Below are 72,089 nucleotides of genomic sequence, written 5' to 3'. Positions count from 1 at the left end.
CATCTCCACCAGTAGCCTCTTTATGGAGAAAAATCAAATACATGATGAAAATTAGAAGTGCTTTTTTTTTATTAAAGCATAAGAAAACAAAACAGTCAGTCATTGGATTTGAAACAATATTTATAAACCCAACATTTGCATTCCTGTGTTATTGGTAATCACCTATGATAGTTATATTTAATGTATTTTTCGGATTATAAGACGCACTGTTCCTCCTAAAAATTTGGGAGGAAAATGAGGGGTGCGTCTTAAAATCCGAATATAGCTTACCGGAGGGGGGGGCTGTCTGTGCAGCTCTGTGTGCGGGCGGCCGGGTGCCTATTGGTGGCGGCAGCCGGCTGCCTCCCTGTCCCAGCTGCCTCTCTGTGTGGGTGGGTGGCCTGCTGGCTGCCACTCTGTGCTTAAGGTAGGCTGTGCGGACTACGGCGGCTGTGCGGCGATTGTCCCAGGCTGTCCGCGGTCCTAGTTTCAAATGATGGCGCTGGGAGTCAGCGCGTGCACAGATGGAGCTCTTGGATGATAACTCCATCTGCGCACACGCCGCTCTGGGCGCCATTATTTGAACCGACTGGGACACTCACCGCACCGGCCTGCTCCACCACTGACCCGCTGCTGCTGCCACCACTGACCCGCTGCTGCCGCCACCACTGACCCGCCGCTGCCGCCACCACTGACCCGCCGCTGCCGCCACCACTGACCCGCTGCTGCCGCCACCACTGACCCGCTGCTGCCACTGTCACTGACCCGCTGCTGACACCACTGACCCGCTGCTGACGCTGTCACTGACCCGCCACTGACACCACTGACCCACTGCCACCACCTCGGACCCGCCGCTGCTGCTAGCACAGCCTCTCCCTCCTGTGACCCCGCTCCACCACCGCTGCTGCCCCCCTCCGATAAGACAACACCGGAGTACAAGACGGACCCTATTTTTTTTTTTACCTTTTTTTATCTCTAAATTTGGGGTGCGTCTTATAATCCAGTGCGCCTTATAAAACGAAAAATACGGTTTATTATATTTGTTGTATTACACTTTTGTAAGACCTCATAATATTATAACATTAAATTGGATATTAAATTAGGTGTTTGTAAAGATTTTGACAGTTGTTTGTGTATGGTCAAAGGGTTAATTTTAGGTTACTGTTATTTATTATTAGTACCTTGCCCTATATGAAGAAATATATACAGTCATGGCACACAAGAGAATGTATAAATATATAACAATATTATGCCAAGATCTACTGATAAGGAATAAATATAAATCCTGCAAAAAAAAAGCTGCACCACGACACAATTGAAATGAATAACAGACAATTTTGTTGATATATATAAATAACATAAAAAACATTAACGAGTGGGAAAATCTATTGCATTGGTAACAGGAATATATAACATGAGTGTAATAAATAGAAAAAAATACCAATGTCTGCAAGCCTTTTGCTATGTAGCTTTCACATATGTAATACTATACCCATTTACAGTCCAAAAATATATATATTTTCTTGAGAACATTGGTAATTTTTTTTATTACATTCATGTTATATAATCCTATAGCCTGTTACCAAATGTGGTGCTGTGGTGCCACCTAGTGGTCTCCCACTTTTTAACTTTCTTTTGCTTTTTACATATATCAATAAAATTCTTTGTTATTCATTTCAATTGTGTCATTGTACAGGTTTGTTTTTTTTGTAGGATTTATGTATACTGCTGTAATTCACAATAATCAATTATCCATGGCATATGCTTAGGCACAGATATGTTATATATTCTATATGTTTTATGCACATGCTAAGTTTCCTGCACATTTAGCTTCTTAGAAATGAAATGAATATGACTCAGTACAAAAAAAACTATATAAATGATACTGTAAAAAACTATTTACACTATGGGTAGTAAACAGTGCCTTGTGAAAGTATTCGGCCCCCTTGAATTTTTCAACCTTTTCCCACATTTCAGGCTTCAAACATAAAGATACAAATTTTAATGTTCTGGTGAAGAATCAACAACAAGTGGGACACAATTGTGAAGTTGAACAAAATGTACAAAATCAAAGCAAAATCTACAATGGAATGGTTCACAAATAAACGTATCCAGGTGTTAGAATGGCCGAGTCACAGTCCAGACCTGAATCCAATCGAGAATCTGTGGAAAGAGCTGAAAACTGCTGTTCACAAACGCCTCCATCCAACATCCCTCAGCTCCAGCTGTTTACAAAGGAAGAATGGGCAAGAATTTCAGCCTCTTGATGTGCAAAACTGATAGAGACATACCCCAAAAGACTTGTGCTGTAATCGCAGCAAAAGGGGGCGCTACAAAGTATTAACTTACAGGGGATGAATAATATTGCACGCCCCAATTTTCAGTTATTTATTTTTTATAAAAGTTTAAAATAAGCAATAAATATCGTTCCCTTCACAATTGTGTCCACTTGTTGTTGATTCTTCACCAGAACATGAACATTTTTATCTTTATGTTTGAAGCCTGAAATGTGGGAAAAGGTTGAAAAATTCAAGGGGCCGAATACTTTCACAAGGCACTGTAGCAATCCAATGTCTCTTTATTAACAATGTGTACCGCCCCTGAACCACTCAAGGCACTACTAGGTACTGCATCCTCACCAGGATGCAGGGCCTACCCCCAGGGACCTGGAACACCAGTGCCAGTTACATCTGCACACACCAAAATCCCAGTTTCCACTCCACACCAGGGGTAATTGGCTAGTCAGACACAAAAGGGATGGCCAACTAGAGGGTGGAGAAAGTCCAGGGGACTAGACAGCCTGGTGGCAGGGGACTGTGAGCAGTCAGCAGTAGAGAGTCAAGTAGTAGAGACGTGCCTAAAGCTGGGTTGTGTAACGGTGACCTGGGTGCACAGGAGAGTGATCGCCAGGGTAGGTACACCCAAGTACCACTGGGACCAGAGCACCGACGGGGCACAGGGACCTAGGTCAGGTGTCAGCTTCACGCGGCCTGGCAAATACTGGCACAGTGAGGGGACCTTCACGGACCTCACTGACCCACAAATCAGGAGGCATCAGCAGTAACGGGAGGATCAGGGTTCGGGACCACGGACCAGCCCTACAGGGTCCACACTGCCTGCCGTACGGACGAGGAGACTGCCAAAGAGACAGTAGGACCCCAAACCAGCTCCAAGCTACGGGGACCCATCCACACTGAGGGTGCCGAGGACAGAGCAACCAAGTCATCAAACTGGGACTGGAACTACAGGGACCTGAACCAGCCGTCCAAGGGCCCAACTATGAGTAAAGACGGTTAACTACAACCCACGGTGTGGCCTCCCTTCTTCAGCAAAATTTTCCACCATCCATCTCCCGGGCTCAGCCCTACCTGCGGAGGGCGTACCACCACAGCTGCCATTACCACCAGCCCTAGAGATAAGCAACTCAGCAGCAGCGGTTCCACCATGTTAACTGCAAACCGCAGGTGGCGTCACACCAATGACTTTAATCTCCCCTGTAAATACTTCCCATTAAAAAGCACCCAGGGCACGGGACCGGGCAACGGCCACCAAAATGAAATTCCCCAGTTATACACTGCCCGGGACCGAGTAAACCATAACCCTGGGTGACACAAATGCATGGGTACTTATGATTAAAAATGTTTAAAAATGGAGCATCTCTAAGTGGTACCAAATGTACCAAATGCTGGAAGCTGAGTTAACATAACAAGCACAGAAAAAGGGGGGAAATATACAGATATATATATATAGATATATATGATGCATAGCGATCAAAGCAGCACAGAGGGGGAGGGATCTGCAACCAGGAAGAAGCAGTGGGTTGACCACAGGGAGAAGGCGGGCAACTGTTACCCGGAGCACCAACACGCGGCCAGATCCTAAGCCAAGGGTTAGGTATTCCCCAGTCTGGCACTTGTTTACAAGAAGTGTAGAGGACAACAAAATGGTTGTTTGCAACCTATGCTGTACTAAGCTTGGCAGTGGCCAGACAACTACCAGCCTGAGCACCACAAGTATGCTAAGGTACATGTCATCCAAGCACCCAGCTAGGTAGGCCGAAAGCCTGGGTCCAAAATCAGTGTCTGTGGAAAACACCACTGCCTCTTCCTGCTGCTATGTGCTGGTCTTTCCCCTGTCCAGTATGCAGGTGTGGATGCCTCCCACCTTGCCCCTGTCATTGCACATTCGCAACCACAACCAGCAAACATATCCACTTCTTTGTCGCAGTGTAGTGTTCAGCTGTCTCTTCCCCAGGCCTTGAAGTCCAAGTGGAAATACACAGCAAACCACCCACAGGCCCAAACACTAAACAGACACATTTCCAGACTACTTGCAATGGAAATTACTGCTGTTCTGTGTCAGTTACTTGTCTCACAGGGGTAACGCCCCTTTTATTTAAAATAACCACTGGAGGTGGAGTTATCTTCCAGACAGTATCTGGCCCATAGCCTGAAAGAGCTCATTTACATAAAGTGATAAAAGATGATATTTCAAAAACAAGGCATCTAATATGAGGCAGAAAGGTATGGATTTTTTCAGCATTCTATAACCTATATGCCCATATGAATAGTTTAGATAGGTCAAATGTGGTGACAGATTCCCTTTCTCAGGCTCAGAGATAAAGTACCAGCTGCTACTGCTCCACGGCTGCATCCATAGGAAGCCCAACTCCATGCTACACAATATCAGCTTCACTACAGGGAGAAGATGCATTTATAAAAAAAAAAACATCCTTTCAATTTTAGACAAGACTTTAAGTTAGTTCTCAGTTCCCCAAGTGTCGGAGGGTGATGAATATGTGCCGCATCCGTGCCAGCAGCCGGCGCTGCTCAGATCCGGGCCTTCAGGGGTGGTGGCTCGAGGGTCTCCGGACCCGGGGGTCTCGCGGACACGCCGAATAAATGGGGGGACGTAGATGTACGGGCTAGGCCGTAGTAAGTTCATGACGCCACCCATGGTGTGTGGTGAGGTGGGACACCACCCCTGCTGTTATGGGGCACCCGGGGGAGATGTTGTGCAGCAAGTTGTTAACCCCTCCGTAGGTAGGGATGGTGGCCTCGGGACCCAGTGGCTCGGTGCAGGGGATGGCGACCGCAGGGGGTGCTGGTGTACTCACTGTTAGTAAAACACACAAGTCTCTGGTAAACCAAGGTGATGGTGGCCAATGCCGCGGCCAGTTGCGTTCGAATCCCCCACTCGGCTGGTGGTCTCTATCCTTTTCCTGCACTGCTTTGTGTGAGGTGGACTTTCGCTAGTGTGAAACTCAGGAGTTCGCTCCCAGCTGGATGTGGCCTAAGGAGTCGTGCCCGCAGACACTGGCCCGTGGGATCTATGGGCCCTGGCGGTGACCTCTTATCTCTAATCGGTGGGCTGTTGTCTTCTATGAGGGACTTTGGGTGGGACAGGACCTCTAGTCCTGGCCTCACTCAGTTATCAACCAGTTCCGCTTGGTTCCGATGCTGGTTTCAGGGTCAGAGTACCCCCCTTCGTGCTACGGTTTCCGGGTTGGTTCCCCGTCTCGGTACCGGCGGGCTACAACCCTGTCCCAGTCCACCTCGGTTCTGCTGAGCCGTCTTCCCATCTCCTGCTGACGGAGACCACCGTCTGCCTCCTAGCCAGTGGCACCAGGGCTCCTACCCTGGTACTGTTCAACTTGAACTTCCTTGCTGGAGCTACACTTAGCTCCAGCCCACACTCCTCTCCATTCTCAGCTTAAATAACTGTTTTTCCTGCCCTGGGCTGTCTGGACCCCTGGGTGGGCGTGTCCCAACCACCTGGTCACGCCCAATGGTGTGTCTATCTTTCCCTAAGGGGGGGTGACTAGGGTTTCTGGTTGGCTGTGTGATTCCTAGTGAGGGAACTGTGTAGTGCGGGGGCCTAACTGTGACTACCTGGTTTTGCCAGGGCGTCACATTCCCCCTTGGTTAAACACAGACCATCCGCGGGCTGTCCGACCACCACCATTTATTTAACTGGAAAAGATAAAAGATGAACAGTTACAAGTATAATAGCATATTTACAGTAAGCATATTTTGTTTTCTTCCCTTACGGGAGGCATGTTACTTAAACGTTGCACATTAAAATGTTTAAGTAACACGGACCGGGTCCTTCTCACTTCACCCACCCAAAACAATCTATCCCTGATGCCACCACAAAAAGACAGGTTGGCACCCCTTGCCCAAGTCCAGAGTAGGTTCGGGTGTTGCCCAAATGGTCCGGGTAAAAAGTTCCTTACCCGGCAGTCCTTTTTCAAGGGCCCCACGTCTAGGGGACCGCTGACCCGGAGGGTAATCACCGGTTTTGCTAGTGACAGGGCCTCGGCCGACTCTACCGCAGGCCTGTCCTCCAATCAGCCTCTCCAGAGACTTCTGCTTGGTAAGAAGGTGGGTCAGGGGCTATTTACAAGACCCAAAAGTTTATGGGTTGGCCTGCAAGTTCACGGCCATTGTCTTTTTAACTGCAAACGGGAACTGTAAAAACACAGACGGTCCCAACGGGGACTTTAAACTTGAGGTAGCCGGGAACCACTACCACTGCTGCATGGGGCCGTATGGCTCACTTGGCCCCCGGGGGTCAGCATTCCGGGACCAGCTGCAATGCATCCCGGAGCTTTGAACTTCCATCAGGAACGGAGGTGGTATAGCAGGTGATGCCGCTGCTCCCGGGAGCAGTGCCGGCCGGCACTCTCCCATCACGTCGGAAACAGGCTCCAGCTCCGGGTAGGTCAACGAGGACAAAACGATCTGGGTACCTTTCTCCCATCGCGACACCGAGCGGGTAGTTCGGCTCTCACGGGACCACACCACGGCCACCATTCTCCGGACCTCCGCTTTACACTCCAGCACCTGTTGCAAAGACTGCGACCGCACCCGGACACAGAATCTCGCTAGCTCCTGCTCCAGCCAGGCAGCGGTCCCCACCGGTAAGTGACCTGACTCGCGTTCGTCCGCAGGGATCTCCGCTCTTCTCTGGGGCTCCGCCGCTCCAGCGGTCGGCGTGGGGCTGGCATCAGGTTTAGGAGCAGACATCTTCCCACTGCTCCCCCTTGGTCTTTTGCCGACGCTTCTTTCTTCGGCATGTTAGTTTTGTTTTGCGACTTCCGGGTTCGCTTTCCGGCCCCGTTCCCAGGGGGCAGGGCTTCAGCTTTTGCGCCCTTTTCTCGGGGAAGAAGACGCTGGGCTGTGGTTTTCGCGCCCAAAATGGCGGCAAAATGGTGACTTCTGAAAATTTGGCAACGGATCACCGCTGACTGTCCAATACAAGGCGCACTTCAACAAGGTAAGTGGATGGGTAAGTATCCTGTTCGTGACGCCAAGTTTCGGGGTGTGCCGCCCCCGTGCCAGCAGCCGGCGCTGCTCGGATCCGGGCCTTCAGGGGTGGTGGCTCGAGGGTCTCCGGACCCGGGGGTCTCGCGGACACGTCGAATAAATGGGAGACGTAGATGTACGGGCTAGGCCGTAGTAAGTTTGTGACGCCACCCACGGTGTATGGTGAGGTGGGACACCACCGCTGCTGTTATAGGGCACCCAGGGGAGATGTTGTGCAGCAAGTTGTTAACCCCTCCATGGGTAGGGATGGTGACCCCGGGACCCGGTGGCTTGGTGCAGGGGATGGCGACCGCAGGGTGTGCTGGTGTACTCACTGTTAGTAAAACACACAAGTCTCTGGTAAACCAAGGTGATAGTGGCCGCCGCCGGTTGCGTTCGGGTCCCCCACCCAGCTGGTGGTCTCTATGCTTTTCCTGCACTGCTTTGGGTGAGGCGGACTTTCCTAGTGTGAAACTCAGGAGTCCGCTCCCAGCTGGATGTGGCCTAAGGAGTCGTGCCCGCAGACACTGGCCTGTGGGATTTATGGGCCCTGGCGGTGACCTCTTATCCCTAATCTGTGGGCTGTTGTCTTCTATGAGGGACTTTGGGTGGGACAGAACCTCTAGTCCTGGCCTCAATCAGCTATTAACCAGTTCCGCTCGGTTCCAGTGCTGGCTTCAGGGTCAGAGTACCCCCCTTGGTGCTACGGTTTCCGGGTCGGTTCCCCGTGTCTGTACCGGCGGTCTACAACCCTGTCCCGGTCCATCTCTGTTCTGCCGAGCCGTCTTCCCGTCTCCTGCTGACGGAGACCACCGTCTGCCTCCTAGCCAGTGGCACCAGGGCTCCTACTCTGGTACTGTTCAACTTGAACTTCCTTGCTGGAGCTACACTTAGCTCCAGCCCACACTCCTCTCCAAACTCCACTCTCAGCTTACCTAACTGTTTTCCCCGCCCCGGGCTGTCTGGACCCCTGGGTGGGCATGTCCCATCCACCTGGTCACGCCCAATGGTGTGTATATCTTTCCCTAAGGGGTGGTGACTAGGGTTTCTGGTCGGCTGTGTGTTTCCTAGTGAGGGAACGGTGTAATGCGGGGGCCTTACTGTGACTACCTGGTTTTGCCAAGGCGTCACAAATATATGGTAACTACTACCTTTTGTGTTTACACCAATATATTCTGATTGTGCTATGACTATGTCTTTATGTTAGGCACTTTTGCATCTATCTTTATGCAGTAGGCTAAGCATATATTTTCTGGAAATTGCCTTGTCATATTTCTCAGTTCCCAATATATCAGAGGGCGAAAAGCTAATAATGTCCAATTTGTCATCCCTTGGAGATAAAATGGGCCCATAGGTTCTACTCCATCCTGAACTCTAGCTCTCCTCTTTTAGAGCAGACAGTTCTCTCCTATGGCGAGAGCCCAGGTAGTGTCTGGGAGCATCACTGACCCTCGCTGTGGCCTTCTGGCTTGGAGGGATGGGGAATGGTTTTGGGGGGCATTCTCCTATTTTACAGGGCTTACATCAGACCAGCATCCACTGTTTTGTGGCAGTTTGTCATATTTTCAAGTGCACTCAGCTTCATAGAATGACTTTGCACTTTCGATAAAGAAAAAAATCTGTCACGGGGATTACACTGGCTAGGTGGGAGAAACCCTAGTATTACAATTAAAAACAACCAATGCACATAGGGCACAAAGAAATAACACCAAGAAGCTCAATAACTGACCATCCAAACCTGGCGTGCAGGTTATAGTGAAATTTACCATCATAAAGTCACCGTGATAACCAAAATAAGATGATTTGGTGCAGTCATATAAAGTGGTTTGTGCTAGAATTATTTAATTCACAAAAGGTAAAATTTTAGCCATCATTGAACGAATGCACCTTTTGCTCTTTGATTTGGGTGCCGTTCTCTGTGACAAGGTAGGGACATATCCCTTTAGGACTAATTGAGGGACATCACAGGTATTTCATTTATGTTTAAATGCATAACAAAAATGCAGTGATCACTGTGATATGTTGCGTCCCCAGAGTACCACCAGGGAATGTGGCGCCCCTGCGGCTTCAGGTGCCACAGGGTGCTACTTATCCTGGGTCCAGGGAAGGTCGATGCCAGTTTCCACGCACACAAACATACAGTCAGTGGGTTGCCCTTCCCAATGGGGACTGGGCCAGGGTCAGATCCCAGTAGGAGGTCACTACAGCGGTGGGTTTACAGAATGCCACCGCACCAGGGGCTCCCCGATCCACTGGAACCGGGGACTCATGGTCAGGGAGAAGTAACCACCACGGGGAGTCAGGAGCAAACAGTGGGAAGAGCAGGTTGACCTACTGAGAGTAGTGAACCAGCCGGTGGCAGTGGCTGGGGGCAACAGCTCAGAACACACAACACAACTACAACAAGGGAGGAGAACAGCTTCAGACACAGAGTAGAGTGGACGTGCCACACGCAGCTCTGTGGGCCAGGGCGTTCAACATGGTCACTGGGGAGAAGCAGGCGGCTGCTTCCACAGGATCGGCGCTGTCAGGATACAGAACCCTAAAGCAGATATTCTTCATGTTATCTACCAAATCTGCAAGGGTCGCAGGAAACGGCTAGAACAGTCACCGGACCCATCCCAACGAGCCTGCACCAAATAACATATAGGATCGGGGGTTAAGGACCAGCCCCATAATGGAACCGCGCTATCAGCATACAGAAATGACAACTTGAATAACACCGGGACCCTCAAGTGCTTCACGCCACGGGGGTCTGATGCTTAGCGCAATTGTCGCGGGCAGAGGAGGGGACGCTGCGCTCTCCCACTGCTCGGTCCGGCTGCTGCTGCTGCTCGGTGGTGGCTCGAGCGGTGGGCCGGATCCCGGGGACTCGAGCGGCGTTCCTCGCCCGTGAGTGAAAAGGGGAATGGTTTTGGGGATTTATTGTCCGTGACGCCATCCACGGTTGTGGTGAGGTTGTGACACCACCGCTGCTCTGGATGGGGATCCCGGGAGCGGTGACAGGGAGCAGCTTGGATGTTGTTTTCTTCCCTCCGTGGGTAGGGGGATTGGTTGTCCCGGGGCCCAGTGAGGTGGGTAGGGATGTTTGGCAGGCGGGCTATGGGGCCTGGTGAGGTGCAGGGTCGCGGGGGCAGCGCTGTGCCGCACGGCACGGTGGTACTTACTCAGCCAGTAACGAATACAAAGTCTCCGGTAAAACAAACGGCTGGATGGACGGGTCCCACAGACGGCTGCGGTGTTTCTCCTCCCGGCAGGTTGATGGTGACTGCCTTTCCCTGCACCTGTGTAGTGTGTACGGTTCCAATGGGTTCCCACCGGTAACCTGCTCCCCAGCTTGGATGGGTGCTGAAGGAGCCCCTTTTGCCCGCAGGCTCTGGCCCTGGGAACTTTAGCCTTGGCGGTGACTGTGTTTCCCTTCACGGTTTGAGCTGTCGCCTTCTATCGGGACTTGGCTGCTGGGAAACCCAGGAGGTTCCTCTCGCTAACGGATTTGACAAATTCAACGGCGACTCCTAGCCTTGTCGGGGTCCTTAAGCCCTGCTGGATGGTGCTGGCTTCTCTTTGTTCACCGGTCCGGTACCGCCGGGCCACCGCCCATCCACGGTCCTTACGGCTCACTCCAATCGGCCTCTCCTGCAGACGGTCACCACCGTCTGCCAACCTTGCTGTGCAGTCCGGGCCACACACCCGGACCGCTTTTTGTCTGCTCTTCTACCACTTCACTCCTCTCACTTCCACTTCAAACTCTCAACTCCACTCCCTCCTTTTTCCCGCCTCCAGGACTGTGAACTCCTCGGTGGGTGGGACCAACCACCTGGCCCACCCCCTGGTGTGGACATCAGCCCCTGGAGGAAGGCAACAAGGGTTTTGTGTTTGGCTTTGTTGTGCCTACCCGGGGTGTGGGGTGTGGGGTGTGTTGGTGTTGTTCCTGTGATGACCTGGCTTGTCCAGGGAGCCACACAATCAAGGAGGAAAGGGCTCACAGGCTGACACACTTACCGGACTTGACCTCTCCCGGATCCGAGATCGACTGGGCCCTCTATATATTATAATATTGTTTTCATTGGGAGGCTTGGCCAAGAAAAATTGATTAATACTCTAAAAGGTTCATGATTTGAATATTTTACTGACTCATTTGCATTGAGCATTTAGGAAAATCTGAGAAAAATAGTATTTGCATAATAATTTAGAACTAGGTATAGTGATGAGAAAGATTTTTCCTAGTAGTGGATAACCCCTTTTATTATAATTTATAATAATTGATAGTCCTACAGTATAATCAGTAGTCTAATCAGAACCAAGATGGAATTTTACTTGCCTGCACAAGTAATGTAATGTCAAAGCAATACCGAATGTTGCCACAAGGTGGTAGTATAATGCCATGATTATAGCACAGTTCACAATGGTGAAAATAGTAAATATCAGGCACATAAAAAAAAAAGCTAAAATCTAGCAAAATAAAGCTACAGAGATTGCCAGAAATGGACCATGTCTATATGGAATAGAATATAAAGCAAAGGAGACCCATAACGTGGATGTGAATTCCTGCTGTTATGATGCAACGTCCAACGCGTGTTTCAGAGAATAATGCATCACTTTTTTGCATTCATGCCTCCATATTTTAATCCTACCTGGATAATCATGTTCATAAACTATCATTTTTCCTCTGATGATGATGCCACCTTTCCTGCCACATTACCTATATTTATTCCTGCTAGTTTATGTAATTTAATAAGGTAAATATACACCATGTGCAGAATTATTAGGCAAGTTGTATTTTAGAGGATTTTTTTTATTATTGATCAACAACTATGTTCTCAATCAACCCAAAAGACTCATAAATATCAAAGCTTAATATTTTTGGCAGTTGGAGTGGGGTTTTTAGATTTGGCTATCTTAGGAGGATATCTGTTTGTGCAGGTAACTATTACTGTGCAGAATTATTAAGCAACTTAATAAAAACCAAATATATTCCCATCAGTGTATAGCGCAATTCCACAATTTACTATGTTCACTATATGCTATTTCTGACCTGGCAATATGATTCCCCAGCTAAGTATGAGTTCGTAGATATCAAACATGTATAGTTTTTTTTTTAATTAATTGCTGAAAAAAATTCTGAAATTTGTCCAAAAAAATGGCGCATTTTGTCACCATTTTCTGACATCTGTAAAGTTCTCATTTTTTGGGAGCTGGGTGCTACGGGGGGACTGGCAGATTAGGATATGATGGTATATATCCCAGTCGGTGTCCACCGTGCTCCAGGTGACAAAGGAGCTGGTGACAACCCAAAGGTTAGTCGGCGAATACAGAGCTGGGTGGCTCTGAAATAACACTGGAGAACTGGGAACCGGTTACGTGTGTAGGGACACGTCAGACCGGACGACAACCCAGTTAGCGTTTCGGTGTACCTGTGGCGCTACACCGACCAGGCCAGGTGGTGACCAGGTAGCGTTGACCGGAAGACCGCCGCGAAAGTGCCCTGTCAGCCACATGTGTAAGACATGTCAGATCGAGCGGTCCCCCGATTAACGTCTCTGTCCACCAGGGCTCTCAACTGGCCACGTGTGTACAGGACACATTAGGCCAGGTGGTCACACCGGTAGCGTTGACTGGGAAGCCGATTCGAGGGGAACAGGATCCACACACCCAGCCCAGGAACTCCCTGTTAACGTCACAGGGGTCCTGGGGTACGCTGTCCGTGCACGTAGGGGGCACAACCGGACAGGTGGCGCAGCAGCCAAAGCCCAGTTAACTCCACTGGGCTGCACTAGCAGGGCTGGACAGTAGGAGGGAAGTGCGGTGCCTTACCCTATTGTGCCCAGCCATGGGTGTCTTGATGTGGCTGGCACCAGACGCTTATCCCTACCTTACTGCTTCCAATCTAACAGGCTGTAGCTGCAATGGGCTTTACACATGGAGGTGTGCTCTAAACTAGCATGGGAGAAGACTGCGCCCCTCCATGTTGTCCCCAGCCCTTTTTATAGCCTGGGTCCGCCCAAACCCAGGGTGGACCACAATGGCACCTCCTGGAGCCAATAGTGGAGTGCCACATCATCAGTGACATCACCAGCGGCCTATCCGGAACTGCCATGTCACTGATGACCTCATGGCTGCCATGCCCCAAACACCTCACCAGTCATCGTCTGACGACCAATGGTGAGATGCCATGTCATAGTGGCGTAACAGTACCCCCCACTAGCGGCCTCCTCCACTCGGATGGTTTGTAGTCGCCACAGGTACCACTGTGCGACAGGCAGGAGGGGGATACAAGCAGTGGGAGCTACAAAACTCGCCCCACTGCACAATCTCCACAGACGACCACCTGATATGTAGGGAATGCGGCTTCAGCCAAGGCATGCCCAGTAGAATATCATCTGCACCCTTAGGGAGAACCAGAAACAAAATGGTCTCCCTATGCCCAGATTACATGGCTAGGATAATGGGCACCGTCCAGTGATAAATTACCTTGGGCAAAAAGGACCCATCCACCACACGGACTCTCACTGGCCTTGGCATTTGCACCAGCGGGATGGCATGCCGCTAGGCAAAAGAGGAGGAGATAAAGCTATCCCTAGCCCCTGTGTCCACACGTGCCCTTGTGGACCAGGTTGACCCCTTCAAGGGTATGGACACAGGAAACATCACCCTAATGGAAGAATCCTGGTCCAGTCTGCCACCAGCTATGGTCACCAATCGCGGTCGCTTAACCTGACGCTTTGGGCAACGGTTGGCATATTGACCGTACTGCCCACAAGCAAAACAGGAAATACACTTGCGACGCGACCTAGCAGCACCAACCTGAGAGATGTCCATAGGGACAGGGACATCCTCTAAGGGAGGTGCAGTGGGAGAGACCACTACAGTGGCTGAACGACCCTCTGACCTGCACTCCAGCTGACGTTCTGAGGTCTGCAGGTCAATGCGGGTAGCCAGAGTCATGAGGCCCTCAAGGGTAGTTGGTACCTCACGCAATGCTAACGCGTCCTTCACATGCGAGGCTAACCCCTTCCAAAAAAGTGGAACGAGCGTCCTCTCTGGCCCAGTTCTGAACCTCACAGCATACTGACTCGAGGAGGTACACCTCTACTCCAAAGTCAGTAGCTGTAGAGCAGAGTCGTGAGTGACCTGAGGCCCCAGGAACACTTGCCGCATGGACTCCAAGAACTCATCGGAGTCCTGAACTACGGGGTCATTCCTCTCCCACAATGGTGTGGCCCACTCCAGTGCTCTATCAGAGAGAAAGGAGAAGATAAACCCCACCTTCGAACTCTCTGTAGGGAACCGTGCAGCCAGCAGCTGCAGATGGACTGAGCACTGGTTCACAAATACCCTACATGCTTTGCTGTCCCCCGAAAACTTATTGGGCAGTGAGAGGTGAGGGAGGGGTGGAGTGGGCTTGGTGGCAGACACCATTGCGGCCGCTCGAGCCACCGCATCATCCCCATCAGCAGCAAGAATAGACTGCTCCAGAGACCTAACTCTGTTCTCAAGCTGCTGTATGAGCTGACAAAGCTGTTGTATCTCCTCCATGCCAGCCAGACCCTAGCGCAGTCTGTTACGGAGGGACTGGCAGATTAGGATATGATAGTACATATCCCAATTGCCAGTCGAGGTCCACCGTGCTCCAGGTGACAAAGGAGCTGCTGGCAACCCAAAGATTAGGCGGCGAATACAGAGCTGGGTGGCTCTGAAATAACACTGGAGACCTGGGAACCGGTCACGTGTGTAGGGACACGTCAGACCTGACGACAACCCAGTTAGCGTTTCGGTGTACCTGTGGCGCTACACCGACCATGTGTGCAGGGAACACGTTAGGCCAGGTGGTGACCAGGTAGCGTTGACTGGAAGACCGCCACGAAAGCGCCCTGTTGGCCATGTGTGTACGACACGTCAGACCGAGCGGTCCCCCGATTAGCATTTCTGTCCACCAGGGCTCTCAACTGGCCACGTGTGTACAGGACACGTCAGGCCAGGTGGTCACACCGGTAGCGTTGACTGGGAAGCCGATATGAGGGGGAACAGGGTCCACACACCCAGCCCAGGAACTCTCTGTTAAAGTCACAGGGATCCTGGGGTATGCTGTACGTGCGCGGAGGGGGCACAACCGGACAGGTGGCGCAGAAGCCGCAGCCCAGTTAACTACACTGGGCTGGACAGTAGGAGGGAAGCGCGGCGCCTGGCCCTATCATGCCCAGCCACGGGTGTCTTAACATGGCTGGCACCGGATGCCTATCCCTACCTTACTGCTTCCACTCTAACAGGCTGTAGCCGCCATGGGCTTTACACATGGAGATGTGCTCTCAACTAGCATGGGAGAAGACTGCGCCCCTCCATGTTGTCTCCAGTCCCTTTTATAATCTGGGTCCGCCCCAAACCCAGGGTGGACCACAATGGCACCTCCAGGAGCTAATAGCGGAGTGCCACGTCATCAGTGACATCACCAGCGGCCTATCCGGAACCGCCACGTCACTGGTGACCTCATGGCTGCCACACCCCAAACACCTCACCAGTCATCGTCTGACGACCAATGGTGAGGAGCCGTATCATAGGGGCAGGCCCCCGCAAGTCAACCCAGAGGACACCTGATGTGTGTCAACCTATCAGGGCCTACCACCTCTCAGACATGCCCAGTGAGGTCCTTACCGGACCTAGCCTCTGATGCACTAAGTGCCTGAGCATGCTCAGTAGCCTGAACAACAGTCTCAGAAATCAGACTATCTGCCCAAGCATGCTCAGTAGGCACAACACAGGACTTAGACACGGCACGATGTCCAAGTACCTGTGCAAAGAGGCTTTTCGCACTAAGTGTAGGAGCATGATCAGCAGCCTGAACCGGACTTAGCCTCCGAAATGGCACAGTCAGGCTGAGCATGTGTGAAGCCCAGGTGTAGCGATGCATTACCTTCAGGGACTGCACGTGTAGGAACAGTCTGGTCACAGGTAGGTTATCTTCTTTAGGAGTTTCGTGACGCCACTCTCGGTATTGTGGTCATGGGACCGCCACTGCAGGTTAGGGGACGCCTGGAACTGCTGGTAGAGGCAGTTAGATGGTATGCCCTCCGAGAGTGGGGCTGGCCCCAGGGCCCGGTTTGAGTGTGTGGAACCACAGGTCGCAGAATGAGTCACACGCACAACCAGAGTGTCTTTCAGGGGTTTTACTCACATCAGGTGGCAGGGTGAGTAACCCGGGCGTAGCTGTGATGAACTAGGCAAGAACCAGGAATTCCTTCAGGCTGACTTGTGAGGGTGACTACTGACTCGCCTTCCTAGCCCTTGTGTTTTTGGGTTGACCCCGACTCGTAGTGCTGCTGGGGTCACCCAGGGAAGTTGCTGCTGCCTGTTCTCCCCTTCTTCGGCCCGTCTGCTTGTAGCCTGGACCAGGTCACTCCGGCTGCTTGCCTCTTGTGAACTATGGGCCCTCTCTTCACTATGTGGCTGCTGACGCTATGGTGTTATGGTGAGGGTCTGAAGTGCCCCAACCGGCAAGTTGAACAGGCCAACTGAATGGGCCCCTGCTCTGGGAACATGTAACCCGTATGGGCCTGGTACCTCCCTGGCAGTCCCCGTACTCAGACACCGCTTTGCCTCCAGCCTCGGGTGGTTTTCAGGTGGCACTACCATGTGACCCCTGTCAGTAGCCACTGCACGTGCATTGTCAGAATCGTGACAGCCTCCAGGGTCTGCTTCTTGCGTCTGCTCTTCCTGAGCTGCACTAACTGACTGGTTCACTACTCCCTCTCCTCTGTGCCTGCCTATGCCACCTAGCAACCAGGCTCTCTACCACACCCCTTGAGTGGAGATGGAGGCCACGCCCCCTCCTGGATTCCCCAGGGGTCCCTTCAAAGGTCCATGTGGGAGACCTGATTACTATGCGCCTGTGTAACCACACCTCGGTCAGCCTTCTGGATTACCTGTGTTGTACTAACCCAGCATGGGTGCACTACTCAGTGGTGCCTGACCAGGTCAGGGGCGCCACTTTCCCCCTTAGTTATCAACAGCACGTCCTTGGGCTGCAAGACAAACATTTTAAATGCATAAAACAGTAAAACATTTAAAAGCATCATAAAACATTTTAAAACCACCAGGTACCATACTTCACCACCCTCCACCCACAAGTCCGTTACCCACCCAAAACCCTCTCAGGAGGCAGGTCACCGGTCCTTTTAGCAACCAGGTCTGGGCCATCTGTTTCCCCAGACCTCTCCTCCAATCTTCCTCTCCCGTCGAGCCGCGCCTTCGGCCACTTCTAGCAGGATGTAGAGGCGGCTTTCTTGGTCTGGTGGTTAGCAGGGTATACCCTGCCTTGTGGAGCCGCGCCTTCGGCCTCTTCTGGCAGGAATGTAGAGGCGGCCTCCACAGTTGATACAGACAGGGTACCCTCTTTGTGGTGGAGAGCGAGGCCCATAAACAGGCGAGCTTCCTGGTCACAGGCGAGTTAGGCCCCATAGACAGGCATGGCCAGATGGTTGTACCTCTGGGGTAACTATTAACACTGCGAGAGTTTGTGGCTATAGCCAGTTCATAGCCTTAAGGTCCGTATTTTTCAAAAGTGCACAAACCAGGTGCAAGTGGACTTAATTTCTTACATTAGTTCATGTGGGCACATTACTTGAACTTCTTCTTTAAACGTTGCAAACTGGAATTTGTAACTTGCTGTACTTTTCTTTACTTTACATAGCCTCCTCCTCACCAGGGCTTGGGCCTATAGGGCTGTGGCACCTGTTATTCTCTATGTCTCTGTCGTCATCTGTGGTATCTTCCATTGGTTCTTTGTCTTTTTCCTCTATTTCTCTATCCTCTTCTTCTGTTTCTGTTTCTTTTTCTCTGTCTTGTTCTATTCTTTCTTTATCTTTTTCTGTTGTTGTTGATTTTGGGGTAGACTGAGTGGGAATAGCTGGGTGACAATCAGGATTCCTAGGGCATGGCGTAACGTCTAGCGCATACCACCCACGCTCTCCTTGATGCTTTGTGAACTCCACCAGGTCTCCCACATGTAGATTTCGGCCGGGATGTCCTCTTGGCAAGTGGGCTCTTCTTACATCCCTTCTACTGACGAATATCCCTTCTTTCATACCGGGTGCAACAATGAAGCCATATCCTGACTTAAGACTGAACTTTTCTACTACACCTCGGCAAAGGGGTCCTCTTTCCTGGTGGCGGGTTTTTCTCAGGGACTGCTTCTCTTCTAGATCCCGGGCCATCACCTCTTCTCTCTCTTTCTGCTCTGGAGACTTTTGCGTAGGGAAGGGCTTTGCTCTGCGGCGGCGTAAGGCTCTGCTCATGGGGCTCTGGTTGGCGGGCACCTCACTGACTTACCTGGGATGAGGACGGACAGCGCCTCGTCAGCAGAAGGTATCGAGCTCTCCTCCCAGCGGGAGTACGGTAGCATTTCTGGCTTTGGGCCTCCCTCAATCACGTATGGTGCCGCATCCTCTTCTGATGGGGTTGATTCCTCAGCCTCCTGGCCTCCCCCCCCTTAGTTCTTCTGAGCACTCCTCTGATGGCAGCGCTGGGGATGGATCTTCATCAGCAGGCCAGGGCGGTGGGCTCTTTGCCGCAGACATCACTGAGGCCACTCTGCAGGAGCATCTGGGGAGCAGATAGCGGTCCACCATTTCCTTGGGGAACCGCACTTCCAAATCCGCCTTAAACTTCAGAAATTCTGGGTCTTCCTCTTCAGGCGGGGACGTGACTCGCCCACCCCAGGGCTATGGGACACCCGGTGCCGGGCTGGACTAGTCCGGTGGTAGTCAGTGGTGGCTGGGCCCGGCTCCGTGGCCCTGGTGGGTGTCAGTAGAATATGTGGCTTGCTTGTTAATGGTTGTGTTCGTGACGCCACCTGTGGTATGCGGCTAATAAGCCGCCGCTGCTGTGTGAGGCCTCCGGGATGATATTATGGCAGCTATGATGGTACTGCTGATGGTACTGCTCCCCACAGGTGGAGCAATGCCCGGGGCACAGTTGGTGCTTGTGAATGTCTATGCAGAGGAAATAACTGAGGCGACTTCAAAGGTGCAGTTCCAGTTCTTTACTCACAGTTCTCGTCAGGGCAGAAGGACCCTTGGACTGCTGGAACCTCTGTAAGGGACCTCCGTCTTCTGGGTGATTCAGAGTGTGAAATCCGGTACCCTTCTCTTAGTGTCTCCTTCTCTGCTGTCTTCACTAGCCTTGCCTTAGTTAAGATGGACCTGGCTCGGCCTCCACTACAGCCTCCAGGCTGGGGGGTCACCTGTCGGCTGATTACCCCTTTTCTGGACGGCTGCTATGGGTTCTGGCCCTGGGAGCTTACAACGTCCCTGGGCCTCGGTTTTTACTGTTTGGAGATTGTCTTTGCACTCCTCCAGTCTCTAGGGACCGTCCCCTGTCGCAGCTGGATCCCTCCACCGATGTCACTGTGGACCAGGCCACTGCAGCCTGCACCCCCGTGGCAGTTCTAGGGCCCTGCGTCCTTGGTACCCCTAGGCCTGCTCGTAGTAACTGTCAGGACTAACCGCGGCCCTGCGACCCCTTCTGTCTTCTTTCTTTCCTTCCTTTCCTTTCCTTCTCCTCCTTGCCTGCCTCCAGCAGGCCTCCTCCTCCCTCCTTTCTCTCGTTCTTCTCCTCCAACTACATGCTCACTCTTCACTCTCTCACTCCCCGAGCTAACTGACTAAACTTGACCTTCCTATCTCTGTCTGCTCTCCTTGGCTCCTCCCACCTCCCCAGTTGCTAAGCTGTAACCTATGGGAGCAGGGATGGGTCTTACGGCCCCTCCCAGCATGCAGCATGGGAGGGTTGCCTGCCACTTTCCCTGGTCCTGTGTGTCCCTAGCAATGGGTGTAGTGTGGATTTACCAGGGGACCGGAGTTCACTCTCTTCCTCTCCCAGAATGGGGCATCACACCGCTGGTGGGGTGCAATGACCTGTGGCGACGGAAGCCTCAGGGGCGCCACAGACGTGTGACCCGGTTCCGTGGACTGGGGATCGGTGTCTGCTCTGGCTTTGCAGGCCGGGGTAGATGGCCTTGCGGCCTGGTCTTGGCAGGCCGAGCCTGGCATGGCTGCGGCCAGGTCTTGGTGGGCCGAGCCCAGCGTGGCGGCAGCCTGGTCTTGGCGGGCCGAGCCTGGTGTAGCTGCGGCCTGGTCTTGGCGGGCCGAGCAGGGCATCGCTGCGGCGGCTTGGTCTTGGCGAGCCGGGCTGGGCGTCACTGCGGCCTGGTCCTGGTGGGCCGAGCAGGGTATCGCTGCGGCGGCTTGGTCTTGGCTGGCCGGGCGTCGCTGCGGCCTGGTCTTGGCGGACCGAGCCTAGCGTGGCGGTGGCCTGGTCTTGGCGGGCCGAGCAGGGCATCGCTCCACCCGGCGTCTCTACAGGGACTGCGGGTTTCGCAGCATGGGCCTTGACAGGCTTTGCCTCTGGGGTCGCAGCAGGGATCTTCACGGGCGTGGCAGCGAGGCGCGCCGCAGGCATCACAGCAGCTGCAGGTCGAAACAGCGGCGGTGGGGTTGGCACTCTCACGAGGGCAGGGGCAACACTGAACTCACTCATTGGCAGCATCATTGGTGTCTGGGTGGTCACCGCTCAGTGTGGCACTTGTCGCGCGATCCACCTCTCGTAGGCCCATACCACTGTAGCCATCTCCCGGAGCTCCGTGCGTCCTTCCCTGATCTGCTGCACAATCCTGGCCTCCAGCTGTTCGCAGAACTGGGCAAGCTCCCTGTCCCACCAGGCAGTGGAGCCTGGCTCTGGATCCTTGTATTCAGACGCCATTTTCTCTGCTCTCAGTGTCGCCTCTGTACAGCCTTTCACCTTCGCTTCCTGCAGCTCTCTCGTGACTTCTTCTTCCCGCCATCTCTGGACAACTCCTTCTTCATCATCTCTTGCAAGGTCAGAGGGCTGCAGTGGTTCTCTGGGTTGCCACACCTCTTCGTGGGCGGTGACTTCTGTCTTTGCGCGCTGCTGTTGTTTCTTGGCACTCTTTTCATGGTGGCAATATGGCGGCGCTTCAAACTTTTTAAGTGGACCGCCCAGGCACATGGTCACCTGTCTTAACAGGTCTAGTCCTTATCCTGTTCGTGACGCCAGATTTGTGAAGCCCAGGTGTAGCAATGCATTACCTTCAGGGATTCCACGTGTAGGAACAGTCTGGTCACAGGTAGGTTATCTTCTTTAGGAGTTTCGTGACGCCACTCTCGGTATTGCGGTCATGGGACCGCCACTGCAGGTTAGGGGATGCCTGGGGCTGTTGGTAGAGGCAGTTAGATGGTATGCCCCCCCGACAGTGAGGCTGGCCCCAGGGCCCGGTTTGAGTGTGTGGAACCAAAGATCTCAGAATGACTCACACGCACAACCAGAGTGTCTTTCAGGGGGTTTACTCACATCAGGTGGCAGGGTGAGTAACCCGGGTGTAGCTGTGATGAACCAGGCAGGAACCAGGAATTCCTTCAGGCTGACTTGTGAGGGTGACTACTGACTCGCCTTCCTAGCCCTTGTGTTTTTGGGGTGACCCCGACTTGTAGTCCTGCTGGGGTCACCCAGGGAAGTTGCTGCTGCCTGTTCTCCCCTTCTTCGGCCCGTCTGCTTGTAGCCTGGACCAGGTCACTCCGGCTGCTTGCCTCTTGTGAACTATGGGCCCTCTCTTCGCTACGTGGCTGCGGACTCTGTGGTGTTATGGTGAGGGTCTGAAGTGCCCCCACCGGCAGGTTGAGCAGGCCAACTGAATGGGCACCTGTCCTGGGAACCTGTAACCCGTTCGGGCCTGGTACCTCCCTGGCAGTCCCCGTACTCAGCCACCGCTTTGTCTCCAGCCTCGGGTGGTTTTCAGGTGGCACTACCAGGTGACCGTTCTCCCCTGTCAGTAGCCACTGCACGTGCGTTGTCAGAATCGTGACAGCCTCCAGGGTCTGCTTCTTGCGTCTGCTCTCCCTGAACTGCACTAACTGACTGGTTCACTACTCTCTCCCCTCTGTGCCTGCCTACGCCACCTAGCAACCAGGCTCTCTACCACACCCCTTGAGTGGAGATGGAGGCCACGCCCCTTCTTGGATTCCCCAGGGGTCCCTTCAAAGGTCCATGTGTACTATGCGCCTGTGTAACCACACCTCGGTCAGCCTTCTGGATTACCTGTGTTGTACTGACCCAGCATGGGTGAACTACTCAGTGGTGCTTGACCAGGTCAGGGGCGCCACACATGCTCACTAGGCTAAACACTGGACTTAGGCCCTGGCTGGGGTAAATCGTCGCGCGCATACGCACTAGCCGCCTCTCCACACTTAGACGTAGAGGAAGAAGCAGCCAGCTGGACGACCCGAGGCACAGCCAAAAATGGCAGCGGGCGCCTGGGAGCAACTGGAACCGCAGCAGGCTGATTGCGGCTATGGCGGCACTGATTCGTAACACTGAGGCTCAGTGACGGCTTATTTTTTGCACCCTGAGCTGATGTTTTTAGAAATACAATTGTTGGGTAGATGCAATGTTTTGATCACCTGTAATTGTATTTTATTGCAATGTCATGGAGGCAAAAAACGTAATTCTGGCGCTTTTAATTTGTTTTGTTATGCTATTTACAGATCAGAATAATTAATTAATCAGATGCCAAATATGTATATTTTCTTTTGTAATGTTTTATTTTCAAGGGAATTATTTAAACTTGTGTTTTTTTCAAACTTTTTTTTTTCACTTTTTACTGTTTTTACTTGTACTGTAATAGAATCTTTACATGTTGTTGTGGGGCCACTAGGTGGCAGCCTGGCCTGATGACAGCTTCGCTGGGCTCCTTGGTTAAGAAGGGGTTAGTTATAGGAGGGTTGGCAGGTTATAAAAGGGACAGACATGAGGAAGAGGGTAGGAGAGTCCCCAGGAAGGAGCAAGTGTGAGAGAGCCCCAAAGACATTGACTAGTGCTAGTCTTCAGGATCAATTCCGCAGCAGGTCCAAAGAATAAGTGCAAACCCCGCTGGGGAAGCAGTCTGGACAACGGAAGTGGCGGCTGTACCCTGGAAGAGCTTTCCCAACCATTCCCCTTGCTGCAAGTTGATGGTCAGTGTGCACCTGGTGGGAGCCAACGTGGGAGTAGAGAGTGAATGCTCCGCAAATGGCAAAGTCAGTGCAGGGGATGAGGGGCCTAGTGGAGCTTACTGAGTCCCAGGTGCCAGTGGAGTGGTCGGTCAGGAAATTACAAAAAGTAGTGAAGTTCAAAGGGAACCCTGGGGGGGTCCGAAGTGGCGCCCTCAGTGTGCGAGATAAAGATGGAGATGCTGTATCAAACTTGCCCAGTAAAGATTCAAAGTTGGATAATACACCCCCTGTGTCCATTTTATTGACTCAGATAATGGATGAGCTGGTGAATTAACTGTGTTGTACTGGAGTGGTGACCGGGGCTCGAGGGGTTAATGTCCGGCTGAACTGCGGCCTAGTAACTCCTGTGAAGACAAATACCGCAGCCCCCACTAGCCATCCTTACGCTGCAATCCCATCATGTGGCCGCTGAAGGGAGTGGGGAAGGACGTGCTCTCTGCAACCATGTGTTAAATAATGTTGTCAACAGGATTTAACTAGTTAACATCGGTGGGCAGAGCTGCAATTCACCCACAAACAACACACAATCGCACACAGCAGCAAGCACTAGAACCTCCAGGTTGCCTGGATCACATCTCACCAAACCTGCTAAAATAAACTATAGCTGGCACTAATGGAAGTGTGCAACCAGCATAAATAGGAGAGGAGAAGATGTGATTGGCTTCCCCACAACATGTGATTATAAATGACTCACAAGTAGACCAGTAGAGATGAACTCTTTCTAGCCTGCCTATGAACTACCAATCTATTGGTCAATGCGCAAATCTGCCTCTGCTGATCACAGTCATCAGAGAAGTTATCATACGGCGTGTCAGAATCTGTAGTCTGAACAGATCATGACAGTCAGCAATGTTTATAGAAAGCTATGTGTGACACTGTATAGTATAGTTATCAAACCTCAACTGAGCCCTTGGCTCCTAACAATTTCATCTAAAAAAAAAGATAATTTCCTTCTTAATATTACCCATAAATTCATAATTGAAACTTAAAACATATTGTATTAATGGTAAATAATTGTGAATTTTCCAAAAGATGTGCATCACACAAGGACATATTGAGGTTTTGTTTAACAGTTTAGTACAGTTTGTATATCTCATTAAATGAATCCCGAGTCCAAAGTGTATTCACAAAAATATCAAAGAGACCTGTATATTTAGTAAAATATTCCTTTATTAAATTCAATTTAACCCCATAGCGACGGCCTAACGTCTCAAGACGTCGGAAAAACAGGGTACTTATTCTGTTCCGACGCTTTGAGACGTCAGGCCGGAAAAAGCTAGTAGCACCCCCCAGTGACAGAAAATCTCAGGGGTTTCAGCTACCGGAGGTAGCTGAGACCCCCAAGATTATGAATCGGGGTGGGGTTTTTTTACCCCGATAATGCGATCGCGGGTATACACCGTATACCGCCGATCACATAAAAAAAAAAAAATGGCAAATAATACTGATTTCTTTCTCATCTGACATGATCAAACATGTCAGATGAGAAAGAAATATAAGCCCCTAGTGCCCCCAAAGCCCCCGGTACCGGAGAAATCAACCCCCACCACCCCCACCCCCACCTGAACATCCAAAATGGCGCCGATGCGCGCCGAAAACTGCCGCCGCCGCCGGCTCTGCATTCATTTCCCTCCGATCTGAAGTGATCAAACATTTCAGATCAGAGTGAAATGTCCTACCCCTGATCCCTCCACCGGTACACCGGAGCTGTCTGGTCCCCCTGAGCACCCTCCGGTTCTCCAGAGCCCCCCTCCGGAGCATGCAAGATGGCGCCGACGCGCGCTGAAAACTGCTGACGGTGCATTCATTTCCCTCTGATCTGAAATGATGAAACATTTTTAGATCAGAGGGAAATGTCCTACCCCTGATCCCTCCACCGGTACACCGGAGCTGTCTGGTCCCCCGGAGCCCCCTCCGGAGCATGCAAGATGGCGCCGACGCGCGCTGAAAACTGCTGCCGAAGCATTCATTTCCCTCTGATCTGAAATGATGAAACATTACAGATTGGAGGGAAATGTCCTACCCCTGATCCCTCCACCGGTACACCGGAGCTGTCTGGTCCCCCGGAGCCCCTTCCGGTTCTCCAGAGCCCTCCCTGCGGTCCACCGGGGTCCTGTCCGCTATTTCCGGTATCTCCCACCCGATCTGGGATCCCCCGTTCCCCCATCGCCCCCACACAGTACCTCAATAAAGAATCGTTGAACCCCCCGGTCCCCCGCGGCCCCCCTTCCTCCCTTCTCCGGGAAAATGGCGGGCGCATGCGCAGTGTGCTTGGCATAATCTGCTTCCTGCCCCCGGCAACAAAAAAAAAAAATCTGATTGGCTGTTGTGATTTGAATACTGTGATAGATCCTATCACAGTAGTCAAATTCCCAATATTTGATAAATATGGCAGCATTTAGGTCTGCCTTTCTCCTCTCTCCCTTGTAGTTGATCTGGGAGAGAAGAGAGAGAAACTACGTGCTGCCATATAGAGAGAAAACGTTATAAATCTACAAAATTTCTGATAATTCCCAATTTTCTGATCACCTCCCCGTGATCATTTCCCCCTCCGTCATTCCGTCATCCCTTGCTGCGCCATTCCCCTAATCAATATTTTTTTTTTATAATCATTATATATCTTTTTTAGGGTTAGGGTTATAAAAAAAAAAAAAATACTAGTGTTAGATTAGGTTCAGGTTTATTTTTTGTTAGGCAGGGATACATAAAAAAAAACCCCAAAAAAACCCATGGCCTGCGGTATGTTTACGGCAGAGCAAGCGTACTCACTGCTTGCCTCCGGCAGTTCTGGGTCGGAGACCGAATCAGCCTCAGAAAGAGAGGCGTTTTCGGATAGCGGTGACGATTCGGCTTCCTCCACGGGGTCCCACACCCCGCTAGTCGCCGCTGCTGAAGCATCAGGAGCAGGACCTAGTTCTGCAGTCCCCCATCCTCCCTAGTATCCCAACCCGTCCTTTACCCCACAAATTCCCCCTTTCATAGGAGACCCTGGCATCAAAATAAATGTCACCAATTTTGCCCCACTGGATTTTTTCCAAATTTTTGTTACCCAGCATTTGCTTGAGCTCATCACCCACCACACCAACTTGTACGCACGTCAATATATTGCCCAAAAGCCGACATCTGTCCATTCCCGGTCCTGGATCCCCACAAGCGTCCCGGAAATCAAAAAATTTTTAGGCATTACCCTCAACATGGGAATAGTGAAAAAATCCAGTTTACGCTCCTATTGGGCAACTAAATCTGTCCACGCCACCCCTGTATTTGCAGCCGTAATGCCCAGAACCCGATATGAGACCCTATTGAGATTCCTCCATTTTAGTGATAATTCCCAAGTCCCCCCAAGAACTGACCCCAATTATGACCGCCTTAAAAAATTGAAACCCCTAATATCCCTCCTGAAAGAGTCCTTCCTAACTTCCTACAGCCCAGAGGAGAATGTTTCGGTTGACGAGTCCCTAATGAGCTACAAGGGCCGTCTCTCATTCCGTCAGTTTATTCCCTCCAAAGGAGCCAAGTATGGCATAAAATTATATAAAGTGTGCGAAAGCACCAGCGGGTACACGTGTAACTTTATCATTTATGAGGGTAGGGACCGCCAAATAGGCCCACCCAACTGTCCCCAGACAATTACTATCCCAGGAAAAATTGTCTGGGAGCTAATGACGCCATTTCTTGGTAAAGGTTACCACGTGTACACCGACAACTACTACACCAGTATCCCCCCTATACCAATCCCTCCATGCTGCAAATACAGGGGCCTGTGCGACAATAAGGAAAAACCGTGTTGTTTTGCCGGCACAGTTAGTGTCCAGACGTGTAGAGAAGGGGGCGTCATTCGCACTGGCAAGTGACAAACTGCTTGCCGTAAAGTGGAATGACCGCAAGGACGTCTACATGCTCACCACCCTGCATGAGGACACCACCACAGAGAGAGGGGAGCCACCAGGGACAAACAAAAACCCTTCTGTGTGACACAATACAACAGGTTTATGGGTGGCGTGGACCTATCTGACCAGGTGCTCCAACCATACCTGGTAAAGCGGAAAACGAGGGCCTGGTACAAAAAGGTAGAAATCTACCTGATACAGATTGCTACCTACAACAGTTTTGTACTGTTTAAAAAATCACAAGGGGCCCTCACATTTCTGCAATACCAGGAAAAAATTATTGAGTCCCTCATGTTTGACTCAGCGGCACCAGAGGCAGCCTTCGAGTCAGAGAATGCCCGGAGACTAACAGAACGGCATTTTATGCATCTCGTGCCTCCTACTCCCACCCAAAACCGTCCTAAAAAAAGGTGCCGGGTCTGCAGCAAACAGGGTAGGAGAAGCGACTGTAGATATTACTGTCCCATGTGCCCTTCCCAGCCAGGACTTTGTGTTACCCCCTGCTTCGAAATCTACCACACATCCCACAATTATTAGACATCATTGTGTGGTAGGGTTTTTCTTTCACATTTATATTTCCTGTGTAGTGAGCCCCTGTGTTACTTGTCAAATAAAATGTACTATTTTCATCAGTAAAACACATTTTACCCCATTTCACAAATAATTCCAGGACTTGATCACTCACATACCGAAGTGTTATGCAGACAAATTCTCGTCATATGCCCACGTCTGCGTACTCCAGAATGTGGACCCCGCAAATGTTCTTGAAGCATCTGATCATCTGACAAATAATTCCAAGATTTGATCACTCAAAGTGTTAGCACCAATCATCTTAGTCTGACTGCTATTACAACTATGTCTTGGTGATACGGGCATGATCATTTTATTGGAGGATCTGAAGCTGTTCTGTAATTTTACACCTTGGGCTTTACTGCATGGTTCTTGCCGAACCTCCTGTACTGGACAATACTTTTATAACCCTGTAGGGGACTGGTTGTTTTGTGCATATAGCGGTTCCGACCTTGGCAGGTAGGAGCCTGTTATGGTGTACCATGTCGGCTGGCACAATTGTCCCTCATATAGGGATTGATGGTGCTAAACAGACGTTGTACGACCAGTCTCTGAAAAATTAAAGTGTCCTTCTAGCCCTCCTGGTGTTCCTTCATCTCTGGAACAAGCACAAGTCTGCCATATAATTGGCGGTATTTTCCTCCACATTTTGCCCTTCACTCCAAGATAAAATGTACAAAAAATACATTTATGTGGGTTTTCAGTTGTTCTGATAACACATAGGCTCTGCAAATCAAATAATCCAAAATGTGAAAAGTGCACCTTCCGTTCCAAGTCCTGCCGTTTGCCCAAACAGACGTTTTTGACTACATGTTGGGTATCGCTGGACTCGTAAGAAAGTGGGTAACAAAATGAGGGGTCCACTTTTTGGTGTTATGTGACGCCCTGGGCAAGCCAGGGGTCACAGGTCACAACATCACATGCACCCCACATTCCCTGCAGGTACACCAAGCTAACCCAAAATCCTTGTTGCCTTCCTCCAGGGGCTGATGTCGACACCAGGGGGTGGGCCAGGCGGTTGACTCCGCCCACCAAGAAGTTCACAGCCCTGGAAGCGGGAAAACCAGGCAGATCAGAGAGAGAGTTTGAAGTGTCAGGAGTAAACAGTGAAGTGGTAAAGGAGGACAGTAAGAGTGGCGACAGCAAAGAAACAGTTAAGAAAGCCTGAAGTTGGTCCGGGTGTGTGCCCCGGACTGTGACAGCAAGGTCAGCAGACGGCAGGGATAGTCTAAACAACGGGAGAACGAGAGTAAAGTGCAAAAATGTACATAATTTTTATTGAATACACAACAAGACAAATATTTCATTAAAATGGTACACTACCAATATCCTAGGGATGCCGACATATAGGATTAGACCAATTTAAATAGCCAATCCAATGAGTCAAAGAATTAACTAGTAAATATCTATGTAGATGGCGGCTAATAGCCTAAAAAGGGTAGTGATTACGATACGATACAGTTTTATTACGATATCTGATATATTGTTTAACTCCTCTAGCGCTAGTCTCTGTCTATAGGTAAGATTATCATGCCGTCTCTGCGATGGAATTTGTTTAAGGTCACTAGACACTAGGCGGGTGAAAATCTCAATAGCAGGACAAAGGGACAAGGGGGGAAAACTTGTAGATCTGGGCAGAAGTGACCTGGGAAACACACCTGCTGTGGCACTGGACTGTTCTTCAAGCAGGTCCTCTAATACCTGCAGAGCCTCCCTCTCCGCGGGACTATCCAATCACGTGTCGTCTCGTCTGTGGTGAAGTCTCTTAAGTATTAGCTTCCGTGCGAAAAGGTGGGTATCTTTTAAAGCTGTAAAAAAATCAAAATTATTGACAGGGGAGAAGGTTAGACCCCTTGATAATACCTCCAACTGGTCGTTGGAGAGTATGTGTGTAGAAAGATTAATCACCTGGAGTCTATTCCTTCCCCCCTGTCTGGTGGTCTGTTGCTTATTGCGGTTGGTTTTTACTCGGGCACCAACGCTTGATTCGACTTCACTGCCGCCGCCCGATGCCTCCGATGACTCGCCAAGCGAAGTAAGGGACGACAGAGATGCAGACTGGCCACGAGTGATGGTTCTACCCCGAGGGCCCGTTCTGGATCTAGTTTGCCATCTATATGCAGTAGAACTGGCATAATCACTTATATCTCTGTTGAATTTTTTCAATTTCTGACCACAGACCTCTTTCTCCAATTTGGACAGCTCTTTTTCAATTTCGGCCTCCATCCCAGTGACAACATCAGCTGTGCAATTGCTCTTGATGGTTTTCTCAAGCTCCTCTAACTCTACCTCCATAGTGGAGAGAGTCGTTGTATTATGTTCCTTCAACAGAGACACAAATCCCAAGGAGCATGTTTGGGCCAGACACTCCCACCTCTCACGGAAGGAAGGATCTTCCACCGGAAAGGATGGGAATATCTGGACCCGCAGGCCCCGAGGGATCATGTCTCTGTCAAGGTATTTAGAAAGTAATGCGCGATTCCAACAAATTCTCAATCTCCTTTTAAGCAACTCCTTGTATTTAAAAATCAAAATATCACTGTTGGGCGAATTGACATCATTAGTGGTATCCTTGTTGTGGTCTTTCAGAACATTATCGAAATGTACTGACCAAGCCCGATCACGGGCGCGGAAATCCATGCTCGGATGCAAGTAATCTGTGAGAAGCACAGGAACACACATTAACAAAACATAACTCACATCAAGAGCCATTAAATAGTAAGCACCAGGCCTACCTAATTTAGGCAGGGGAGGTGCCAGCACTACTCATTATAGGAATAAACAACGGGAGAACGAGAGTAAAGTGCAAAAATGTACATAATTTTTATTGAATACACAACAAGACAAATATTTCATTAAAATGGTACACTACCAATATCCTAGGGATGCCGACATATAGGATTAGACCAATTTAAATAGCCAATCCAATGAGTCAAAGAATTAACTAGTAAATATCTATGTAGATGGCGGCTAATAGCCTAAAAAGGTCAAAATAGTTGGAAAAATTCACAGAAAAAAGGGGCTGCTGAATGAGAAGTAAGATATAGTCAGATCAAACCATGGTTACCCACCATATAAGGTCCTGGGTCTAGCGGCCCAATTGAGACTAGCCTGGACGCACCACGGACCCTTAGATTACACATATTTTAAACCACTTTGAGGTACGATGTTGATACAAGCTTGTTGTCAAGCGATGTCACTTCCTGTCTCCATGTCATTTCCGGCCACCCAGCTGTTGGATTTCACATTAGGAGGGGTATATATAATAGGCATGTAGGTCATGGGGTTATTACTTTGGTTTTCCACCTTGATAAAGCTATCCTCGCGAAACGCGCGTCGGATGGAGACCCCAGGATGCCCTTAGGGATGCCTTCCTATACTTCATAGGGACTGCTTGTTTATATGGCTGGCTTTCCTGCATTGGTTTACTCTGCACCTCAGCACTTTAGGTAAGAGAAATTTTTTTAAGTTGCACACCTGTGCTATATGATTACTTCATGTGGATCCTTATTCTGCTGTGCACTAGTGTTTAGTAACAGTACAGCCAGCGGGATCACCTTGATTCCCCACCCTTATATGGTGGGTAACCACGGTTTGATCTGACTATATCTTACTTCTCATTCAGCAGCCCCTTTTTTCTGTGAATTTTTCCAACTATTTTGACCTTTTTAGGCTATTAGCCGCCATCTACATAGATATTTACTAGTTAATTCTTTGACTCATTGGATTGGCTATTTAAATTGGTCTAATCCTATATGTCGGCATCCCTAGGATATTGGTAGTGTACCATTTTAATGAAATATTTGTCTTGTTGTGTATTCAATAAAAATTATGTACATTTTTGCACTTTACTCTCGTTCTCCCGTTGTTTATTCCTATAATGAGTAGTGCTGGCACCTCCCCTGCCTAAATTAGGTAGGCCTGGTGCTTACTATTTAATGGCTCTTGATGTGAGTTATGTTTTGTTGGCGGGGATAGTCTGCAGGGGGACTGCTTGGAGGTTGCTGGAAGGACCGCGGACGGGTGGTGACCCGGCGGTACCGGAGCAGTATACGAAGAACAGTCAGCACCAGGGCAGGGGCCTTTCGGATCCCGGCAAGGCTAGGAGTCGCCATAATTTGCCAAATCCGTCAGTGAAGGGGACCTCTGTCTCCTAACAACCAAGTCCCGATTGAAGGCAACAGCCCGACCGTGAAGGGGAGACACCGCCACCGCCAGGGCACCAGTTTCCCAGGGCCAGCGCCTGCGGGCAAAGTAGGGCTCCTTCGGCCCAGATTGAAGCCGAGGAGTGGGTAACCGGTGGGAACCCATCGCTACCAAGAGACTTTACATAGGTGCAGGGAAGAGACCGTCACCGCTAACTGCAGGGAACTGCAGCACCGTAACCGTCCGAGGGACCCGTCCAACCAGCCGTTTGTTTACCGAGAACTGTGTCGTGTTTACTGGCTGAGTGAGTACCTCCGTGCCGTGCGGCACAGCGCTGCCCCTGCGCCCCTGCACCTCCACAGGCCCCATACCCGCCTGTCCACCATACCAACCCTATCACTGGGCCCCGGGAGCACCAAGACCCCTACCCACGGAGGGGCAAATCAACAACTGGCTGCTCCGTACCAGCACTCCCGGGCTCCCCAAACAGAGCAGCGGTGGTGTCCACTCAATCACCACAGCCGTGGGTGGCGTCACGGACAATAAACTATCCCAAAACCCAATCCCCTTTCACTCACGGGCGAAGAGCGCCGCTCGAGTCCCCGGGATCCGGCCCATCGCTCGAGCCACCGAGCAGCAGCAGGCCGCAGCAGCCGCAGCAGCCGGACCCGAGCAGAGGGAGAGCTCGGCGTCCCCTCCTCCGCCTGCGACAGTTACATCTTGTAAAAGTGGAAAATTTGGTGCTAAATCATCACTTTTGTGAAAAAGAAGAAAATTTTCAATATGACAACCTATTGTTATAAAATTCTGTGAAGTACCTGTGGGTTCAAAATGCACACTATACCCCTAGATAAAATCCTTGAGGGGCATAGTTTCCATAATGGGGTCAGTTGTGGGGGAGTTCTACTGTTTAGCCACTTCAGGGGGTCTCCAAACGCAACATGGTGTGCGCTAATGATTCCTGCCAATTTTGCAATCAAATGGCGCTCCTTTCATTCCGCGCCCTGCCGTGCACCCAGACAGTTGATTTCCACCACATATGATGTATCGGCGAACTCAGGAGAAATTGCACAATACATTTTATGGTGATTTTTTCCTTTTACCCTTGTGAAAAAAAAAGCTACATGGTTGAAGTAACAATTTTGTGTTAAAATTTAATTTTTTTATTTTCATGGCTCAACATTATAAAATTCTGTGAAGCACCTGGGGGTTCAGGGTACTCATCAAACATCTAAATAAATTCCTCGAGGGGTCTAGTTTCCAAAATTGGGTCAGTTGTGGGGGGTTTCTGCTGTTAATGTACCTTAGGGGCCCTACAAATGCAACATGGTGCCCGCAATCTTTTTCAGCCAAATTTGCTTTCCAAAATTCAAATATTGCTCCTTGTCTTCCGAGCCCTCCCATTTGTCCAAACAGAGGTTTCTTACCACATGTAGGGTACCACCACGCTCATAAGAAAGTGGGTACCAAACATTGGGGTCCAATTTTTGGAATTACCTCTTGAAAAAGTGAGAAAATTAATGCTAAAGCAACATTTTTGAAAAAAAAATGAAAATTTTTAATATGACAACGTAACGTTATCAAAATCTGTGAAGTACCTGTGGGTCTAAAATGCTCACTATACCCCTAAATAGAAGCCTTGAGGGGTCTAGCTTCAAAAATGGTATCACTTGTGAGGGCTTTCTTCTGTTTAGGTACCTTAGCGGACCTGTAAATGCAACATGGTGTCCGCAATCTATTTCAGCCAAATTTGCCTTGCAAAATTCAAATATTGCACTTTCTGTTCCGAGCCCTCCCATTTGTCCAAACAGAGGTTTCTGACCACATGTGGGGTATCACCGCGCTCATAAGAAAGTGGGTAACAAGTTTTGGGGTCCATTTTGTATTTTTATTTCTTCTAAAATTGATTACATTTGGGGTAAAGCAACATTTTTAGGTAAAATTTTATTTTTTGCTTTTTTCATTCCACATTGCTTTAGTTCCTGTGAAGGACTTAAAGGGTTAATAAACTTCTTGAATGTGGTTTTGAGTACTTTGAGGGGTGCAGTTTTTAGAATGGTGTCACTTTTGGGTATTTTTTGTCATCTAGGCCTCTCAAAATCACTTCAAATGTGATGTGGTCCCTAAAAAAATGGTTTTGTAAATTTTGATGTAAAAATGAGAAATTGCTGATGAACTTTGAACCCTTCTAACTTCCTAACAAAAAAGATTTTTTTTTCCAAAATTGTGCTGATGTAAAGTAGACAAGTGTGAAATGTTATTTATTAACTATTTTGTGTCACAGAACTCTCTGGTTTAACGGTAAAAAAAATCAAAAGTTGAAAATTTCAAAATTTTCAAAAATTTTGCCAAAATTCATTTTTTTTCACAAATAAACGCAAAAATTTTTGTCCAAAATTTGGTACTAAAATGAAGTCCAATATGTCACGAAAAAAACAATCTCAAAATCACTGGGATCCGTTGAAGCGTTCCAGAGCTATAACCTGATAAAGTGACACTGGTCAGAATTGCAAAATTTGGTCTGGTCATTAAGGTGAAAATTAGCTCCGTCACTAAGGGGTTAAAAAGGTAAATAATTCCACCCCAAACACAACAAGCCAAAAAGTGTTCAGAAATACAATAAGATAATACTAACTGTAGTACCCGGCATTGCCCAGGATAGTAACTGTCTCTCTGTTTCTCTCCCAGTCTCTGTCTGTCTCCCTTTCTGTCTGTCTGTCTGTGCCTATCTGTCTGTGCCTGTCTGTCTATGCCTGTCTATCTGTCTCTCTCTCTCTGTCTCTTTCCCTGTCTGTCTCTATCTCTTTCTCTGTCTGCCTGTCTCTCTATCTCTGTGTCTGTCTCTTTCCCTGTCTGTGTGTCTCTTTCCATCTGTCTCTTTGTCTGTGTCTGTTTCTTTGTATGTCTGTCTCTGCCTGTCTCTGTCTGTCTCTTTCCCTGTCTCTTTCCCTGTCTGTTTGTCTCTTTCCCTGTCTGTCTCTTTCCGTCTGTCTCTTTGTCTGTATCTGTTTCTTTGTCTGTCTATCTCTGCCTGTCTCTGTCTGTATCTTTCCATGTCTGTCTCTTTCCCTGCCTGTCTTTCTCTTTCCCTTCTCTTTCCCTGTCTGTCTCTCTTTATCTGTCTGTCTCTTTCCGTCTTTCTCTTTGTCTGTGTGTTTCTTTGTCTGTCTATCTCTGCCTGTCTCTGTCTGTATCTTTCCATGTCTGTCTCTTTCCCTGCCTGTCTTTCTCTTTCCCTTCTCTTTCCCTGTCTGTCTCTCTTTATCTGTCTGTCTCTTTCTGTCTTTCTCTTTGTCTGTGTGTTTCTTTGTCTGTCTGTCTGTGCCTGTCTCTATCTGTATCTTTCCCTGTCTGTCTGTCTCTTTCCCTGTCTCTTTCCCTGTCTCTTTTCCTGTCTCTCTGTCTCTTTCTCTGTCTGTCTCTGTGACGCCCTGGCCTATCAGGTCGTCACAGGATATTGCGCAATCTGCCCTTTTGCATGAAATACATCTCCTCCTTGGTTACAGGTCCCTGGCCTTTGGTGTTGCTAAGAATGAGCCAATCAAAAATCCTAGAAACACTCTGCACCACACCCACCAGACACACCAATGCGTAGCCTGAGGGGAATAGGGCCACCCACTTAGGGATTTGGTTAAGGAGGGTCAGGAGTGTCAGGACTAGTCAGTTGTGGAGTGACTCTCAAGTGGAGAGGTCAGGAGCTGGGCTGCCTGATAATACTAGGTGGCAGACGTTGGTCTGGGCCTAGTAGGAGCTGGAACCCCGGTCGCAGGGGATCGTGTCAAGGGGCATGGAACTGCCGAGCAGAACAGCTGGCGGCTTTGAGCCATCTCCGGGCAGGGGCCAGGGCATGGCAGGGTACGTGGACCCTAGACCGGGAAGTAGCTTCAAGCGTTCTGGTAATTGAGTGAGTACGCAGTGACCCTTTGCTCTCCAATGGCATCCCCCTCGCACTATCTCCGAGCCCCGGGGCAATATCCCCCTACCCATGGAGGGGTTAAACAGCTAGCTGCCATTCCATCGCCACCGAGCGCTCCCAACAGGAGCGGTGGTGCTCCACCTTACCACACACCGTGGTGTTATGATCCGGAACCATGGAAGACCACCACAAATCATTGGCAAAAGGTGACAAGAGCATTGGCAACTAATCTGGCCGCCATCCCCTTACTAACCATCACAACTAGAAGTAGCCGAGGGGTGAACTAACATCCTGTGCACCGCGAACCCAGCCGAAGAACTAACTATCCTAAAGGAAGGAAAGATGAATAACTCTCTGCCTCAGAAAATAGACAAGAATAGCAAGCCCCCCACATTAAAAGACTGCGGTGATATAGGAAAAACACAATACACAGATAGATGACAGGATTAGCAAAAGGTGAGGCCCCCGTTGACTAATATAGGAAAGGACAGGAAAAAGACTGATGGTGGCCAGAGAAAAACCCTGCAAAATTCCAAATTCCTGATAGTACAAAAAGGCCCTCAGATCGCATGATCTGAACTCCGTCCTATACCAGGTGCCCTTGTCATAGCAATGAACAGAAAACAAGAATCATAACAAATTCAACAAGCCACAAACACATGGACTCAAAGGAGCTATACTCCAAACAGAACTGCAGGGAGTTCCCCAACAAACCACTGAGGGGGAAAATCCCTGCATGCAAATAAACTGAAAACAACCACAGCAAAAGACAAACCCAGATAAGCAAAAGAACCAGACAATAAATAAAGAGCAAGCACTTATCTGGGGTAGATGTGCTGTAGAGCAGGATGAAGCAGGCTGGAGATACAAAGAACAACTGAAATCCGGCAACAGCCTGCAATCAGACAAGGATTTAAATAAGCAGAGATTTAGCAAAGGAAACCCCCATTGCACAACACACCTGGTCCCAGTCTAAACCATTCCTGGCCACCAGAGGGAGCCTCCCAGCAGCCAAAACATAACTAACATTCACAACACCGTGGGTGGCGTCACGAACTCTAAACACAAAACTCCCTGTAAATACCCCCCTTTTATTTCGAGTGACCGCGCGACCCCTCCCGGGTCCGGAGACCCCTCGAGCCCCTGCGGATCCGGATCCAAGCAGTCTCTGCTGTTGACGTGGGGGCGGTACATCGCTTTCCGTCTGTCTCTTTGTCTTTGTCTGTTTCTTTGTCTGTCTTCCTCTGCCTGTCTCTGTCTTTCTCTTTCCCTGTCTGTCTCTTTCTGTGTCTGTTTGTGTTTGTCTGTGTCTGTGTGTCTCTCTGTCTTTCTCTTTCCTTGTCTGTCTGTCTCTTTCCCTGTCTCTGTCTGTCTCTCTCTCTTTCCCTCTCTATCTCTCTCTCTTTCCCTGACTGTCTCTTTCCTTGTTTGTCTCTTTCCCTGTCTGTCTCTTTCTCTGTCTGTCTCTTTCCCTGTCTATTTCCCTGTCTCTTTGTCTGTCTGTCACTGTCTGTCTCTTTCCCTGGCTGCATAGTGACATGCCAACATTCCATATAAGGGCATGGCTGCGCATTCTTCTGAAATTCTGGCTGCATTGTGGCTCACAGCTCCATTGACTTTAATGGAAGCAGGTTTTTTGGCGAATAACTGTAAAGTGCGGGGTTAAAATTTCCCCTCAAAACATAGTCTGACGTTCCCTGAGTCAAATGGGGTGTCTTTGAAAAATTTAGTGATTGTAAATGCAACGGTGCGGATTCCTTTAGCGGACATACATACATACATACACTCAGCTTTATATATTAGATATTGTGCGCCTCCAGGACCCCCAGAAGAAGCCCACACAAAACGCGCATCGGGGTCCTGGAGGCGAACCACTTTAAGGATTCCAGGGTATTATGGGTGAGTGCTTCCTACTTTGGAGCTAAGTATGTCTGCTGCTGTTATGCATGTGCACTTTATCTCCACCCTGTGTTAGTTTCATCTACATCTTGGTGCTCTCCTCATTTGTACTCCTCACCAGCACCATGTCTTTTATTATAACTGTTGTATTACTTTGTATATGTTAAATAAATGAATTTAATTCTTTACTATGGTGGATTTATGACTCTTTTTGGTTATAGTATAGTAAAGTTTGCTTAAAAAAAATAAAAAAAAAAAGTTCAACCTTTTTAAAGATTATTTGGAACAGAATCAAGACCCATGAATATCAATGAATATCTCCAAATTTGAAAATGTTGCAGTTTTCACATTGGCCTCTAGAGGTCAGTACAAAATAATTACAAACCTGACCTGTACGGATCTTGTGGATTACTGCAGATTTAATGATATAGCTGTGCTATTTTTGTTCCAGCTTCTAGAGTAGCAGAATTAAAAAAAATAATGCTTCTGGATTTCAGCCAGTCCATTTTGACTCCATTTTGACTGCCTTCTTACACCTTTGCTGCAATTTAGCTCCCTGGCATGCCCACCCAGACTGAAAAATCGGTATGCCTCTGTATGAAATTGGTTCAATATACTTCTTTGGGTGTCCTATTGTTTGTGCTGATCTGTAATATAGCTATGTCGTAGAAGTATAAAACAGACACCATAGCTTAAAAAAAGGTTAAACATTTTCTTTGGACTTTCAGAAAGAGTTAACTGAGATTTAGTCAGTGAACTCATTCTGCATCCAGCTATACACAATGTAACACAGTGGCCATAGAAGGCAAACGATGCAAAATAACTTTTCAACAAAACCCAATTACTAAAATTATTTTTATCCAAAAATACATAAAAGTAAGAAAAAAAAAATTGTCCCCCAAAAGTAGGCAACTGTGATGCAGGTCTGACAAGACAATCTTATTCAAGATATTTTTTATTCGAGATATTTTTTAATTTTTGCAAACAATACAGAACGTCAAAATCTACAGAGATTCAGCGCTTTTTTTATTTCTATTTCATACCAAAATGTTATGTTATTTAACAAAATTATTATTATTATTATTTATAAAAACAATAAAAAAATTCATATAAATTATATACATATATATATATATATATATATATATACTAGAAGGTGGCCTATATATATATATACAGTCAGGGCCAGAAATATTTGGACAGTGACACAAGTTTTGTTATTTTAGCTGTTTACAAAAACATGTTCAGAAATACAATTATATCTATAATATGGGCTGAAAGTGCACACTCCCAGCTGCAATATGAGAGTTTTCACATCCAAATCGGAGAAAGGGTTTAGGAATCATAGCTCTGTAATGCATAGCCTCCTCTTTTTCAAGGGACCAAAAGTAATTGGACAAGGGACTCTAAGGGCTGCAATTAACTCTGAAGGCATCTCCCTCGTTAACCTGTAATCAATGAAGTAGTTAAAAGGTCTGGGGTTGATTACAGGTGTGTGGTTTTGCATTTGGAAGCTGTTGCTGTGACCAGACAACATGCGGTCTAAGGAACTCTCAATTGAGGTGAAGCAGAACATCCTGAGGCTGAAAAAAAAGAAAAAATCCATCATAGAGATAGCAGACATGCTTGGAGTAGCAAAATCAACAGTCGGGTACATTCTGAGAAAAAAGGAATTGACTGGTGAGCTTGAGAACTCAAAAAGGCCTGGGCGTCCACGGATGACAACAGTGGTGGATGATCGCCGCATACTTTCTTTGGTGAAGAAGAACCCGTTCACAACATCACCTGAAGTCCAGAACACACTCAGGGAAGTAGGTGTATCTGTCTCTAAGTCAACAGTAAAGAGAAGACTCCATGAAAGTAAATACAAAGGGTTCACATCTAGATGCAAACCATTCATCAATTCCAAAAATAGACAGGCCAGAGTTAAATTTGCTGAAAAACACCTCATGAAGCCAGCTCAGTTCTGGAAAAGTATTCTATGGACAGATGAGACCAAGATCAACCTGTACCAGAATGATGGGAAGAAAAAAGTTTGGAGAAGAAAAGGAACGGCACATGATCCAAGGCACACCACATCCTCTGTAAAACATGGTGGAGGCAACGTGATGGCATGGGCATGCATGGCTTTCAATGGCACTGGGTCACTTGTGTTTATTGATGACATAACAGCAGACAAGAGTAGCCGGATGAATTCTGAAGTGTACCGGGATATACTTTCAGCCCAGATTCAGCCAAATGCCGCAAAGTTGATCGGACGGCGCTTCATAGTACAGATGGACAATGACCCCAAGCATACAGCCAAAGCTACCCAGGAGTTCATGAGTGCAAAAAAGTGGAACATTCTGCAATGGCCAAGTCAATCACCAGATCTTAACCCAATTGAGCATGCATTTCACTTGCTCAAATCCAGACTTAAGACGGAAAGACGCACAAACAAGCAAGACCTGAAGGCTGCGGCTGTAAAGGCCTGGCAAAGCATTAAGAAGGAGGAAACCCAGCGTTTGGTGATGTCCATGGGTTCCAGACTTAAGGCAGTGATTGCCTCCAAAGGATTCGCAACAAAATATTGAAAATAAAAATATTGTGTTTGGGTTTGGTTTATTTGTCCAATTACTTTTGACCTCCTAAAATGTGGAGTGTTTGTAAAGAAATGTGACAATTCCTACAATTTCTATCAGATATTTTTGTTCAAACCTTCAAATTAAACGTTACAATCTGCACTAGAATTCTGTTGTAGAGGTTTCATTTCAAATCCAATGTGGTGGCATGCAGAGCCCAACTCGCGAAAATTGTGTCACTGTCCAAATATTTCTGGACCTAACTGTATATATAAAAAAAAATAAATACATGCAACTTTGAGTATTTTTTTTCCTGCGTGAATGATGAATGATCTTGAATGCAATTTACTAATATAAACAAAAATAAAAGAAATATATATATATATTTTTTATATATATATATATATATATATATTTGTGTGTGTGTGTAAATCATGAAACTTTTAGAGTATTTTTTTCATGCATGGAGTATCTTAAATGCATTTAAATAACATAAAAAATAAGAAATATATATATATATATGTATATAGATATACATACACATATATATATATGTGTGTGTGTATGCGTGTGAGTGTGTGTGTGTGTGTGGTAAATCATGCAACTTTTCAAGTATTTTTTTTCCTGCCAGGATTATCTTAAATGCATTTAAATAATACAAAACAAATAAATAAAAAAGAAGAATATATATATATATATATATATATATATATATATATATATATATATATATATATATATATATATATATATATATATATATATATATATATATATATAAGAGGTAAATCATGCAACTTTCAAAGTATTTTTTTCTGCATTGACTATCTTAAACGCTTGAGTTTAGCACGTTCTTCTTGATATGTCTCGCACTACAAGTGATTACACCATTGTGAGTGTCCTTTCTATAAGGAAGTTTGTAGGCTCCAATTACCATCCTGGGAGGGAGGGTATAAATAAGGCTGGCTCAAAGCCTAAAAACCAGTTGGAGAGCAGGCAATGACATAGTCACACCTGTTTAGCATGACAGAGTAAAAAGCTTTGAGTGGGATGCGCTTGCAGTACAATAATGGTAAAATTCCCTCATGGTAAGGTCGTTTGAGGAGCTGTTGGCACCAAGTATCCGATGAAAAAAAAGAAAGTGGATTAATCTTTTAGGCTTTTGTCGTAGAGCCTTGGACTGTTCTTATCATGCCACCTCGAGTGATGCTGGACTGTTCTGAGCTGGACAGGCTGAGTCCACAGCTATCAGGTTCTTCAAGGAGGAGAAACTCATCCAGACCCAACAGCCAAGAACTGGGGATAAAGTGTGTCCTCGTTGGCGATGGAGCGGTGGGCAAGACCAGTCTGGTGGTCAGCTACACCATAAACGGTTACCCAACAGAATACCAGCCAACTGCCCTGGACACATATGCTGGTAAGAAGCCACCATATTTTTACTTCTTTTGGAAATTTGATGTTTTTAGGTCAACTGCTATAAATATAGTCATTGTTGGATTCTGGGGTTGACAGTGGAACTTGTGTGTGTAGGATTAGCAGACATAAGAGAGCAATGATTTGGGCTTTACTTCCCCCATTAAGTGTTATGTCCTCTTTTGGATAGAAGTGATATGTGGGGGAAGGATTATGGTACCATGTTGAGAGTCAGGGGCTTTATATTTATCCAAGATTGACACTTTTGAATAGAACTTGCCAAAAGGGATCATCCTCATTGTCTTCTCCTCTCACTTTAGATTGACTCCTGCTGAGATGTCACTGTAGGTTTCTCACTGTGTAATTTCCTTGTATTTGCAAGTTCTATCTGACACTAACCATTTATGAAGATAGGAATAACCCTTTAAGCATTGGTTGATGTATTTTTTAACACAAAGTACTTTGTATCCATTGGATATCATCAACATCAGATTTGTGGGGGCTTTAATCCTATTGCGGTGAATAGGAGCTAAGGTGCAATTTCCGACAGCAATCACGGGGCTGTGCTGTACAGGCTTTGTATATGGTTTCAAAATATCTAAAATTTGAGCCATATACCCATTAAGACCATAGTGGCTATTCCAATCATTCAAACTAGCCATATATGTTCAAAGACTTAGGAGGTGAAGAGTGAACGATCTTTCTGGTAGGAGGTGAAGGGTGAACGATCTTTCTGGTAACCTTTTGGGAACTTTCATAACAAGATCATTAGGGAATTAAGGATCTTTTATCCACAAATGTAAACTACTTTTCCCATACGATGATGGTGTCCATGGTCAACTGAAACGATGACTCATTAGAAATGACATAATGAATAATCGTTTTGACTGAAATCATCCATACTAGGAACTTATCGATACTCAGTTTAGAGGGGTTTCAAAGAATAATGATCTAACCTGTAGCTGATCTTGACCACAGATTTTGAGGTGTAGCACCATTCGTCAACGAAAAGGGTATTCTTTAAGCTAGTCATAAACATTAGATGACCATCTAGGCCGACTCTCTCAAACACAGGGGTGCTCGTTCGGCTAAGTGCTCCTGTGTTCTCCATGAGAAAGCCACCGGCTAGTACATCGGCCAGTGGCTTATCTGTGGGAGAACTATGCTATTAGTAGTCCAAAACCCATTATGCGCGAAAGATCTTCAGAGTAGACCATTGGACAAACACATCGATATCAGTGGGGCTGACCAACATTAGTCTAATGTGTCTTCTTTGGCATCTTTTTAACTAGATGCGTAAATAGACCATGGTACCCCTCCACAGCTAAGACCACCAAACAGGTGGCTACTGGCTGACCAATGGATCAGCACAACGTTCCTGCCAGTAGTCATCCCAGACGGTTCTCCCACACACCCATTTGGCCAAGCTTCCTTGGTTCTCTGAAAGCTGTTGCCAGACATCTTTGGTGGTGGTTCATCGCTGGGAGAACAAAAGGATCAGCAGTCTAACATCGGGCATGCCGGATACTTAACTCCCCCAACAACTAATTATCCAAGGCCCCCATCAAACTCATCGATATTGGTGGATTTGGCCATCATTAGACTACTTTGTATGGGGTGGGCTGTAAGATGAGATCCCAAATTGGAACAGATACTATGTGAGAAGATTAGGGAGAGTCTATTGTTTACTCAGCGAATAAATCACTGTATGTGAAACATATTAGCAGTAAATTGATAAGCCTTTGTTCTCAGGTGATAGCAAGTCATTTCAGGTTCTGCAAGTCTTATTGCTGTGCCCTTAATTGGCCTTAATTAATTATTTAATATCATGTGAATGTTAATGATTGCATACACGATACAGCTCTGAGAAATAAGCCAACCCGGCCATACAAAACAATGGTGCCCTAACTATGAGCAAAAAACATATTAATACAGGCAATGCATGTGATGGCTTAATAATCCTATAAAATTAGATTATCAAAAAAAATCCCTCTTAGCTATTTTTATTTCTTTAAGTTTTAATATTTAAAAGTTTAACCTTTAAAGTTTTAAAACTTTGCAAAAGCACAGAATTTTTTTTTAATATTTTTCAAAATTCTTTAACAAATTTGGAAAACCACAGCATTAATTGCACATTGGACGCAATCTAGATCATGAGGATTTTTTAAGATTTTTTTTTTTGAGGAAATGTTCTTTAACCTATATGACAATTATTTATCTATATATATAATTGCCTTATTCTGTCTGTCTGTCTGTCTGTCTGTCTGTCTGTCTGTCTGTCTGTCATGCTCCGAAATTGTGTCCTTACGGTGACACAAAGCTGATTGGCCGCTGGGCTCGCCATGGCCCCGCCCCCCCACACGGATTGGCCTCTCGCCCCGGCTCTCTGCAGGCCCCGCCCCCCTCACGCAATGCACGCTCGCTCTGCCCCAACTGACACGGAGCCGCGACTCCCAGGTGAGTACACACACATCACACTCACTCTCACACACACCTCACACATCACATCCACACACTCACAACATGCTGGGATATCGCTTGCTTCTACACCGGCTCCGTCACGATCCCAGCAGCGCCACACATAACCTTGCGATGCTGGCATCTTGACGGAGGCCGTGAAAGCTGGTAACCATTATACACATCGGGTAACTAAGGTCCCTTAGTTACCCGATGTGTATCATAGTTACCAGTGTACACCGGCTCCCACTCACTCTCATACACACCTCACACACACATCACATCGCATCCACACATCAAGGTCCTGCAGCTGCGGAACATACAGACACATAACAGCACACATACACACACAAATCAGATCACACTCACTCACACACACACATCACATCGCATCCACATACTCACAACATCCTGGGATATCGCTTGCTTCTCGGCGGCGGGACTGTGCTGTTGTGATCTTCCAGGACCTGCGGGAGGATCACATGGCCAGAAGCATGTGATATCCCCGGATGTTGTGAGTATAAGCGCGTATGTGCGATATCGTCAGTGTCTGTGTGTGTGAGTGTATGCGATCGGGTGTGTGTGAGTGTATGCGATCGGGTGTGTGTGAGTGGATGCGATCGGGTGTGTGTGAGTGGATGCGATCGGGTGTGTGTGAGTGGATGCGATCGGGTGTGTGTGAGTGGATGCGATCGGGTGTGTGTGAGTGGATGCGATCGGGTGTGTGAGTGTCGGCAGAGGAGCACGGCGTGCTGGAGGAGGCTGGGAGCAGAGAGGCTGATCATGGGGAAGGCTGGGAAGAGAGAGGCTGATGCTGGGGGAGGCTGGGAGGGGGAGGCTGGGACGAGGGAGGCTGATGCTGGTGGAGGCTGATGCTTGGGGAGGCTGATGCAGGGGGAGGCTGGAAGGAGAGAGGCTAATGCTGGTGGAGGCTGATGCTTGGGGAGGCTGATGCTAGGGGAGACTGGGAGGGGAAGGCTGATGCTGAGGGAGGCTGGGAGGAAGGAGGCTGGGAGGAGAGAGGCTGATCCTGGGGAAGGCTGGGAACGGGAGGCTGATGCTGAGGGAGGCTGGAAGTAGAGAGGCTGATGCTGGGGGAGGCTGGAAGGAGAGAGGCTGATGCTGGTGGAGGCTGATGCTTGGGGAGGCTGATGATGGGGGAGACTGGGAGCGGAAGGCTGATGCTGAGGGAGGCTGGGAGGAAGGAGGCTGGGAGGAGAGAGGCTGATCCTAGGGAAGGCTGGGAAGGGGAGGCTGATGCTGGGGGAGGCTGGAAGGAGAGAGGCTGATGCTGGTGGAGGCTGATGCATGGGGAGGCTGATGCTGGGGGAAACTGGGAGCGGAAGGCTGATGCTGAGGGAGGCTGGGAGGGGGAGGCTGGGAGGACGGAGGCTGGGAGGAGAGAGGCTCACCCTGGGGAAGGCTGGGAGAGGGAGGCTGATGCTGTCGGAGGCTGATGCTGGGGGAGGCTGGAAGGAGAGAGGCTGATGCTGGTGGAGGCTGATGCTTGGGGAGGCTGGGAGAGGGAGGCTGATGCTGAGGGAGGCTGGGAGGAGGGAGGCTGGGAGAGGTAGGCTGAGAGAAGAGAGGCTGATGCACACACACACACACACACACACACACACACACACGCGCGCGCGCACTGCACAACACACCACACACACACACACACACACACTGGGAACCACAAACAACTGCCCTACACAGACACCCACACACACAGACAACGCTGCACACACACAACACGCAACACACAAACACCGCGGCACACACAAATATACGCACATACCGCACAACACACACATTGCACAAAACATACCTCCCCCCAAAACACACCACACACACACAAACCGCGCAACACACACACACAACGCTACAGACACACAGCGCTCCACAAACAACGCAACACACGCAACACACATACAACACCGCTCTCACCCCCCGTCACACCCAGACAACACCCAGAACATGTACAGCGCCTACACAAACACTTGGTAACTACACACAACAACATCTCTCTCTATATATATATATATATATATATATATATATAACAAAAATCATACATGAACTACACAATACGTAAATTCTAGAATACCCGATGCGTAGAATCGGGCCACCTTCTAGTATATATATATATATATATATTTATATATATATTTTTTTTTATATATATATATATATATATATATATCTATATATATATATATATAGATATATATATATATATATATATAAAGCATACTACGCAGTGATTATTGAAAACACAGTGAGCATCGCAGGCTGTGGATTTGCTGGTATCGGTTGACAGGAGCGTTTCCAGCTGAACAGGTTCCTCACCTATCTGCTAAAGGCATGATTTGATTTTCTCAGGAGTTAACAGGCTTCTTAGGTGACAGAACACACTCCAGTCAGAGGTCACACCCGTGTACCGTCTAATTATCATATACTGTCTATGGGAAACATATGACGGGAAGAAAGCGTCATGGCTGGATATCTATTGTCATGTACTCTCTAATTGGAAAATAAGAATTTTTTTCAACTCTATTCTGTGTCCTAATGATAATCTGATCATGCAGAGACGAGTCAGTGTAGTCCATTACTGAGTGCATGTCTACAGACTAAAGCCGCAGAATAATCGCTTTGTCAGGCTTCAAGAATTTGTAGGTGAGCGCAATTATATGGGTTTATTTTAATTCTGCAACTGGAAAAAAATTCTTCATCTTTGACCTCATGCACGCAAGTGTCCTCTAAGTTTTAATACATAGACCTCCATAGGCCTTACTTGACCTCGCGAAGCATGGACTGCATACGGTTCTCTTGACCCAAACTCATCAGCCTCATAGGTTGCTGAGCTCAGGCCAGTCCATGCCTTGCGGTAGGTACTCGGACTATAATACATAAGTCAAGAGGCCCATACATATATTAGATAGTTGGATGTTGAGTTTAGGAGACCCACAGCAATCCCAGATATTGGACATGTAAAATGGCCAAAGAGTTGCAAGACATCTTTGTCCAAAGCTCTGGAGATATAAAATAGACTGGGTTTTGTAACTAAACTTAACGGATCCGGCTCTCTCCAAACTTCTATTGGGATCGAGTCAAGAAGCCCATACATAGTTGACCGTTCCCACAAAAATCATCAGGTTTGTCCAATTTTACTTTAAAGTGCATGGGAGATATTAGGCCTGATGTGTAATAGCTTTTAAAAATCCTTGCTCAATGTATTGATGTCAATATCCATAGAATCTCCATCAATGCCTGTTGGTAGCAACATCAATGTCTTGTGATAACTCTCACTAGGCAACAAGAACTCAAGCGTTGACCTTAAACTCAATGGGCTCCAATGCAAAATATGCAAAAAGGGCTCCTCCAGCAATCATGTGAATTTTTTTTAAATTAGTGTCATATATGGAATTGGGATCTTTGGGTCCTTCATATCTCAAGGCTTGAACTAGATTATTACCTTTCCAGTCCCTTTAGTTTTTGCTCTAGGAAATTGTCAAGTATTTCTAGAATTGTAGCTTACCAAATTCTGTAGCAAATTTTGCAAAACAAAGAATGGTAGTACCGGACATGTACCAAATATATTATATATATTAGCCAATCTAAACTCTTCTAGAAGATGTTTTATGAATGTGCCTTTTTTGGCAGCCAAGCGGCAACATAAGAAAGAAGGAAACCGGATCTACATGTAATATGTCCTCCTCCTGGCTCCTAGTTTAATTTTGGGTTGCAGCCTCGGTGGACACTTGGGACCACACTGGATCTCTCTAAGTTTCAGCAATGGGAGGTCACTCTTCGCTAACTTTCATTGTAGTCTTCTAGTCAAGAGGGTTGGGGAAGGATTATTGGGGTCCTTTTTTTTTGGAGTGGCCTGTACTAGTTTTTATGGCATTTTTTTGTGTTGTCATGTGGAAGAGCACAGCTCTAAAAAATTAAGAACTAGATAAGTTGCTGATGCAACTTTACGTTTCAACACCTAGGCGAGTTATACTGTTATTGTAGCCTCCCTTATTGTCCCAAACACATTAAATTACTGAAAGGTATCAGTCTAATTTTCATGGATGCACTCAACAGATGATAATGTAGAAAAAAGAATCCATCATGTCCGATATCAGAGTGCCAATCTTTATGATCTCAGAAGAGATAGTTGGCCGCCAGAGAAGTCCGTCAGTGGCTCTCTTGTATAGTCTTATAGAGCATGCAAGAGAGTTCACCAGAGCCAGCGGTCCTCTGTAATGGTGAGACAGCATAGATATCTGCCAACAGAGCCATCATTTGGCCAACAACCCATCTAAACTGTATAATGGTCTTTATACCCTTTGTAGACAAAGGCCAACTGCTGCATGAAACGTATTATTATATCGAGGCTATTCACATAAATGACCAAATATGTAATGTAAAAACAAAGTTGAGTCTACTGAAATGGGAACTAGAGACTGGACCCAAGCAGCGAAGCCCTCTCCATGCTGTACATATGCCCTAATGGACCATATGGATAGGGGTGGTGTGGTGGTCATGACACAATCCTTGTTATCTCATCCTACTAATTATTTATTGCATTATTCCTTACTATAAATATTTTACATCTGATTACAATCCTATGTGTTGATGTATACTAGTGTTACTCTTGACATAATTAGTTGCCTATATTTGTAGGAATGCCAAATGGTAGTTTCATCAAAGAGATATGTTTTATATATATATAGTATTGGAAATTATTTATTTCCGGCACTAGCTTCATTTACCAATATTCCAAATTATTTTTTTTTCGGGGAAGTGAAGGGTGTCCACTTTTGGAAGATCCTGTTGTATCTCCATTCAATGGTTACAAATAAAGAATTGATCTAGAATCCACACTAAAGGCCACTTCACACATAACGAGATCGTAAACGAGATCGTTACTACGTCACAGTTTCTGTGACGCAAGAACGACTTCAATTGCGATCTCGTCACATTTGACACGTACCAACGATTCACCCCCTGCTGCGAAATCGCTGATCGATGCCGAACAGCTTGGGCCAATTCTGGCTCGTTGGAGTCCTGCTGGGCTGCATGAATCTGTATGTTTGACACCCTATTAACGATTTCGTTGACAACCTAGATGAGATGCACGAAGGCGTGTTGTTGCGTCCCCGTTTCCGCGCCCCTCTCTGCACCGATTGGTTAGCTCCAGGTGCAGGTGCGGCTTCGATCCGAAAAACACACCAACAAAGCGACCGGGTACAATGGACGAAGGAATGAGGGTGGAGACGCAGGTTCTATCTCAAAGCAAAGCGCAAAAGAAGTGACAAAGGGTGACGCGATCCAAAATTTAACCGCTAGATACGCCCCCTGCATGCCCAATCAGAACGCAGTATTGGCCGCCAATGAAAGCGGAGGGGGGTATGGAAAAGGCGACGCAAATGCACGCCTACGTGACTCACTGCATTTTACTACGCCCCTAATGGGATTGGAATCGTTAACATAGTTGCTGTGTGACAGGGTCCCAGCGATTTGAAAGATCGTTATACGGGACGCATGCTCGTTCATAAACTCGTTATGTGTGACACCCAACATGCAATTTCAACAACGACTCATAAACGATCCAGAAAGTGTGACGTAGTTGCGATCTCGTTCACGATCTCGTTATGTGTGACTGGACCTTTATGGTCACTCTCTTTAATCCACTCTACGAACTTCACCAAAGTCCAACTTTGCATTCAATGGAAACTAGTTGAATCCCTTCAAATTTTTCCGTCTCTCGCTGAAATCCAGATCAGTTTGTCTCGGTTTCTCCCAAACTTCCCATTGTTTTTCTCTCCTGTGCTGCACAGCGGGGAGGACTTAATTCAGTTTCACCTCTGGATTTACTTTCAATGCTCATGTTGCCTTTGCTTTTCTTGAGTGTTCATGTGTTCCCAGGCCTACAGTATTCTTTTCTTTTATTCTCTAGTTAGTCTATTTACATCCGATTAAACTTTCCCTAGGTTGTTTGTAATAGGGAACACAACCTCTTGCCATACTGGTTTGCACATTATACCAGTACAAAGAATAACTGGGTAAAAAGGAAGTCGTAGTCTTCATAACCAAAATCTTTGTTTTGTTAGTTTTTTTGTTGTTTTTTTTTAACTTTACTTTTCCCAATCAGCGCCCCTTCCACACCCATTCCCCAACTCCCCACACCTTGTTCCTTGCCCCAATCTGTGAGGGTGCAGGCAAGTTTAGAGGACCCAAAAGATTTACTAACTCCTCCTGGGGTCAGGAAAGTCGCCATTATAACCCTTTAACGACTTATGACGTGCATAGCATGGGCATATTAGTAAAAGGTGAGAATGATGGAAACATTACTACAGGATGGGGACAAGGATGGGCACATTGCTACAGGATGGGGACAATGATGGGCACATTATTACAGGATGGGGTTAAGAAGAGGCACATTACTACAGGATGGGGTCAAGAAGAGGCACATTACTACAGGATGGGGTCAAGAAGATGCACATTACTACAAGATGGGGACAAGGATAGGCAGATTACTTCAGGATGGGGACAAAAATAGGCACATTGCTGCAGGATAGGACAAGGATAGGCACATTACCACAGCATTGGAATTAGGATGGGCACATTGCTACAGGATGGGGACAAGAATGGGCAGATTACTTCAGGATGGGGACATGTATGGGCACATTGCTGCAGGATAGGACAAGGATGGGCACATAACCACAGCATTGGAATTAGGATGGGCACATTGCTACAGGATGGGGACAAGAATGGGCATATTACTACAGGATGGGGGCAAGGATTGGCACATTACTACAGAATGGGGACCAAGATGGTGCACATTACTACAAGAAGGGGAAGAGGATGGGGGACTTACTAAAAGATGAGGACTAAGATGGGAATATTACAATATGTTAGCCAAAATTACTATATGGTGCCAATTGTAATACAATATTACTTACAAAAAGAGGATAAAATGTAAAGAAAAAATCAAATAAAGCATGAAAAAAAATTTTACCATCAAACATTTTTTGGGATATTTAAACAAAAAAAAGTGCATGTTTGTTACAAAAATTGAGCAAAAAAAATGGAAAAAAACAGTGATCAAAAGTGTATAGAAAATAACATATTATACCAATAAAAACGTCACTTTGTTCTGCAAAGAATGCAGCCCCCAAATTATTATTTTTCTCTGTGTGGCCCCTATACCCAGCCGAGTTTGAGACCCCTGTACTACATCATATGATAAAATAGATGGTGTAATTCAAAAGTACAACTCATCCTATAAAAAACCAAGCCATCAATGGAAAATTAAAAACATTATGGCTCTTAGAATAATGGGAGGAAATAAATTAACTGAAAAACGAAAAAAATGTTTCGGTCCTTAACCCCTTCACCCCCGGCCACTAAAACACCCTAATGACCGGGCCATTTTTTGCAATTCTGACCAGTGTCACTTTGACAGGTTATAACTCTGGAACGCTTCAACGGATCCTGGCGATTCTGACATTGTTTTTTCGTGACATATTGTACTTCATGTCAGTGGTAAATTTAGGCCGATATTTTTTGCGTTTATTTGTGAAAATGTAGGAAATTTGGCGAAAATTTTGAAAATTTCGCAAATTTCAAACTTTGAAAATTTATGCCCATAAATCTGAGAGATATGTCACACAAAATAGTTACTAAATAACATTTCCCACATGTCTACTTTACATCAGCGCAATTTTCGAAACAAATTTTTTTTCCGTTAGGAAGTTAGAAGGGGTCAAAGGTCATCAGCAAATTCTCATTTTTCCAACAAAATTTACAAAATAATTTTTTTAGGGACCACATCACATTTGAAGTGACTTTGAGAGGCCGAGGTGACAGAAAATACCCAAAAGTGACCCCATTCTAAAAACTACACCCCTCACACTGCTCAAAACCACATCCAATAAGATTATTAACCCTTTAGGTGCTTCACAGGAACCAAAGCAATGTGGAAGGAAAAAATGAAAATTTTACTTTTTAACACAAAAATGTTACTTTAGCCATAAAATTTTCATTTTTACAAGGGAGAAAAGAGAAAGTACACAATACAATTTATTGTGCATGTTCTCCTGAGTACGCTGATACCCCATATGTGGTAAAAATCAATTGTTTGGGCGCACGGCAGAGCTCGGAAGGGAAGGAGCGCCATTTGAATTTTTGAACGCAAAATTAGCTGCACTCATTAGCGGACGCCATGTCGGGTTTGAAGACCCCCTGAGGTGCCTAAACAATGGAGCTCCCCCATAAGTGACCCCATTTTGGAAACTAGAGGCCTCAAATAATTTTTCTAGATGTTTGGTGAGCACTTTGAACCCCTGGGGGCTTCACAAAAGTTTATAGCGTTGAGCCGTGAAAAGAAAAAAAAAATTTTTTACCACAAAACGGTTGCTTCAACTAGGTAGCTTTTTTTTTCACAAGGGTAACAGGAAAAAATGCACCATAAAATGTATTGTGCATTTTCTCCTGAGTACGCAGATACCTCATATGTGGTGGAAATCAAATGTTTGGACACACAGCAGTGCTCGGAAGGCAAGGAGCGCCATTTGAATTTTTGAGTGCAAAATTAGCTGCACCTGTTAGCGGACGCCATGTCGGGTTTGAAGACCCCCTGAGGTGCCTAAACAATGGAGCTCCCCCACAAGTGACCCCATTTTGGAAACTAGAGGCCTCAAATAATTTTTCTAGATGTTTGGTGAGCACTTTGAACCCCTGGGGGCTTCACAAAAGTTTATAGCGTTGAGCCGTGAAAAGAAAAAAAATTTTTTTTACCACAAAACGGTTGCTTCAACTAGGTAGCTTTTTTTTTCACAAGGGTAACAGGAAAAAATGCACCATAAAATGTATTGTGCATTTTCTCCTGAGTACGCAGATACCTCATATGTGGTGGAAATCAAATGTTTGGACACACAGCAGTGCTCGGAAGGCAAGGAGCGCCATTTGAATTTTTGAGTGCAAAATTAGCTGCACCTGTTAGCGGACGCCATGTCGGGTTTGAAGACCCCCTGAGGTGCCTAAACAATGGAGCTCCCCCACAAGTGACCCCATTTTGGAAACTAGAGGCCTCAAATAATTTTTCTAGATGTTTGGTGAGCACTTTGAACCCCTGGGGGCTTCACAAAAGTTTATAGCGTTGAGCCGTGAAAAGAAAAAAAATTTTTTTTACCACAAAACGGTTGCTTCAACTAGGTAGCTTTTTTTTTCACAAGGCTATCAGGAAAAAATGCACCATAAAATGTATTGTGCATTTTCTCCTGAGTACGCAGATACCTCATATGTGGTGGAAAGTAATTGTTTGGGCGCATGGCGGGGCTCAGAAGAGAAGGAGCGCCATTTGACAGCAAAATTGGTTGGAATCATTAGCGGACACCATGTCACGTTTGGAGACCCCCTATGGTGCCTAAACAGTGGAGCTCCCCCACAAGTGACACCATTTTGGAAACTAGAGCCCTCAAATATTTTTTCTAGATGTTTGGTGAGCACTTTGAACACCTGGGGGCTTCACAGAAGTTTATAGCGTTGAGCCGTGAAAAGAATTTTTTTTTTTTTTACCACAAAATGGTTGCTTCAACTAGGTAGCTTTTTTTTTCACAAGGGTAACAGGAAAAAATGCACCATAAAATGTATTGTGCATTTTCTCCTGAGTACGCAGATACCTCACATGTGGTGGAAAGTAATTGTTTGAGCGCATGGCGGGGCTCAGAAGAGAAGGAGCGCCATTTGACTTTTCAAACGCAGTGCACTGATCGGCCGCTGCAGGACGCACGGTCGGATGCGATAAAAAAAAGCGTCGGGGATACGTAAAAAAAAAAAGTCACGCCAAAAATTGACCATGGATGCAGATACGTTATGTGCATCCCTGATCAGCGCTTGGCGGGACGCACGGACGGATGCGATACAAAAAGCGTCGCAAATACGGAAAAAAGTCACGCCAAAAATTGAGCAGGGATGCCGATCCGTTATCTGCATCCCTAATCAGCGCTCGGCGGGACGCACGGACGGATGCGATACAAAAAGCGTCGCGAATACGGAAAAAAGTCACGCCAAAAATTGAGCAGGGATGCCGATCCGTTATCTGCATCCCTGATCAGCGCTCGGCGGGACGCACGGACGGATGCGATACAAAAAGCGTCGGGGATACGGAAAAAAGTCACGCCAAAAATTGAGCAGGGATGCCGATCCGTTATCTGCATCCCTAATCAGCGCTCGGCGGGACGCACGGACGGATGCGATACAAAAAGCGTCAGGGATACGGAAAAAAAAGTCACGCCAAAAATTGAGCAGGGATGCCGATCCGTTATCTGCATCCCTAATCAGCGCTCGGCGGGACGCACGGACGGATGCGATACAAAAAACGTCGCGAATACGGAAAAAAGTCACGCCAAAAATTGAGCAGGGATGCCGATCCGTTATCTGCATCCCTGATCAGCGCTTGGCGGGACGCACGGACGGATGCGATACAAAAAGCGTCGGGGATACGGAAAAAAAAGTCACGCCAAAAATTGAGCAGGGATGCCGATCCGTTATCTGCATCCCTGATCAGCGCTTGGCGGGACGCACGGACGGATGAGGTGTAAAAATGGACAGGGGATACGGAAAAAAAAAAAAAAGTTATACTCACAGTACCCAGAGGACTAGCAGGAGGATCACTGACCAGAAGAGCTGCAGAGGAACAGATGGCAGAGAGATGGACAGCTTTACAGGAGCAGCAGGCAGATCAGCAGAATGCCCAGGAAGGACCCAGCGATGGACGCAGATGTGATCAGGCCGGTGAAGACAGGTAAGAGGACGTCGGGGGAGAGCAGAGGGGGAGAGGGGGGGGGGAGAGCAGAGGGGGGGGGTGAGAGCAGAGGGGGAGGGGGGAGAGCAGAGGGGGAGAGCAGAGGGGGGGAGAGCAGAGGGAGAGGGGGGGAGAGCAGAGGGGGAGACCGGAGAGGGAGCTGCAGAAGCAGAATAGAAATAATGGGGGAGGCAGTCAGATCGCAGGGGGAGCGGATCGGGATGTCGGGGGGGGGGGGGGTGGTTGGGGGGAGCAGATCGCGGGGGGGGCACGGCAGGGGCTATCACGGCAGCGCGCAGGGGCACCACGGGAGCGCGCACGGGCTGCAAAGTGAGCACAGTACTCACTTTGCAGCAGCAGCGGTGGTAGCAGATCGGGATGCCGGGGGGGGCAGATCGGGGCGTAGGGGGGCAGATCGGGGCGTAGGGGGGCAGATCGGGGGGGGGGCACGGGCAGGGGCCTTCACGGGAGCGCGCAGGGGCCTTCACGGGAGCGCGCAGGGGCCATCGCCGGAGCGCAATACTTACCTTTGGAGCTGGCGCGGTGACAGCAGAGGCGGCGTCTGCGGCGGCAGCAGCGGTGGCGTGGTACCAAAAGTACCAGCCACTCCACGCTGCAGCCATGTTGGGGGAGGGTCCCCAGAGCAGCACAGGCCTGGGGAGGGCGGCCACCGGCAGATCAGACCGCCCCACTGCACACTGATTGGAGCGATTGCGCGTCATAGCACGATCGCTCCAATCAGTGCTGCAGGGGCTGGGGGCGGCATGTTTGAGGTCCACCTATGATATGCTGCAGCAGCTGCGGCATCTCATAGCTGGATCTCACAGGATCGCACTAATTCGGGCATTATTTTTGCCGAAATTAGTGCGATCGATGTGGTTGGCGGTTCAGATTTGAACAGCCAATCACATCGATCGTCGATAGGGGGTGGCGATGCCACCCCCCCTGGGGTCAAGCAAAGGTCCCCTGCTGTAAGAAACAGCAGGGGACATCATTTGAAAGCCGTTGCTATGGCCACGGCAATCAAATGAAGTTTAGGCCGTAAAATTACGTCCCTGGTCGTTAAGTCACGTTAAAATAGGACGTAATTTTACGGCCCGCGGTCGTGAAGGGGTTAAAGGGTTATATCGCAAAGCTTCCCTAATGTGCCAAGTTGTCAACTATGTCCATGTCTGCCATGGAAAAGAAAATTTTATACCACTGGTACTACACAAAAAATTGCAAATTGGTTATGTGCTAACAAAACTACAAATACCATTCCACCAGTTTTCAGTTGTAATTGCACTGGAAAATTTTGGCAAAGAAAAACTGGAGTGGTATGGTAATTTTCAACAGCTGAGTACCAATTTTAAGACCAAAGTAGTCCACCGATATTCTATAATGTACCCAACTGTGTCCAAGTACGCTCTAATGCCTTACCAGTCTGTGCCCAAAGACCAGCATACACAGACTAAGTTTGGTCGGACAGGCCAACACCATGGGGCTTGGCCGAAAAGTCCGATTTCGAACAGCCAATCCTTTCGTTTTCTAAGAGAAAAGCAACCACCAAAGGAGTGAGACACCAGAGAACTCCGCAGAGCGTGCATATCAGTATAGCCAGAGTTCCACTTGCGATAACTCACGCAAGTCTCGCATAACATCATACGGCGTGGCGGCGCATTCTCCTGATAGGGTTGGCTGCATGTATTTCTATGCAGCTGAGACGCTCATGTCCGGAGATTGTCAGGCCGTGCCGAGTGAAGCGATTTGAGACTCACATGTTATACGCAAATAGAACTCTGGCCTTAATGGGAGAGTTGGGCAAGAGCAATTTTCCAAACCATTGTTCGGCCAGTATATATCTATTGTGTATAGGACCTCTAGAGGCCCCGTCACACTAAGCAACATCGCTAGCAACATCGCTGCTAACGAACAACTTTTGTGACGTTGCTAGTGATGTTGCTTAGTGTGACATCCAGCAACAACCTGGCCCCTGCTGTGAGGTCGTTGGTTGTTGCTGAATGTACTGGGCCATTTTTTAGTTGTTGCTGTCCCGCTGTGAAGCACAGATCGCTGTGTGTGACAGCGAGACAGCAACAACTAAATGTGCAGGCAGCAGGAGCCGGCTTCTACGGAGGCTGGTAACCAATGTAAACATCGGGTAACCAAGAAGCCCTGTCCTTGGTTACCCGATATTTACCTTTGATACCAGCCTCCGCCGCTCTCACTGTCAGTGCCGGCTCCTGCTCTGTGCACATGTAGCTGCAGGACACATCGGGTTAATTAACCCGATGTATGCTGTAGCTAGGAGAGCAGGGAGCCAGCGCTAAGCATTGTGCGCTGCTCCCTGCTCTGTGCACATTTAGCTGCAGCACACATCGGGTAATTAACCCGATGTGTGCTGTAACTAGGAGAGCAGGGAGCCAGCGCTCAGTGTGCGCTGCTCCCTGCTCTCTGCACGTGTAGCTCCGTGCGCTGGTAACCAAGGTAAATATCGGGTTGGTTACCCGATATTTACCTTAGTTACCAAGCGCAGCATCTTCCACGCGGCGCTGGTCACTGGTTGCTGGTGAGCTCACCAGCAACTCGTGTAGCCACGCTCCAGCGATCCCTGCCAGGTCAGGTTGCTGGTGGGATCGCTGGAGCGTCGCAGTGTGACATCTCACCAGCGACCTCCTAGCAACTTACCAGCGATCCCTATCGTTGTTGGGATCGCTGGTAAGTTGCTTAGTGTGACTGGACCTTAAGACCTAAACTGAGATTTATCAGCTCAGACCTGGCAATGTACTTTAGTTCATATGATCATGACCCTAGAAAAACTGCATAAAATGATTTTTCGTTCTTGCCTGTAAAGGTCCAGTCACACTAAGCAACTTACCAGCGATCCCAACAACGATAGGGATCGCTGGTAAGTTGCTAGGAGGTTGCTGGTGAGCTGTCACACTGCGACGCTCCAGCGATCCCACCAGCAACCTGACCTGGCAGGGATCGCTGGAGCGTGGCTACACGAGTTGCTGGTGAGCTCACCAGCAACCAGTGACCAGCCCCCAGTCTCCTAGTTACAGCACACATCAGGTTAATTAACCCGATGTGTGCTGCAGCTAAATGTGCACAGAGCAGGGAGCAGCGCACAATGCTTAGCGCTGGCTCCTTGCTCTCCTAGTTACAGCACACATCGGGTTAATTACCTGATGTGTGCTGCAGCTACATGTGCACAGAGCAGGAGCCGGCACTGACAGTGAGAGCGGAGGAGGCTGGTATCAAAGGTAAATATCGGGTAACCAAGGACAGGGCTTCTTGGTTACCCGATGTTTACATTAGTTACCAGCCTCCGCAGAAGCCAGCTCCTGCTGCCTGCACATTTAGTTGTTGCTGTCTCGCTGTCACACACAGCGATCTGTGCTTCACAGCAGGACAGCAACAACTAAAAAATGGCCCAGGACATTCAGCAACAACCAACGACCTCACAGCAGGGGCCAGGTTGTTGCTGGATGTCACACACAGCAACATCGCTAGCAACGTCACAAAAGTTGTTCGTTACCAGCGATGTTGCTAGCGATGTTCCTTAATACTAAACAGTTGCGAAATCCTTTTAACATGTTTTTGAAGCGTGCCTCATTTTGGGGCCTATTCAAGGTCCAGTGAACTTAAGTCACCCATTATTTGCAAACAAGCTTCAATTCTTGCAATGCAAGACAATGTCAGCTGCGTAAGGTCACAAGGAGCTGACGTACCACCCAAACCAGTATTCCTGGCTTCAAGTGCTTTAACTGTTTTCTTCATTGCGCCCCTCCTTTCACACTAACCTCATGTTTAAGCTGTAAAGTAAAACTGGCCACACATAAGCCACCATTCTCTATTTAACAACTGAGCTGGTTCCCATAGTTATGTGCATATGAACCGGTTATATGAGATACTGACTAACATGACGAATTGAGTCCAAATTATATATATACACACACACACACACAGTATATATATAATCAAGATTCCACGCGTTCAATAGCAGACAGTGAAGGTACTCAAATTCTAAAGATGCCCACATGTTGCCAGAATATACTCATTAGAGATAACAGGATCAAGTTTGAGTTGAATTTCCTGAAATTCACAGATCCAATTTACGAACTGACTCATAAGGATTGTAAAAAAAAAATGGCATTGCCATTTTGGGGAGCCGTAGAGAGCTGGAAAATGGTAAATACAAATTATAAAACACTAATGTATTGCTCACCTCTCCAACCACCCCATTGCTTGGCATCCAGTCCTCAGGACTTCTTCTTTCAGCATTCACCTCATTTGGCTGTTCATCATAAACTAGAGTTTCTGGGGGTTCCTGTGCATCATAAGGTCATGATGTTGTGACTTTATAATTCCCAGTGACCTCCAGGGCCCGGTCACAGATAGAAATAAGTGGCCTATAATGATGAATAGGCAAATGAGGTGTGAGATGGTTTAAAAAGGCAACTCGGAGAACCGGGCGATGAGCAGCAACGTGGGTATTAGTTGAGGGTTTTTTACAGTTACAATGAAAATAATGTTGGCTCTCAAGAGACCCTAGATCACATATGGAACATTGAATTACTGAAAAAATAACTTTGCTGGTGTAGAGTGGCGCGGGGCAGTAATCGTGGGCGAGGGATTGACTCCGGACTCCCGACATGCTATGTGAAACACCTGGTCCTGGCTGGGTGTGTGGACTTTGGCCATGTTGGCTGGGAACCCATGTAGGTCGCATACTGCCGCTGGTGTTGGCTGGCTAGGAGATTATGTCGGCTCAAATGAACAAGGAGACCAACCGTTCACTTTAAACCACAATTCTTTACTGGCCAGTTCATTATCCTTCACAACTTTATGTTCCAGATAGTGGGAACATGTTTTCCAGCCCCTTACGGTATTACACAACATTATGAGAAACAGTTCAACTTCCCTCTTGGTTGCTTCTGAGCCAACTGGGCTAATGAGTGCCAGTACAATCCAGTCCAGCAATACACCGTGCCAGTCATCTCTCTTTAATGCAGTCCCATGTCATCTCCTTAGGGGTCCCCTAATGACCAGAGAAAAGCTTTGGTCACCTGGACATTTATTGGGAAACCTGCTCGGTCGGTCGACCATGTTCATGTGCCAGTTGAGGGTACCTCAATTCCTTGATGGTTAAGGGGCCTGGCCACTGGAGACCTGCACCAGTATATATGTTACCTGGTACCTTGACGTATAAGTCACTTGGTACCTTGATGTATAATTATTAGTCACCTGGTACCTTGACGGTTAAGGGGTCTGGATTCGAGGGTTCCATCCTCTGGATCCTACAGTCTGGGTCCACTCTGTTCGAGGATTGGTCTCCAATTACAATGCTATTCGATGGCCTGTGTGTCTGGCCACCCTTGAGGATCTCGCTTTCTTGCCTTCTGTCTTCTTTGCTCCATTGCCACAAACCACCCACTTTATGCAACCTTCAAAACAGACAGACTATACATCTGTCATGTTCGCTCAATAGGCCTTTACTGACTCCTTCCAGAGTGAACCATCCTTTCCCTTGCAGCTGACCCCTCCCAGGGTGGGCTGGTCCCAACACTTAACTATTTCTGTCCCTGCAGTCAGTTGCTGGGCAGAACTTCCTTACAAAATATTCTCATATAAATACTACACATTATACCCTACATTACACGGGGACATCACATTACACTACAATTCACAAGACATAGTACATCACAGTATTTACAAAAGATGCAAGACACTATTCACACTACATGACAGGATGAGATTAGTGTCTTCAGGGGGAGGAACGTGACCCCCATTATATTCAGAATTTTTCCACTTCATATAAAGTCTTTATGGCAACATTGTTTCATTAGCGCAGCCCGAGAAATAATGTCTTTAGCGTCAAAAGAATACATCTCAGCATAAAAGTAAGCTATTAAGAAAAAATAACATTTATATTTTACACTAAATTACCTTTTGGGCTTTTTGGAGCTAAATGCAGGTGGAGTCTTTGCGTTCTTGGAGAAGAAAATGAGTAAAACCTCCAAGTTTTTGAGGAGTTTTGAGATTTGGAGGAGGAATGGGAAAGTTTCCTCTCGGTTTCCATTCCAAAACCTTCACGTGCACATATCATCCTCTCAGTTTCTCCTCCAAAAACTCTTTGTGTGCACATGCCCTTAAAGGGAACCTGTCACCGAGTGTTTATAATACTCACCTGTTAGGGCCAGGTGGACGGGCAGACCCAGGAGGTGGATCCACTGGGCCGAACACCTTAATGAAGGCAAGGGGTCCGGTAGCCGGAGCACTACGGGTAGCAGGACAGTCCGTGCAAAAGAGTGGAATGGAGAAGTCCCTGGGACCACGGAGTCACTGATGGTAGTCCGGGTGACGGAGCTCAGGTTCGGAGGCCGAGATGTTGTCAGGCAGAGTCCGGAACCGATGGAGCGAGAGGACGGGTCACCACAGGGATCAGAGATGGTACGGACTGACGGTATGGCAGATAGTCAGCGTTCGGGGTTCGGGAATCGGCAGGACCGGATGGCGAGACAGGAGCGGCTCTAGAAGAGAGATAGGTAAGTATACCAGCAGACGCAAGGAGACCTGACTCCTAGCTTAGGAAACACGAAGAACAGGCCCCGCCCACTTGGACATTAAACCCCTTTATACCCTGTACCTGTGTGTTCAATTTCCTGTCAGTGGACACTGGCCCTTTAAGAGAGGGTCAATGACCGCGCGCGCGCCCTAATGCGCATGCGCGAGGCCCGGGTGCCAGAAGCCAGGGCAGGGAGCGGTGTATAGGAAGCAGGGGAGCCGGCCTGGAGCAGGGCTGCCGACGGGCGCCGGGAGTGGGGACCGGGCCGCCTGGGGACCGCAGGTGATGGAGGCTGGAGACCGTGGAGCGGGGGATGTCTGACAGAGGAGCCGGGGAGCGAAGCAGGGAAGCCGGGGAGCGTGGCAGGTGAGCCGGGGAGCAGAGCAGGGGACCCGGAGAGCGTGACATCACCTAACGGTTGGTGTGGTGCAGACTGGTCGGATGGGCGTCTCCGTTCTCCGGGTCCGCGCCTCCTCTTTTGGCCATCTTTGTCCTCCTTCTGAAGCTATTGTAGATGACGCGTTCTACGTCATCTACACTAGCCGGCATTGAGGTCCTGCGCAGCGCACTTTGATCTGCCCTACTCAGGGCAGATCAAAGCATTGTGGTGTGCCTGCTGTGCGGGACCTCAATGCTAGCTAGTGTAGATAATGTAGAATGCATCATCCACAAGAGCTTCAGAAGGAGAATAAAGATGGCTGAAAGAGGAGGTACGGACCCGGAGAACAGAGACGCACATCCGACCAGTCTGCACCGCACCGACCGTTAGGTGAGTATTATAAATATTCGGTGACAGGTTCCCTTTAAACTTTGTGAACATTGAGTTTTTCCATGAGTTTTTGGGTCCGAAACTCTGCAAACATGTCAAAAATTTGGAGGTTCTACTTAGTTTCTGTTCTGAATTACTGAAAAAAGACTCAGTGTGCATATAGCCTTACAGTTTTTGTTGTTTCTTCTTTTGTTATCTCATGGATTTTAAGTTATAGTTATAAAATTGACATCAGGTCAAAAGTGGAAAGTTTTTGCTCTTTTATTCCCACTGCTCCTGAGTATGCCGGGATTATTTTGGTTTTTTTTTTGTTTTGTTTTTAAATCCACCATATGGTGGTAATTTTTATGGTCCTTACAAGGAGGCGTGGCTCACAGGGTAATAATACAAAGCCCCCCTAAAGACACGCCCCCAAGGATCCTGCCAAACACGTTCCCATGTAAGATGCTAATAAAAGGCTCATATCTCTGGAACCAGATAGTGGATTTCTAGAAAACAAAAAATGAACACTAAGGGGAGTAGTCGAAAGAAATTAAGTGTAAAAACTGGTCACTTTTGACCTATTGATGAGTCTCTTAAAAGCTATTTCATTAAGTGTAATACCTTTTAGACTGTAAGAAGTCACTTAAAAATATATTTAATAGCCAAAGTTATTTAACAAGCAATATATACTTTTTTTGTGCATTTGTAGAAAAATACTTGGATTATAAAAAATTAATAAACTCTGTGATTTAGATAATCTCTTGCTATGAAAATTTGTTTTAACTGTTTTTTTTTTTTCTTCTTCCAGTTCAAGTGCAAGTGGATGGGGCACCAGTACGAATCCAGCTGTGCGATACTGCTGGACAGGTATGTACATAAATGGTATTTGCATTGTCCCCTTTCAAGTGGAAATATTTTTTAGAGTTACATTTATTATTTAGTTTATTAAATTTAAAGTTTAACATTTTAATTCTCATTAATTTTGTCATTGTTAAATAATAATTTGGAAAAATAAAAAATAAAAGGTGTAAACAGATTGTTCCGATAGAACCATATACACATTCATAAACAGATTGTGTAGATGGTTCCATCGGAACATTCGTAATTACTTATTTTACAATGTTGCTGGTTTGAGTCATGGAACACCTGAAACATTAAATCATTGCAGAAAATTACCTCAATTTCAAATGCCTATGGGGCACCCAAATTGTAAAGCACCTGCAAGACTTTTCTTGTAAGGTTTCAGTGGCGTGGGTGGGCATGTGTGCGGGCTGAATGGAACGGCAGTAGCTAACTCAAGCTATCGTGTTCTTAGAGGATCTTCAAGAATCTAAAACATATTTATTAGCTTTCAGCCAATAACTTTTAAAAAATATTCCTCTGTTCACATCCTTGAAATAAAGGTGGTCCCCAGTAGAGTTTGTTCACTTGTCCTCCATGAATGACGTGCCATATCTGCATGTGACCACTACAGACGATCATTGGCCTCAGTATTCTTGAGCCATACAGAGGTCTTGAACATCACAGAACACTAATTGGCTGCAGAGGTCACATCCAATACCCATAGGTCATTGTTGCAGGGGAGTAAACAGATCGGTGGGGACCACCCAAGCACCAGGTTTGAACCGGTGAGCCATTTTTTGTGAGCCTATTTTAATTGGTATCAAGTATGCTGCATTTAGCCAAATTATTTTAAGATCCCATACAACACTTTTCAAAAACCTGAAATGGTTTGTCCTCAATACTCAAGCCATACAGAGACTAACAACCAAACTCTCCAATATTGATAGGTTCGGCCAACAGTTTAATGGATATGGAGGCTCCAGAGTCCAGACAGATTGCTGGGGGATTTAAGAGTCTGATATGTCCAGTTTTGGATCCTTAACTCCCCTGGCGTTAAAGATCCTAAGAGATAATCCTAAGAGATCCTAAGAGATAGTCTACCTCCGAACATGTCTGGCACCAGTTTTCACATAGAGGGTGCTTGGCAGACCAATTTCTTCCCGTGTATGGGAGAGACAGTCAAGATAACTGCTGGCCGAATGAATGGTCAAACTATTGCATGGCCTCCAGCCATCTAGGGTCTACGTTCAAGAAACAGAGCCAGTGTTTCCTGTCTATAAAGTTACATTCTATTTTAAGTAGAATTGTTATCAAGAGCCTATCTCTGAAGTGTCTAGGATTTTGTTTATTGCACCTGTAGCTTAATCTTAGTTGACTTTCTGATCATGGGAGATATTAACTTTATTTTTTCCTTCTCCTTGACAGGAAGACTTTGACCACCTCCGATCACTTTGCTATCCAGAAACTGACGTCTTCTTGGTGTGTTTCAGCGTTGTGAATCCCAGCTCTTTTCAAAATGTTACCGAAAAATGGATTCCCGAAATCCGCACCCACAGCCCACACACTCCGGTGGTTTTAGTGGGTACTCAGACTGACCTAAGAGATGATGTCAATGTACTGATCAACTTAAATAGATATCATGTTGGACCTGTGAGTGAATCCCAAGCCCAGGCAGTGGCTCAGAAAATCAGAGCTCAAACATACATTGAGTGCTCTGCATTGACACAGAAAAACCTAAAAGACGTTTTCGACACGGCCATTCTCAGTGCCATCAAACACAAGGCAAGGTTAGAAAAGAAACTGAGCTCGAAGGGTTTTAAAAGACTTTCTAAATGCCGGTGGAAGAAATATTTTTGCTTTGTTTGAACTCAATACCTACATGAGATAATGTGGACTCCCAATTTGGGTCTCAACACAAAGTTGGAGACCACATGCAAGGACTAAGAAGATTTTGCAAGTGGTTCATTAGGTTTGCTGTTTGACACATTTTAAAGGAATCAAAAAGTATTAAGTCCTTTTTAACCCTCACACGCGACAAGAGACCTATATTTTCTATGAGAATGCGATCACACATTAGACATGGCTGTTGTGAAAAATGCACAGGATCCTAATGTTGCACCATTTTGACATTTATAATGTGATGAAGCTTTAATGCACTGTGAAAATGAAAACAAAATATTAAGGAGTATTCTAATGATATTTGCTTCTGAAAGGTCCAGTGGGCATTTCAGAAGATCTTGTTGGTTGGGGTGTAGACGCCAGGGCCTTAACGATGTCCTGTATCAGAATCCTGGTTATTACTTTTCGAGAAACTTGTGGGACTTACAGAACCTAGTAATGATCTCTGCCCATAATTAAGGGCTTCCTTAAATGAGACAAAAGGAGAAAGTCCAGCTCACCGATCAGCTGAAGGCTGGTAATGAAGATGTCCTGCGCACAGAATGGTCTGGCCACCAGGTAATGAGAGTAGGAAAAGAGATCCAGCGCAGTCCAACTCCACTTTATTTAGGTTTTTCTTAAAATCCAGCATATACAGCTCATGAAATCAGTGAGAACTACGCGTTTCGACGCTAGGTCTTAATCATGTCCATTGGACCGCGCTGGATCTCTTTTCCTAATCTTCCTTAAATGAGGAACAAACTGTTTTCCCAACTTAACAACCATTTGAGGGTTACGAATCCCAGATCCTTCCACAAATATTACTGAGTAATGGAGTCTCGAAATCTGCACACTCCAGGGGTTTGGTTGGGAATTGGGATTGACCTAAAGACATACACTTTAGATTGCTGTTGGAAGAGCACTAGTTCAGTCGATTGATCATCCAGCAGCTATCTTGCCCAACTCTACCATACACAGGAGCTCATGCCCTACTGAGTTCTCTACGAGAACCGCTGCTTGACCCATCTTGTGGTGGCTTATCACACCGAGAACAAAGGGATCATCAGTCTAAAATCAGACATGTCAAAACTTTATCTCCACCAACAATCATCAGTAGGGGACCCCCATACACATTAGACTGACAGCCAAACTGTCAATATGATGGGTTCAGTTGATGTTAGTTAAAAGGGAACCCGTCACCGGATGTTTATAATACTCAACTAACGGTCGGTGCGGAGCAGTCTGGTCGGATGGGTGTCTCCGTTCTCCTGGTCCGCCTCCTGTTTCAGACATCTTTGTCCTCCTTCTTCTGAAGCTAGTGTGGATGACGCATTCTATGTCCACACTAGCCGATATTGAGGTCCACAAGGCAGATCAAAGTGCGCCTGCGCAGGACTTCAATGTCGGCTAGTGTGGATGACATAGAACCCGTCATCCACACTAGCTTCAGAAGGAGGACAAGGATGGCCGAAAGAGGAGGCGCTGGTACCGGAGAACGGAGACACCCATTTGACCAGTCTGCTATGCACCGACCGTTAGGTGAGTATTATAAACATCTGGTGACAGGTTCCCTTTAATGTGTTGAAGGGGCTTAGCAGATATCAATGTACCGATCAACTGAAATAGATGTGACATTGATACTATCAACAGCTATTCTGCCTACCCTCCAATAACATTTGATAAAAGTTAGAAAAACCCACCAGTTTTAGCAGGTTCGGCCAGCCATCAGATGTGTTTAGATGCCTCATCGTAAACTAGGTGAACTATTAATCCGCGTAGGGTCTTATCTGGGGGTTCTTTTAACCATTTCAAGCTTTCGTAAACCCCAAAAGGATCAGACAAACGTCCAATGTCTAAAAGTAGAACCTCCAATAAAATCAAGAATCTATGGTAGTCATTTTACCTTTTATGTGTTTTGTAACACCCATTGATTTCAAGAAGGAACTGGCATTCTATTCTTCTATTGCTTAAAGGAAATCAGTCAACAGGTTTTTGCTATGTAATCTGAAAGCAGTATTATTTAGGTGCTGAGACCCTGATTTCAGTGATGTGTCACTTACCCGGCGGATGCATGTTGTCATTTTCTATACAATCACTTTAGATCTACCAGTGCTCTAGATAAAGAGCTTTGTATTACCATGACCGTATCCCCGATTGGCTGCTTTTTTTGTGTACTGTACATTGAAAGAAAGCTGCCAATCAGTGTGGGGTAGGGGAGGGGCTATGCAGAGCAGAAGGACTATAAAGCACGGGACTAACTAGTATAGTGATAATCTCCTACTGATAAAACACTGATTTTATTGAAACAACAGAACACAGATACATCACTAGAATCAGATTCTCTGTCCCTACATCATGCTGCTCTCAGATTACATAGCAAAAATATGCTGCTAGATTGCCTTTAATTGAAAAAGCTCCCGGATTAGTTCCTGGAATTCTGGATTCTATCATCAAAATACTACTTTAATATTGCAATTCATTAACTACTATCAACTGTGAAATGTTTCTGCTATAGATATTTGGTTCAGCATTAATACTGCTCTAGAAAGTTTGACACCAAAATATGTAGCATAAAATATATAGCATACCCACTATTCCAAGCAGGGGCGGACATATCATTGGTGCAGCCTGTGCAGCAGCACAAGGGCCCAGGAGATTGGGGGGCCCATTTCTACCCCCAAAGGAGATGTAAATGTGCATTTTGATGGGTTTTTGGGCTGCAAAGGGCCCATATACTGTTCTTGCACAGGGGCCCTTTTCTGTCTGTGATTCCAAGATACTATCAGTCCAATTTATATACAGGATTATATTCAGGTTTAGTTAGGGGTGCTTCACACACAGCGAGCTCGCTGCCGAGATCGCTGCTGAGTCACGCTTTTTGTGACGCAGCAGTGACCTCATTAGCGATCTCGCTGTGTGTGACACTGAGCAGCGATCTGGCCCCTGCTGCGAGATCGCTGCTCGTTACACACAGCCCTGGTTCGTTTTCTTCAAAGCCGCTCTCCTGCTGTGACACACAGATCGCTGTGTGTGACAGCAAGAGAGCGACAAATGAAGCGAGCAGACAGCAGGAGCCGGCGTCTGACAGCTGAGGTAAGCTGTATCCAAGATAAACATCGGGTAACCAAGGTGGTTACCCGATATTTACCTTAGTTACCAGCCTCTGCAGCTCTCACGCTGCCTGTGCTGCCGGCTCCGGCTCTCTGCACATGTAGCTGCTGTACACATCGGGTTAATTAACCCGATGTGTACAGCAGCTAGGAGAGCAAGGAGCCAGCGCTAAGCAGTGTGCGCGGCTCCCTGCTCTCTGCACATGTAGCTGCATTACACATCGGGTTAATTAACCCGATGTGTACTGTAGCTATGGTAGGAGAGCAAGGAGCCAGCGCTCAGTGTGCGCGGCTCCCTGCTCCCTGCACACACAGCTGTGCGCTGGTAACTAATGTAAACATCGGGTAACCATACCCGATGTTTACCTTAGTTACCAGTCTCCGCAGCTTCCAGACGGCAGCTCCGTGCAAGCGCAGCGTCGCTTGCACGTCGCTGCTGGCTGGGGGCTGTTCACTGGTCGCTGGTGAGATCTGCCTGTTTGACAGCTCACCAGCGACCATGTAGCGATGCAGCAGCGATCCTGACCAGGTCAGATCGCTGGTCGGATCGCTGCTGCATCGCTAAGTGTGAAGGTACCCTTACTGTGCACTTGTCTAATGATATTATCTCAGTCAAGATTAATATTCAGTTCATTGTTTGACCTGTTCTGGTGCCGTAGACAAGCGAGTTGTTAAAACTGGCTTTCCTATAAAGAGATTCTGCACAGTAGTTTCTGCTTTGAAAACTCTGCAAAAAGTTTCGGTGTGCACATGGCCAGGGATGGGTTAAAAAGAGTTTTTGTTAATAGTATACAAATTGTCTCTTCAGGGAGGAAGGAGACAAACTCTAGTGCCACCTATTGGAAGTAGCAATCCTAAAAGTCAAAAGTGGCCTTTTAACAAGCCTTGGATTTATGCAGGATCAGAACCTCAATTTGCAGACACGGTGTTTCGGAATGATTGTCCCTCGTCGGTGCAAAGTATGAGATCTGATCTGGCTGAATAAGAAGCTTTAGTGAGGTCTAAGGGGAAAACTCTTCTCCTTGCAGAGACTGACTGACAGCCAGATTGGTTTGTCTGTCAATAGTATAGAATTGGTTAGTAGAAAGGAATATGCAAAGTTGTCAGAAGGTAATGAGGATGTTTTGTTTTTAAACACAAGAAGTGGAAAAGGGGTTTTTAGAAAGTGAAATCTGCCTGAAGTAGATTGTAAGGATGCAAAAAAATTAGATGGCCAGCGTGAAATTCTGGCACAACCATCAGTGCTGAAGGCAAGTGGCATATACTACAGTCATATGCTCGGAGTACACAGAGGGCTAATATTATCCAGCAATCCTTCTCGGCCCCCCTACCTCTAGTCAAAACTCATAACATGTCCAAAAGTAACCACTTTCTCCGGCATGCTAATCTCTAAAGTCAAACTGGGCGATCTGGCTCTACAGCATCCTCGGGCATTTGGTGACAGCCGTATTTGCTGCTCGTACCGGTAAGCTTTGAAAGGCACATAGCACACCTTGTTATGTCAATATTAATGAAGGCATTCAAGAGTAAAATCTGTTTTCCTGAAGTCCATCCTATGTATATATTTGTATAAATGTAATTGTACGCAGCAAAGACTGTACCAAGAAGATCCATTGTAAAAATGTAAATAAAAGATTGTTTTCTATAAACTTTTCTTGGCCTATGTCTTGACCCTAAAGAGCAAATATATCGATATGTCCAAGAGTAGAGTTGGTGCAATTCCAGTCCATTGGGAGCGTCAATAATCTGTGACCACTGTCACAAGCCCTGAAAACTGCCTCTTACCTGCCGGCATCCGCGGATCTTCCTTTTGGTTAGCCGGCTTGGTAGAATCTCACACATGCACCCTAAGGTAGCAATTATGTTGTGTGCCAAGCTGGCAAATCAAACAAGGAGCTGGGGATACCATCAACTAAGGTCTCATGCAGACGTCCATGGATCTCAATCCGCAATGCACAGACTGGCAGCGGGTTTGTGACAACCTCAAAAATATATACTGTAAAGCAGTCATGCGACGGTCGAGAGACAAGCAGCCAGTCTGTGCATTAACACTGGCGTTGGAATGAGCCCTAAGAGAAAAATATAATGCTACCACTGTGGAGCGCAGGAACTTTGGGAGGATGGAGATCTTCTTAGTACAGTCTAGCACAAGCACACTAGACATCATTAGCACCAAAGCGGGGATGCAAGAGAATGGTCAGTAAGCCTAAGGTCGGTGCCGGGAAGTCACGTCTGTACAGAGGAGGAAACAAAGTCGGAGTTGGGTGAGAGTCAAGGGTCTGAAGGCTAGGAGGTCACGCCAAGAGCCAGAGGGAAGCAGAGGCGTAGTTAGAGTACAAACCATGGTCAGAAGCAGAGCAGACAAGTAAGTATGGAGGAGGGAGCAGAGAGAGGATTACAAGTGGAGAGTGGGTACGGAGACAGGGGAAGTAAGACAAGACGGGACGAAATGGAGGTCAGAGGAGGGAGTGCTTGGAAGCAGGACAAGATTGGAAACTCACGGAAACCAGGAAGTTTACGCTGCAAAGCAGGAATTATTACTGCCAGCATTCAGTGAGAAACAACTTGTAATGCCTGCCTAGATCCACAGACTCAGACGGGCTGTAATGGACAGGCTAGAGGGAAGCCGCTCACCAAGCAGGACCCCCAGAACCCTGAAACCCTTTAACCCCTATACAGGGATTTGGAATTACACAGGGCCCTGGAGATCACTACCTGTGGAAGGCTGCAGTCTGAGAGAGTAGTCGTCAGGCAGGGTCAAACCAGGAATTGCGGAACAGGGACAGAATCGGCAGGCAAAGACGTAATCTGAAACAAGCAGAAGTCAAAACCGGATCGGGCAGCGAGGTACAAAAACAGCAGGCAGGAGGGTAGTCAGGAAGCAAGCGGTAATCAGCACACAAAATCACAGGACGAAACAGGAGCCAGAATTCTCAGAACTATCTCTGGCAGAGGTCAGCAGACAGGAGGGGAATTAAAAAGGGTGTGGTGTCTTCCCATAGGCTGTAGCTGAATGATGGTACCTCAGCTGGGAGACACCCGCCACCTACAGTCAGCCAGTGGCACTGCAGATCCCCAGGAAACCCAGACCAGTGGATGAACGGAGCCTGCACCCACCGGCACCGCCGGCATCAACTCCTCTCCCATCACCAGCACCATCCTCGGCAGGAACACGGCATCGCCTGGCGATCAGAGCAGAAGTCGATGGAGCGGACTCCGGTGGTGACGTAACACAACTCCTATAAAAACCACGTGACCCCCAGAACGAGGCCAGACAGAAAACACTCCTCCCAAATGACCTAACTCCCGGAGGAAACCGACAGAAGGAAAATAAACACATACAGTGGCTCTGCATTAGCAGAGCCATAAGGGAGTCATGACAGGTGGTTGACCAGAAATAACTGACGAGGTCAATTGACTGGGTGATGAGTGTTACACATCGTGGCTCTCTTATTGCAAGGAATGAGGTGGTCCCCCATTCCTTGTCGGCCACAAGCCCTCCTGCTCAGCAGCACCAAAGGTCTGGGAGACTGCGCAGTCTGCAGGAGTTGCCTTCTCAGAGACACAGCAGAAGGGTGACACCTAGTGGTTCTCTCCTTGCAAGGAATGGAGCGGTCTCCCATCCCTTGCCTGCCACGAGCTCTCCTGCTCAGCATCACGGAGGCTCTGGGAGGTTGCGCAGTGTGCAAAGAATAGATGCTCAGGGAAGCAGCAAGACTTCCCATGTCTCTGCACATTGTGAAACCGGGGATCCCACCTTTATGACCCAGAGGCAGGAAGATGAGCATGTGCTCCACGTGACCTCTTATGATTCGCTCACTGATATCACACGGCCCCATGACGAGGCTGGTGATGTGCTGAATCCTGACTGGCTGGGCCAGGACGTCACGAACCCTGATTGGGTCACGCCCGTCTCGCGCCCGCCCTTGGGTGGAGCTACACCTCCTTAAAAGCTCCCCCTGCCATCATGGC

General features: G+C 47.5%; 1 protein-coding gene across 1 annotated transcript; it reads left to right on the top strand.

Moving 5' to 3' along the window:
- Positions 1-41,324: 41,324 nt before the first annotated feature.
- On the top strand, positions 41,325-68,256 carry RHOV (ras homolog family member V). The gene is made up of 3 exons (XM_075331259.1): positions 41,325-41,743; positions 63,095-63,153; positions 64,555-68,256. Exons 1-3 carry the CDS (start codon positions 41,518-41,520, stop codon positions 64,993-64,995), a joined length of 726 nt encoding a protein of 241 aa, XP_075187374.1. The 5' UTR covers positions 41,325-41,517; the 3' UTR covers positions 64,996-68,256.
- The last annotated feature ends 3,833 nt before the right edge of the window (positions 68,257-72,089 follow it).

This window comes from Anomaloglossus baeobatrachus, chromosome 12, assembly GCF_048569485.1.
Source record: "Anomaloglossus baeobatrachus isolate aAnoBae1 chromosome 12, aAnoBae1.hap1, whole genome shotgun sequence".
NCBI classification, from domain to species: domain Eukaryota; kingdom Metazoa; phylum Chordata; class Amphibia; order Anura; family Aromobatidae; genus Anomaloglossus; species Anomaloglossus baeobatrachus.
Note: the sequence above shows the minus strand (reverse complement) of the source record. Positions and strands in the feature narration are given on the sequence as shown.

Bases quoted from the DNA above. Each gene is read 5' to 3' on its own strand.
- RHOV (XM_075331259.1), top strand. From the start codon at position 41,518: ATGCCACCTCGAGTGATGCTGGACTGTTCTGAGCTGGACAGGCTGAGT. The intron at 41,744-63,094 runs GTAAGAAGCCAC...TTCTTCTTCCAG, and splicing joins TGCCCTGGACACATATGCTG to TTCAAGTGCAAGTGGATGGG. The intron at 63,154-64,554 runs GTATGTACATAA...TCTCCTTGACAG, and splicing joins TGTGCGATACTGCTGGACAG to GAAGACTTTGACCACCTCCG.